Source organism: Schistocerca cancellata, chromosome 2, assembly GCF_023864275.1.
Source record: "Schistocerca cancellata isolate TAMUIC-IGC-003103 chromosome 2, iqSchCanc2.1, whole genome shotgun sequence".
Classification (NCBI taxonomy): Eukaryota; Metazoa; Arthropoda; class Insecta; order Orthoptera; family Acrididae; genus Schistocerca; species Schistocerca cancellata.
Window position 1 is genome coordinate 256,995,505 of NC_064627.1, and position 72,089 is coordinate 257,067,593.

Below are 72,089 nucleotides of genomic sequence, written 5' to 3' on the forward strand. Positions count from 1 at the left end.
AACACAGCACCACGAAAAAGACTCAAACGTCACAAAATGTTTACCCCACAAAACAATAATTCCCATAGGTAAAATAAGTTATTCAGATACTATTCTCACCTAAACAAACACGTGCACTTGCATTATGTTCTACAGTGAAGAGCCAAATAAACGGGTACACCTGCCTGATATCGTTTGGGGCCTCCCTCGCGAGCAGGCGGAAGTGCCGCTACACGACGCTGCATGGACTCGACTAATGTCCAAAGTAATGCTGGAGGGAACTGACATCAGGAATCCTGCAAGGCTGTCCATAAATCTGTAAGAGTACGAGGGGGTGGAGTTCTCTCCTGAACAGTACGTTGGAAGACATCCCCGATATGCTCAATAATGATCATGTCTGGAGAGTTTGGTGGCCATCGGAAGTTTTTAAACTCAGGAGAGTGTCTCTGGAGCCACTCTGTACCAATTATCGATGTGTGGAGTGTCGCATTGTTCTGCTGGAACTGCCCAAGTCTGTCGGAGCTCACAATGGACATGAATGGATGCAGGTGATCAAACAGGATGTTTACGTACGTGTCACCTGCCAGAGTCGTATCAAGGCGCATCAGGGGTATTATATCACTCCAATTGCACACGCCCCACACCATTAAAGAGCTCCACCAGTTTGAACAGTCGCTGCTTACATCGATGGTCCATTGATTCATGAGGTACCCATACACGTCCATCCACTCGATACGATTTGAAACGAAACTCGTGCGACCAGGCAACATGTTTCCAGTCCAATGTCGGTGTTGACGGGCCTAGGCGAGGCGTAAATCTTTGTGTCGTGCAATCATCATGGATACACCAGTGGGTCTTCGGCTCCAAAAGCTCATATCGATGATGTTTCATTGAATGGATCGCACGCTGACACTTGTTGATTGCTCAGCATAGAAACCTGCAGAAATTTGCCGAAGGGGTGCAATTCTGTCACGTTGAACGATTCTCTTCAATCGTCGTTGTTCCCGTTCTTACAGGATCTTTTTCCGGCTGCAGCGAAGTCAGACATTACATGTTTTACCGGATTCCTGACATTCACGGTACACTCGTGAAATGGTCGTACGGGAAAATCCCCACTTCATCGCTACCTCGGAGATGCTGTGTCCCATCACTCGTGCGCCAGCTATAATATCACGTTCAAACGCACTTAAATTCTGGCACCCTGTCACTGTAGCAGCTGTAACCGATCTAACAACTACGTCAGACACTTGTTGTGTTACATAGGCGTTGCTGACCGCAGCGCCGTCTTCTGCCTGTTTACATATCTCTGTATTTGCATACGCATGCCTATCCCAAGTTCTTTGGCGCTTCAGTGTATTACAGGTACATTTATGATGACATGCTCGTACATATCTCCCGTATACACCAGTGCGGTAACAAACAGACAAATTCAGGGCTATCCTTCACTCACCTTTTTTCCACCGCGGCTCAATGAACTCTAGACCATTACTTTCCTAATTACTTCACACTTCCTGTGTTTAATGTCATTCCTCAGAAAGGGTATGTCACATTACCTCTTGCAATATACATCTACGGACCGTGAGAGCAATGGCATAATTACTCACTGTAGTCTGTTCCAGAGTTCTAGACAATTAATACGCTCGATCATTCACAAGCTATTGTAACTATTATACAAACAAACCTATCACGAATACTGTACAAGCATCCTTTCACTAATTCTCCGTGTAACTAGTGATCACGAGCTACCCAGGAGACAACGGTTCCGTTACAGACTTATAAACTGTGTTTGTCCGAACAAAATGAGTCACACACAAGTAAACAGTAGATCTTATTCTACCATACGGCATGTATGCTGCAAAGATAACACTACGCACTCGCATGACTATCGTAAGCACTGCCTAAGGGTAAATGACTGTTGCAAACACAAAGGGCCCTCACTGATTCAGTCCTTCCAGACTGAATATTCTAATAAAATGAACAGAATACAAATCAGTAATAAAATGGAACATCTACTGCCGTCCTTACGATGTTATTTACTATTTGGCTACCAGTTTCCGTGCTTCAGTAGAATATCTTCAGGTCTTAACTGCCGCTGGGTGTGTTGACTCCTATAGTATACACGATTGATCAGTGGTCAACATCTATGAACAGGTTTTCGCAGACAAGCCGTAAGAACGATGTTGTGTCACCAAACATCTACCATAGTTGACAACAGTGTGCTAAAACCAGTTCATAGATGTTAGCCACTGATAAATCGTGTATGTGATTATAGTTACCCCTATGCGTCAGTTACTCCCTAAGAGCTAACGATGGCGTACTGAAGCACCGAAACAGGTAGCCACATAATGAATAACATGGTAAGGACGGCGGTAGGTGTTCAGTTTTATTACATACGCGAACGGCCGAAGTCCTTCAAACCTCCAATCGGACGGATGGTAATACAAAAATAAAAATTTTTCCCAAACCCATCGACAAGAACTTCTTGTGAAAAATCGGATTCACATAAATATCTCACATACAGTACCTTCAATGTGGTGAATTTCCGGTGCACATGTAAAACATAACTTCGCATCTCCACAGACAGCATCCAGCTGCGAAACGTGGCGGTCACAAAGACCATCTCGACCCTTGTTCGTGGTGGGGGGAAAGACGAACTTCCGAGTATAGCCAACCATGGCACACTGCAGCTGCAGTTCCGTCTACAACTTTGATTCACACACCCAAGTGTAGTGGTCTCAGGTTGGCAACAACTTGGAGCTACAATTGCAGTAGCTACGAAAGCTACTGCAGGAATGTGGCAGACAACACATGCATACGCATACAGCATATCATACTCAACACAGACTCCAGAAAAAACACTCGCAAAATAATAAATATTAGAGAATAAGGACGCTTAAGGAATGGAATAGGAAGTGCAAAATGGTTCAAATGCCTCTAAGCACTACGAGACTTAACATCTGAGATCATCAGTCCCCTTGACGTAGAACTAATTAAACCTGACTAAACTAAGGACATCACACACATCATGCCCGAGGCAGGATTCGAACCTGCGACCGTAGCAGCAACGTGGTTCCGGACTGAAGCGTCTAGAGCCACGCGGCCACAGCGGCCGGTTAGGATGTGCAGAAAAGTAAATAAACAATTACTCATAGTTCATCTCCTCTACAAAGGTTCGAATATACTATAATTTATGTTAAGAACAATAGCAGATCATGGCATGATTTCTGATCTAGCGAAAGAACTGTGAAGAAGAAAATACGTTTCCCTTTCAGCACAAAACCTCACTTGGAACGTCTGCCATTGGAGTTTATTGAGCATTTCTGTAATTCTCTCGGGCCGAGTAAACAATACTGCAACCAAACATGCCACTCTTCGTTGATATTGTCAGTCTCTTCTATTAATACAACCTGATAATGGTTCCACACTGTTGAGCAAAAACCAAGAAGTGGTCGAACCAGAATTTTGTGAGATACTTTTTTCGTGGATGAACTACATTTCCTTCAGTCACATCCATTGAGGCTTAACCTGATATCTGCTTTCCCCAAAGTTTGTTTTATGTGGTCATTCCACTTTAGGTCGCTCCGGATGTTTATGCCTAGCTTTTCTACGGTAGTTACTGTTTACAGTGGTTTGTCGATTATATCGAAATCGAAAAGTGTAATCTCTGTTCTGCAGCTCTTCCCGCAATACACTTGGCTTTCTAGCGCTGCTACGTTGTCATGGGCAACTACATCATCTGAAAATAACCTCACATAGCTTTTGAAGTTACCCACAGGATAATTTCCATACAGATCGTAAACATTCCTTGTGGAACTCCTACAATTACCTTCTCATCTTTCGATTTTCATTCCGTTAAGAGCGACGTGTCGAGTTCTGTCTGCAAGGAAGTCCTGAATCGAATCACAAATCTGTTAGATATTCAGTAAACTCGTATTTTGTTCGCTACACGATAATGCGGAACTCTGCCGAAAGTCTTTCTGGAGTTAAGGAGCACCGCATCAACCTGGGCGCCGGTGTTTATGGAGTTCTGGATCCCGAATAGAGAGGTCTGAGTTTCGCTAGATCTCTGTTTGGAGAATACGTGTTGATTTTTATAAAGCATTTTCTCGCTTACAATAAAAGTCCTGGGTCGTGAGCATAAAACACATTCTATAGTTTTCTAATTCCATGTTTCTGTAACAGACTGACGTGAGCAATATAGGGCTTTAATTATATGTGTCTGTCCTTACTAACCTACTTGAAAACTGGAATTTGCCCCAGCAATCTGCGATAAACTACTATTACAAGAGAGAGAGCTTGTTCTTTCCCACAATCCCAGGACAATCTCACAGGTATTTCATACAGCCCACTATTCGCCTGTTTTAGTCTATTTTCTATTCCGCGATCGCCTATCTCAGTATCTGATAATCGGCGTTCGCCCTATGACGTAAAGATTTACCATATTTTTCCTTTTCGCAAGACCGAATTCAGTATTTTGACCTTCTCTCTGCCATCTTCTATTTGGATGCCTGGATGGTCATTGAATTACGGAATAGAAGATTTAGATCGGCATACTGATTTCATGTATGACCAGAACATCTTATGGTATTTAGTCAGATAGACCGAAGAAAATTTACTTACATTAACCGAACTCTTTTTGTATCTCGCTTCTTAGATTAATTTTTCTTGATTAAGTTTTGTTTGTCAGCTAAACCTTAGAATTGCTTAAACCTGTGATGAAGCTCGCTTTATTTCGTACCACTTTGTAAGTAGGCTGTTTATGTTTTCTTTATGTAAGTAGGCTGTTTAGGTTCTTATATTGGTAACGCCGCCGCCACGTAGCGCTCTCTGTACGAAAATCACTGGCTGTGCTGTGTGCAGTATGTGGCTAGTTTGCATTGTTGTCTGCCATTGTAGCGTTGGGCAGCGGCAGCTGGATGTGAACAGCGCGTAGCGTTGCGCAGTTGGAGGTGAGCTGCCAGCAGTGGTGGATGTGGGGAGAGAGATGGCGGAGTTTTGATAATTTGTAATAGTGGATGTCAATTATGAATATTAAGGTAAATACATTGTTTGTTCTCTATTAATATCTTTCATTTGCTAACTATCCCTATCAGTAGTTAGTGCCTTCAGTAGTTTGAATCTTTTATTTAGCTGGCAGTAGTGGCGCTCGCTGTATTGCAGTAGTTCGAGTAACGAAGATTTTTGTGAGGTAAGTGATTTCTGAAAGGTATAGTTTAATGTTACTCAGGGCCATTCTTTTGCAGGGATTTTTGATAGTCAGATTGCGTTGCGCTAAAATTATTGTGTGTCAGGTTAAGCACAGTCTTGTATAAATTGTCTTAAGGGGACGTTTCAACTTCTTTAACACGGCTATTGCACTACGATGGATCTTTCCTATCCCTCAAGACCTTAGTTGGCACCTACTAATGTAAGGCATATTGAAAAATTCTTTTGAAATCTTCATTTGTGATTCACAGCTTCGTCCTTAGACCTGAATATTTGGCAATCACTAGTCACATACTCTGCAATTTGTATCCTATCACACTTGTTAAGGAAGACTAATTTCGTACCTTTCTTAACATTCCTTCTAACACCATAAGATGTTGATGCAGTTAATTATGGAACACAACGTACAAACTTCGTCCCTGGTAGTGTCAACCTGCCGACTATAGTTCTACAAAGGCAAACATTTCATATGACATATATTCCAGTTTTTATCCAGCGGTACAGCTATGTAAAGTGTTAAAGGGTGCACGAAGTTTCCTCCCCATAGAGCTATCTAATTTACGAATGCGAGGTTTATTTTGAGGACATCGCACTGGACACAGCTCCTGCGAAGCTGGTTGCTTTGATCGGTACGTCGACGATATGTTAGTTGACTGGTCTTATGAACGTGAAAAGCTGGGATAATTATAGAGCATGCCAGCAACATCCATGGCAACATCAAGTTTAGGATAGAGGTAGATACGGTTGATGCCTTGACGTCCTCGTCCGCCGTAAAGCAAGTGGGTGTGTCAGTCACATTGTTAACCGGAAAGCCACTCACACGGACCGGTAGATGTACGCCACCTGCTATCTCTTTCAGACTGTGCGAGGAAGACTTAACTGAAGTACGCATCGGTTCATGGTCAGTGACAGGAATGAAGACGCTCACGGCGAATGGTAGGGAGATACTTGAAAGGTGAAAACGAGAAGATACGTTGTGATCTGTTTATTGCTAGGCTTTACCTAAACTACCTTCAATGGCGAAGACATCCGCAGTGCGTAATTTGTCCAACTATCTTAGCTCTTATAGCATAAAGCCTAACAATTTAGGGAGACATCTTCAAACCAAACAACCTCCAATAACGAAAAAAACGAAAAGAACTTTTTGTTAGGAAACCAAATATTTTACAGTCTACAACTTTGTTAAAACCATGGATGTAACTTCCAAGGTCCTTTTTATCTCTTATCAGATTTCACATAGGCTTGGTAAATGCAAGAAACCACACACAGCAGCAGAATGTCTGGTTTTACCGGCAGCGATTGATATAGTGTTAAAAATGTTCGGTGACTTATTTGCTCAACAACTGAAAAGTATTCCTATCTCTAATGGCACAGTGCGTAGAAAAATTTTAGACATATCTGAGGATTTTTTCGAGCAGTTAATCGATAGAAAACATAACAACCCTTATGCAGTTCAGGTGGACGAAGCGACTGGTATTTGTAAACATGCTCATTTTATTTCTTATCCGGCCAGAACCCATCGAGGGGGCGTTCTCTGACCTACATATAACACGACGAGTAGAATCAACGACAGGAGCTCTCACCATCCTCCTGACACAGAGTGATCAAATAAAAATAATTCATAATTCCGAACACTGATTCTTACTTCCCGTAAACCTACGAATCAAATGATGTAGGTCACACATTGCTCAGATTATTAATTGAAAAGTAGATCAAATTAATGATCACTGTGACATTAGACCAATTTTTCCTGGCAATCAGGGACCACCATCGAACTGCTTAAACCGAGGACAATCGTCTCGTGGGGATGGAGAAATTTTTGGGATCCCGGATTGAATATACCTAATAACTTGCAAGATGATGAAATTTTACGAAAGCTGCCTAGCCATTATTTTAAATTTCAATCCATGGATACTACGAGGGTCGGGTGTACAAAACCGTTCCGCTCTTCACAGGTCTGCCGCCATTTCAGTCTCTCCAATTTCTGAGCTCAGAGGGCAGGGTATTTAAGACCAGAACAAATCGAAACGGCCGCCCTTGTCACGTTGGTCGCCAGATCCTGTTTCTGCCACTGAATCGCTACCATGGTGAGGCGTCCTCAATGACAACACTGATGTGAGGCGCCCTCGCCCTCGTTCGCATCTCTTGGTCAGTGACTCTTCACGATCGCCACTGGTTAGGGTGTTGCCGCCATTTTCGCGGCCAATTGCATGCTTCCAGCAATTGGTGCCACCATGGATGGCGAAGCTAGTGTTAGTACTACCTTTGGTCAGTAATTCGATCCATGAATATTACGCTCGTGATTCTTCCAGAGTACCCATCAGGTCCGAGATGAACTACTCTACAACTGAGAAAGAGTGCCTTGTAGACGTCTGAGCTATCGATGTATTCCGATCATCTCTATGCCGCAAACTGTTCGTCGCTGTGACGGACCACCATTGTCTTTGTTGGCTGAGTAGCCTGAAGGATCGGTTAGCTTGACTGACGAGATGAGCCCTGAGGCTTCAAGAATCCTACGTCACAGTGACAGGTGGGTGCCTCTATTGAGAATGGTACGTCTCTGTATTTCCTGATGCAATTCCAGGAAGACTCGCTACGGGAAACGGGTGTCTTAATTTTGTCCTTATTATCAGTGATAACAAAGTGAGCCTAACTGCACCATACTGTCTCATCATTTCATCAGTTGTGAGCGTTTTTGTCAAGACAACGGGGGAGTTTACAAAATTCCATGTGAATGTGGCCTTTCTTACATTGGACAAACAACTCGTACTGTCCAAGGAAGATGTACAGAACACTGGAGGTACACACGACTTTTACAACCTAACCAGTGACACAGCACTGTATTGGCACTGGTCACAATATGTTGTATGAAAACATCGAAATTTTGGCAACTACATCATCTTTTTGGGACTCGATAGCGAAGGGGGAAATTGAGATTCGCTTGACGTCGAATTTAATTAATAGAGATAGTGGTTTCAACCTTGATAAATCATGGAACCCGGCACTTGGTGAAATAAACTCACAAAGACGTCGTCACAGTGCAGCTCACAATGATATATCGACATGCCAACACAGATCGACTGCGGAGTCATAGATGTAACTCGCGCATTGTGCACGTCTCTGCCGCCGACGAACGTCTCTGGCGCACTTGCATCTGCGGCCGCATGCGCAGTTGCGCGGTACACGAGTATAAAGGGAAGAACCGAGCACTGGAGCGGCGGTCTTGCGGCTCACTCTGAAGATGGCTGAACGTTATACAGCTGAAATATTAAAAGAAAAAAGAGAATTCTTGCGGCTGCACACCCGAAAATTAATGGAATAATGGACCTAGCTCATGCAACTAAGTCTCAGTCGAATTTGGAATGGCCAATCGCCACGTGGCATCCCACACCATGGAAAGAAAACTTGCATCACACTGAATTAAAAAAAAAATTGAACTAACTCTTCGGCCACCAAGCTGCAGTTCAGGATCATATGGGAAAACTGGTGCAAAATTATACAACGATATTACAGCACGACTACGCTACTTAATATAAGCCTACACAACAATTTCACTTCGTGATTTTAAGTTCCCAACAAAATGATTAAATTTTACATTCAAAGCAAAAATAAGTAAAGTGAATCACTCCCTGGTGCTGCTGATGCTCATGTCACAGGTTTTCTGCGACCTGACTCATAAAATCTCAACCTAGCTTAATATCTAACAACACGTTCCATCAGGACATGTGCCTTTACCAGCTACGCAGATCCGTGTGTCTCTGTAACGAAAATTCACGAACTTCCCCCGAACCCAGTGTCCAGAGTCATTCCAATACTAGGGGCAGCAACTTACCAAACCCCAGCTTCTGTTGAAAAGTGTGAGCTGCTGAGCCAATCAGAGCGGCTGGAAAACCGTGGGTGACCATTGGTCCTAGGTTCTTTCTGAACAGAGAAATGTTCGAGGAAGGTATAAAAATTTCTGTACAATAATCTGCAGGGCCAATGAAAGGACTCCTTTTTTAAAAAATGGCAGCAAGGCTCCATTCTGTCATTGAGACTTATTTCCACCAGGCAGGAATAAAGCCGGCCGGCGTGGCAGAGCGGTTGTAGCGTCTTCAGTCTGGAACCGCGCCACCACTACGGTCGCAGGTTCGAATCCTGCCTCGGGCATGGATGTGTGTGATGTCCTTAGGTTAGTTACGTTTAAGTAGTTCTGAGTTCTAGGGGACTGATGACCTCAGATGTTAAGTCCCATAGTGCTCAGAGCCATTTGAGCAGGAATAAAGGATGTCAATGAACTCTCTCATGTCTTCCAGAGAATGAGAGGAACTGTCTCTAACCTGAAGGTATATCAACATTTATTGCCATATCTTCGACTCTCGTCTCAACCAGCCACCGTCTATGCAGCGAGATGGATTCGGCACCTCGATCGATGGGACGAGGACTGTGGCATACTGCTGTTGCCTCGTGTTCTGGCCACATGCCACACAGCCCAGTGCTGTGGGTTGCCGCCATATCAGGAGCTTGGAAGCCGGTGCCGCTCATAGTTGGCTGTGACAACCGCTGCGAATTTGAGGGCGTCACCTTCACGGATAGAGCCGGGACTAGCCTGCATCTGCAAGCCACGTGACACCGGACAATGTCCGTGTTTCTTCGCCGGGAGGTCTTTATGGACAGCGCCCGGCATCTGCGTCAGCCTCAGCCTCGATGTCAATACTGTACTTCTGAAGTACCGCTAATGTACTTCAAGTGTAATGCACGTTATCAGAATCTTGGACATCGTTAATTAAGCCAGCAGCGGAGATGCCAGTGGCTACGTTTCTTGATATTGACAGACTGAGTGCTCGAATTGCACCTTCATGAACAGTGTGTATTTCTTACTTCCTTTCATTAAATCACGACAGTCGTTACGTTGGTTTTGCTAGATAGCTGGTCCTGTGATTCCCATTAATGTGGACTTCTCTGTAGTAACAGAGCGCTACTGTTCTCGGGTACCTGGGCACCTATCTCTGCTTACGTGTAATCACCCACAACAGGATACTTTAGTTCTCATCTCATGCAGGTGACTATATTGCGACATAGTATATAAAAAAAATGAGCCCTCTTACCATAATAACTAAATGGAAAACGCATTATTGTGGCCAAGATAGGCACGAAGCCGACACCTACTACAGTAGTACAAGAGTATGTGCCAACTATCTCTGCAGATGATGAAGAAATTGATGAAATGTATGGTGAGATAAAAGAAATTATTCAGTTAGTGAAGGGAGACGAAAACTTAATAGTCATGGGTGACTGGAATTCGAGAGTAGGAAAAGGAAGAGAAGGAAACGTAGTAGGAGAATATGGATTAGGGCTACGAAATGAAAGAGGAAGCCGTCTGGTAGAATTTCGCACAGAGCATAACTTAATCATAGCTAACACTTGGTTCAAGAATCATAAAAGAAGGTTGTATACATGGAAGAATCCTGGAGATATTGTAATGATAAGACAGAGATTTAGGAACCAGGTTTTAAATTGTAAGACATTTCCAGGGGCAGATTTGGACTCGGACCACTATCTGTTGGTTATGATCTGTAGATTAAAACTGAAGAAACTTAAAAAAAGGTGGGAGTTTAAGGAAATGGGACATGGGTAAACTGAAAGAACCAGAGGTTGTACAGAGTTACAGGGAGAGCGTAAGGAAGCAATTGACAGGAATGGGGGAAAGAAATACAATAGAAGAAGAATGGGTAGCTTTGAGGGATGAAATAGTGAAGGCAGCAGAAGATCAAGTAGGTAAAAAGACGAGGGCTAGTAGAAATCCTTGGGCAACATAAGAGATACTGAATTTAATTGATGAAAGGAGAAAATATAAAAATGCAGTAAATGAAGCAGGAAAAAAGGAATACAAACGTCTCAAAAATGATATCGACAGGAGGTGCAAAATGGCTAAGAAGGGATGGCTAGAGGGCAAATGTAAGAACGTAGAGGCTTATCTCACGAGGGGTAAGATAGATACTGCCCCCCAGGGAAATTAAAGAGACCTTTGGAGAAAAAAGAACCACTTGTATGAATATCAAGAGCTCAGATGGAAACCCAGTTCTAAACAAAGAAGGGAAAGCAGAAAGGTGGAAGGAGTACATAGCGGGTCTATACAAGGGCGATGTTCTTGAGGACAATATTATGGAAATGGAAGAGAGTGTAAATGAAGATGAAATGGGAGATATGATACTGCGGGAAGAGTTTGACAGAGCACTGAAAGACCTAAGTCGAAACAAGGCTCCGGTAGTAGACAAAATTCGATTAGAACTACTGACAGCCTTGGGAGAGCCAGTCCTGTCAAAACTCTACAATCTGGTGATCAATATGTATGAGACAGGCGAAATTCCCTCAGACTTCAAGAAGAATATAATTCCAATCCTCAAAGAAAGCAGGTGCTGACAAATATGAAAATTACCGAACTATCAGTTTAATAAGTCACAGTTGCAAAATACTAACGCGAATTCTTTGCAGACGAATGGAAAAACTGGTAGAAGCCGACCTTGGCGATGATCAGTTTGGATTCCGTAGAAATGTTGGAACACGTGAGGCAATACTGACCCTACGACTTATCTTAGAAGAAAGATTAAGGAAAGGAAAACCTACATTTCTAGCATTTGTAGACTTAGAGAAATCTTTTGACAATGTTGACTGGAATACTCTCTTTCAAATTCTGAAGCGTCAGGGGTAAAATACAGGGAGGAAAAGGCTATTTACAATTTGTACAGAAACCAGATGGCAGTTATAAGAGTCGAGGGGCATTAAAGGGAAGCAGTTGGGAAGGGAGTGAGTAGGGTTGTAGCCTATCCCCGATGTTATTCAATCTGTATATTGAGCAAGCAATAAAGGAAACAAAAGGAAAGTTCGGAGCAGGTATTAAAATCCATGGAGAAGAAATAAAAACTTTGAGGTTCGCCGATGACATTGTAATTCTGTCAGAGACAGCAACGGACTTGGAAGAGCAGTTGAACGGAATGGGCAGTGTCTTGAAAGGAGGGTATAAGACGAACATCAACAAAAGCACAACGAGGATAATGGAATGTAGTCGAATTAAACAGGATGATGCTGAGGGAATTAAATTAGGAAATGAGACACTTAAATTAGTAAAGGAGTTTTGCTATTTGGGGAGCAAAATAACTGATGATGGTCGAAATAGAGAGGATATAAAATGTAGACTGGTAATGGCAAGGAAAGTGTTTCTGAGGAAGAGTAATTTGTTAACATCGAGTATTGATTTAAGTGTCAGGAAGTCGTTTCTGAAAGTATTTGCATGGAGTGTAGCCATGTATGGTAGTGAAACATGGACGATAAATAGTTTGGACAAGAAGAGAATTGAAGCTTTCGAAATGTGAGGTATTGAATAGAACTGGGGAAAAGAGTTTGTGGCACAACTTCACTAGAAGAAGGGATCGGTTGGTAGGACATGTTCTGAGACATCAAGGGATCACCAATTTAGTACTGGAGGTCAGCGTGGAGGGTAAAAATCGTAGAGGGAGACCAAGAGATGAATACACTAAGCAGATTCAGAAGAATGTAGGCTGCAGTAGGTACCGGGAGATGAAGAAGCTTGCACAGGATAGAGTAGCATGGAGAGCTGCATCAAACCAGTCTCAGGACTGGAGACCACAACAACAACAACAAATGGAAAATATAATAAACTGAGATTTCTAGCAGAAAATCTTCCTGAAAACAACAGTACATGATAGACAAAAATATGAGAACATCCATTACAGAAATATTGAGTAAAACATTAGTTAAGTCAGGGAAAGACAATTTGTGAAGGGGGTACGAAAATAACAGTGGTATACAAAAACGGACGAAAACACAAAGACTGACTTGCCTTCAAAATATAATTTTCTATTTATATTACTTGAAAGAATGTTAAATCTTGTTAAATAGGGAAAATATTTTATAATTTAGATGAATTCTATTAACAGTAAATAGAAACTTTTGTAAGTTAAGTTAGCAATATGAAATTTACCTTTTGTAGTTTCTGTAGCGGTTCTAGGTGCTTCAGACTGGAACCACGCGACCGCTACGGTCGCAGGTTCGAATCCTGCCTCGGGCATGAATGTGTGTGATGTCCTTAGGTTAGTTAGGTTTAAGTAGTTCTAAGTTCTAGGGGACTGATGACCTAAGATGTTAAGTCCCACAGTGCTCAGAGCCATTTAAACCTTTTCTGTAGCGAAGTTCTGGAGGAATTCAGTCAGCGGTAAATATATCGTTTTTGATTTGTATGATGGCTAGCTTTTAAAGAGCAGGGTAAAACTTTGCAAAGGTAAGTATTTTTTCTTATTAGTGTCCAGAAGTGGGTCGCCTAATGATGAAATATAGAATATCAGAGACTCTGGAATTCTAAGTACTAAATAATTTTGTGAAAACCCTTTCCTTTCTTTACAACAATTCAGGTTATAATTTAGATTAATTATTTATTACATTTGCAAGTTTCGCAGGAGACATCTTATGCAAAGCAAACACAACGGAATTTGCCAACCTATGGCGAAAATTAGTTATCGTTAATAAAGTTTAATATTTCCTGTTTAGAAATTAGAACGCTCATCAGCACAGTAAATCATTGTGGGAAATAATAATATCGTGGTAATTACTATGAATGATATGTCCTAAGACATAAACAATAATTACAATATTAAGAAATAGAGCTCACTAGAGCTAAAATGTCTGACAAGACAGAATCTGATAGTTCGAGAGGCTAACTGAAAAGCGCTAGAACAATAGAGAGCGCAAAATTGGTCACGCATCGTAATTTATATTGGTAACAGAGACGTTAATGCCGCGCCGATCACAGTAAGCTTGGCATTAACACTCAGACAATTAGCGTTACATGATCGCTGTAGTTAACGCAAAATATATCTTTCCTTTGACACAAATAATTAATTATATCTACCGAGTCACGGGAGGCATTATTTCACATCGCCCCCCAGACTGGTAGTTTAAAATTGTATTTGTAATTGAAATTTTAAAATAACTTGTCCTAGTATAGATAATTAAAAATCTTTTTCGGATTTACATGTTTTTAGTCACTTATACATACGAGCTTTAACTGGCTGCTCATTCCTACTATGTGTGTCCTCTTATTAACTTGCCGGTTTTGTTATCATGATGGGCTCACCCATTTGGCAGTAGGAGAACCGGGAAAAACCAAACTGGATATGAGAAAAAAACAGTCCCCGTGAGTCGAGGAACGCACATCTCACAACGAGCGTTTACATATTTCATTATGGATTTCATTTTGGTTACGAAATTGTATAATACAATAAATTACTTAGTTATTTCTCTTGTACGGCAGGTAGAATCGTTACATAATATTTCGGAAGCATAGATGTCATATAAAACGTTATGCTTTCTCAACAACTCTAAATATTTTCCTATTGCTGTACGATTCATCATTCTTAGTTTGGTTAAAGCTATAAATCGAGTGAGTTTAATAATTCGACAATTTTATACCTAATAGATGATTCATATACATTTCAAATTAGGATAGCGAATTGTTACTGCAAAAAAAAGAAAATCTTTCTGGTAAATATTTCATTACGATAAAACTGTATACGATGTTAAATACACTTTTGTACTCGCTAAGATCTCAGTTAAATTTGAAGATAACGTAGATAAATTTTTTAAGTATTTCAATTTAGTACTGTTAAATAGTAATACATGTGACAGTTTATTACGGCTTAAAAAAGAACATTTAAATATTTCATGTTTTTTATACAATGCAAAAGCATTAGTAGGATCGGTGTTCTGTTATACAAGATACTTGTTACAGAAAATATTTTTTGTCAAATAAATGCTTTCGTGAATTTGCTGCGTCTGTGCTGCACAATTTGCGTTAGGTGTTAGTTTACTTTATAGACAGCTTCTTAGTTAGATGTAGTTTGATTTTTAGAATGACTCTATATAATGAAAAGCATACTCGGTGTCTTGATGGCGTTGGTTGATTGTAAGATATTGACTGCAGTGCTGATACAAAGGTTTTGAATCGTCGACCGAGGGCTTACATATAAAGGTACTAAATATGGATTTGCCCCCCCCCGGATGCTGGATAGGGTGTGATGAATCGGCTGGAATTCACGCTCCACTCCCGGCTGTAACCTTCCTTCCTTCATAAAGGACCGAAACTCTTGCACTTCTCTACATCGCTGCCCAGTAACGAGGGATGGCAGCTCGGTGGCGATGTACATGAAATAGGCCTGGTACGTATAAACTGTTTTCAGATGTTAGTGTCCTGTAAGGTAAGTTAGGTGGTTAAAAGAATTCAGAATCCTGAACTTCGTCATCCTCGTGGTGCATTACGCGGGGCGCAACAGATAGACGTTACGCACGGAGCTGCACTACAAGCGGTTCGACGAATATTGGTTTGCTCCGCGCGCCGCTGTGTTAAATTTTTCAATACCTGTTCTCTCGACGCAGACTGCGGCTGATATGTGAATGTTCATGCCGAAGCAAAAACGTCGACTCAATGTTCCGAGGCACTGTGTTCCGTAACACAGTCTTTCACAAATAGATCGAAATTGTAGCTCCGGTACGGATTCTGTTCTATGATCATTCTTGTCTTCCAATCGGCACACTAACGTACAAGGTTCAGAGAGCAATATCTGGTTTTTACACAGTCTTTGCTCACTGAAACAAGCACATTACACAATTTCCACGTAGTAATGTATGGAGAAATGTCACCACACAAAACCAAGTGTGATTACACTGTTCACAAATCTAAAACTTTTATAATACAATACACAGTTAGCTGTGATAAACTTTGCCTTGGTATAGAGTTCTCAGAGAATCACAACGTTTGTCCATAGGAAAATACGCCACCATGCCTTATCGTGGAAGTCTCTATTGACGCATTCGCCGTGAATTGTTCCATATAAGTTCCACTGAAAGATTAGTTAACACAGTCCACGTGAAAGTTCCATGCTGTGCACAAAATTAACACACACGATTGAGGTCTTATGGTTAAGTTTCACAGAAATAACTGTTGATCATTAAACCATCATTACTATCCAAAATTAACATGAATTCCACTCAAGAGGTTTACAAAATTCAGTAATTTCAGAATTACACGCATTTACATATTTACGCGAGAAAGCGTAACTTTACTCACACAAATGAAGTTTCTATTGCTCAGCCAAGAGAGGAAAAAATGTCGTGGCTTTATACTTACTTTCGGAAAGCAAAAATAAAGAAATGAAAAGCCAATTGGCTATCACGTACACATGTGAAGCATGTATATTCTGAAAAGTAAAAATGTAGCCATTTCCTTTGATACTCCGTAGGTACTTTCCTACGCTAAGACAAATATAAAGCATACTTAGAACTATACATCACCATAAATTGAGAATCTACTTTTATATGACTATAGAAAATAACGTTCATCAGAACCATCAAAACTCTTTAAGCACTAATAATTGATTTTAAAAGAAAAGCAAAAGATCTATGTATTTATTTCTTTAACTTCTAAGTTTATCTTTATGAAAAACGGAAAACTAATGCCTAGTAAATCTCGTCAAGGAACTGAATAAAATGACTTGGCTTGTTAAATGATTAATCACATCTCTAAGTAGTAAATATCTCACGCCATTCAAAAAATACAAACTTAAAATCTAAATACTGCAAAATAGAATGCATTAGTAACATACAGGTAGTTCTCTAAATATACTAAATACACATCATAGAAATGAATCACATTCCAGTAATAAAGTTCACTTCATGAAGTGTAGGAAGTGTTTGTTTTCCTACGTACACTTTATTATTCATAGTACTTTCTCAGGTCCATGTGGTTATATAACCCTTTAACTTTATTTGTAAATGGCAATTTTAGTCAATGGTAGGGCGTACGATGTTCTGCAAAATGTCTCATGTGGGGCAACTTCCATGTCATACTCAAAGTTTTTTATTACGCCGAGATTATCGATCCATTAGAGGCTACCTGAGGAGCCAACACTACCTCCAGGACATCTGGTAACAATTCGGTCTGCAACGACATGGAATCGATTTCTTGTGCAGGTTCCCGAAGTCTACGAACAAGAATCAATAGATAGTTGTCTTTACTGACTAGCTCACCCGCTTCTATGACACCAAAGCTATTCAGGCTGCCAAGGCTTCCTATATGGCAAAGTTCCTTGCAGATGACATCATTTTGAAGCACGGAGCAGTCTCTGTAATGATCTCTGACGGCGGAAAAGATTTCCAAGAGACTCGTATCAAAGGTAATTTCAAAACGCGAAGTCATCCAAAGGACAACAACTGCCTTATACCAAGAGACGAATATTATCAAACAATATCTTAAAAAAAACATAGGAAGATATGCTTTCGATGTACGTTGATATCAAAGAGAGAGATTGGGATACGAGTCAGCCAGTTTTGACATTCACATATAACACAATACCTCAATACTTGTACGCTTCCCACTGTTCTTCTGCTCTACGGTAGCGAGTGTGAAACGACAATTGATACAATGTTCCTGTTTCAAGCGGACGATTCTCAGGATGTTTACATGAAAGATCTCGTCACAGGACCGAATAAGAAGGCAGTTGGCTCTAACACGGTCCCTAGACGCCCAGTAGAAGATGAGGGTCTCTTGTTCAAGGATATTGTAGGTCCGTTTGACGACCACGAAGCTTCGATGGGAGGGGCTGTAACACTTAACATCGATTAGGAGTAGGTTTAATTTAAGTAATTGTGTACCTGCAATTTATGAAGTGTCAATCTGTGATGCTTGAACTCCTTCATGTATAGCAATAAAATTAGGTTTTTGTAATGTATATATGAAAAAAAAGAATATGTTGAAATTTTGATAATTATAATATGAACATGTTTATGAAAGAAGTATGTTTGTTAAAAGCTGGTTCATGCTTAGGACACTTGTATTTGTATCGTATAAAGCCTGTAGGGAAGTCCTCCACAACGAAACTGGCATGGCACGATGTAAAAGGTGGGTTTGGCGGTCGAACTGAGCGACTCCTTTGTGTGAACGGCACGCCGTATGTGGCTAGCCTTATCTCGTATACCTCGACGGTGCTAAGAGAGGCAATTGGAAGCTGATTAGGATGGACTTAGCTCGGATGTGGATCTAGCTATTATTTTGTGTTCCCAAAATAATGGAATACGTTGAAAATCCGACGCCAAGAAGAGATTTTATAGAGCATTCGCACATCAAGAGTCGTGAATAAAAGTTAACCGTCATTTCGCCTCCCACTAGTCTGCGCCACTGCTTCACAGACGTCATACATTCAGTTACGTAAAGTATGTTGACATGGACCTGTTAATTTGTGTGTTTCTTCAATAATAATCACGTAAAACGTCAATTCGTGATCGAAACCATAACTTCCGTCCTGAACAGGAATCTGCGCAGGGTCCTAGAGCTACTAAAACCGAGAATCCTGATTTGAATGAACAATTCTGGCATTCATGTGTTTAAAAGTGATTTTTTGTCTAAAGCAAAAGGAGTAGCAATGGTTCAACTAAGAGCAAAGTTTAGATGCTTTGTCTAAGGTCTACTCCAGGTGAAACTGTTAAATTAGGAAAGTGATAACCTTGTGACCTCACCACAAAAAATAATAAAATAATAAAATAAGAATAATATTATGGATAGCGATTCTAATTTTTGTGTAACCTCTGAACAAAACTGGTTCCCATTTATAACCTCCCTACAGAAATTCATTCACATTTAACCTCCTCACAAAATTTGTTTCCCATTTAATGTAAGCTCTAAACAGAAAAATTCCTAAACCTCGTAATAAAAAAATAAATTCAGTAACCTGGTAAATTTTTGGACGACAGTAGTGCTGCGTCATGGCCCTGTAAGATCATTCTGAATAAAAAAGCAAAAAAATTTTAACTCAATACAAACGGCGAATATATCTGCTCTTACCTAAAAAATTTTCGGCACAGCTCTGTGCAATGCTGGCCTATACATTTGTTATTTATGAAAGGAAACAAATGATTTTTTTTTGCAACAATCGGAATGATCATGCATTAAAAAAAATTGAAATCTTTAAATTGAAATGAATGCTTATTAGAAATTAGACAAAGATTATTATTGGGACATTTTTAAAAGATTTACATGTGAGATTATATAATTACTAGGTATGCGGGAGGCTGCTTTTTTACCTTATACAATAATACTCAGGCTCCGGCATCGCTGCACCGCGACCGGCCCGGCGAACGTGATACACCAGACAGGACTGACAAGCGCACACAGGCGACTGCTCGCTAGCAACAACTTACTGCTACTGCTACACAGTTCGTACTGCAGTCAACACTGCTCTTTGTTCTCAAATTCTCTTATAGCTTACATATCGCAGGTAGCGCATACCTCTTACAACCTTAATTATTTAATGGTTAAAAACCATAAAAGTGAAGTTGGACAGGCTTTTGCTTAAGTATCCTTAGTTTATTATAAAATATAGTTTTGCAGGATTACAGTGCAAGATTGTGTAAATATTATTGCCAAGAATACCTGCTTCACTGGTGGTTAAGGTAGAGGAACATATAAATATTTAATGAACCGACTTTCGGTAGTACTATTAGAAGTGAAGTTTTGCACATTTTCAAAGATGATTTAGTTCTGGTATCAATCATGAATGGTTCGTTTTGAAGTCAGTTAAACCCAGTACTGCATTTTATTACCTTGCAAAGTAATTTAAGTTAATGATTAGCTTTTTAGAGATAGTTTATTTTTGCAATAATCAAAGAACCTTGGCTAGTGAAACTATACCAGTTTATGGGTACCCATCATATTGTCGTCCTATTAAGAAAAAAAAGAACAATTACTGTTACTTCAAATGGTTCAAATGACTCTGAGCACTATGGGACTTAACATCGGTGGTCATCAGTCCCCTAGAACTTAGAACTACTTAAAATTAACTAACCTAAGGACATCACACGCAGCCATGCTCGAGGCAGGATTCGAACATGCGACCGTAGCGATCGCGCGGTTCCAGACTGAAGCGCCTAGAACCGCTCGGCCACACCGGCCGGCTGCTGTTTGTGAGGAAAATCTGCTATATGCATAGGAGTTTAAACAGTGTATTTAAGATGTTATTCATCTTTATTTGGGTTATTCATGTCATTCAAGGTAAAGCCCCTCATGTCCAAAATTAGTTCTGCACTTCATGCAGTGATGTTACAGTATTTTGATTAAGTAGTACTAATGATTATGGGCATCATTAGTATGAGATCCTGCAATTCAGCTCCTCATAATTTACTTTTTTGTGTGGTATTGGTAACTGCTGCTACACACAGTACAGAATGTACTGTGTCAATTTGCATCCTGTTTACTATTCAAAGGGAAATTTCAACAAAAGTAACTTCAATAACTAATCTAATTTTACCACTTCTATTAACTCCCAATGTTAAGGCCCATTTGGTTTTACTGTCTACTTCACAAAATTCGAAATTATAGTCCGACACCCTTTTCCATTAGACACACGCACGGTCGAACTTTGAAATCCTCTCAGAAGGTAACATTAGCGTGTTTCACGGCACGTTTGTGTTATAGGGCTACATTCAATGCTCGTCACAGTGAAGCGTATGAGACATCACGACCGGAACGCGAGCATCCGACAGCGCCGCCATACAGGGGACCATTGACGACACAGAGGTCCCCAGTAGTGTGATCGGCTCGAGTAAGAACTTTAGAAACGTTGAGTTGTAATTATAAGTGCTTTGCTGTTTTCACTGTAGAGAGAGGGTTAGCTTTGCCGACTGGCATGCAGCGGGCCACCAATTCAAACCAAGCTGTGAAGATTTATTTATTATTTAGGGTGTACCTTTTCTGGGAGGTTCTTGAAACATGTTTGCAATGCTTGTACATTCTGGAAAATTTTATGTTTCCATAAATAGCTGCACTCTCCGACCAGACGTTCAGTTCTGTTCTGTCTGTAAGCTGGTGCCGGAAATAAACGTGTTATCAGTGCTAACAGTTGTACTTCATTGGCAACCATACTTACAGATTTGTACTTCATTCTGATTACGACGTGGCAGTATTAGGTACATAAACTTGCCTGTTGGCAGTTAACTGACATAAGGGTTGCTCATCTTGAAGAAGTTCGTGAGAGGGCGGGGGGCGCTGCACATGTAGTTCATGAATATATTGAATAAATCCTTTCACACTTGTTACGTTTTTCGTCTTCATATACCATAGGACCAGTTTCTAGATACTTAATATCATTATCGAATGTCGGGCGGATCAGTAATGAGATTAAATTTATGGATACGATCAAGAGGATAAACAAACACAAAAGTTTTAACTGTGGTCGTGTAAGAATTTAGTAACTGCATTCATGAACTCCCTCTTAGTTACTAATTTCCATAAATCGTTTGCTAAACCTTTATCTCCAACACATCTGAAACCGAGGTAACAGGTTCAGGATAGGAAAGGATCAAACATCAACACGTGGAAGGGATACCCATCAGGTAGCTCCTCGTTTTCACCAAATTAACATTTCTTTAAGAAAAACGTACTTCTGAATTAAATTCTAGATTAACAGCAGCATGAAAACCATCAGAAATACAGTGACATATAAAGTGACAAACTACTGAAATTACCCATATAAGCAAAAGGAAACAGGCCTCTGAGTTTATGGACAGTAAGAATGAAATTTGAATCGTTCAATAAATGGAAACTACACTTACCAAATACAGAGCACATCCGATTTTATGAAGAACAGTTAATAGACGATTTGAACACTCTTCTTTCGTGAACAGTAAGAGGACCAATAGCTTGATTATAATTTACAAAAGTTCATGAGTTAATGCCGCTAAACTCCACAGCTTACAACCTTGACGGCAGCCGCTCAACCCAGATATCGCTCCAAGGAACAAGACAACTACTAAACGTTTGCTAGGTATGACAGACGCCGCGGCAAAACGCTCCCCCGGCAGTAACTTAGGCCTCGGCGGTTGGACAGGCTGCCAGAAATCACAGCTGCAAACACCTACGTAGACTCGCGTATTTCGCAATCAGCTGTAAACATAAATCACACGCGAGGCGGTACTCTCAAACAATATATACTAACAGATGATGACTCGCTTTAGCTAGATAAATACAATTCGTAACCTCAGATAAAACAAATTGTTAAAGCCAAACTTAAATAAATAAATTAATATATACCTATACGCCTTCACAAATCTTTTAATCAGATCAGAAGAAACTCGCTAAGTTTGACACAGATAATTAGAATGGATTTTGTCGTACAGAGTAAATACATACGCCTCTGCCTAGGTAAGATAATAAGCGAATACATGTAACTGACAATGTGCAGATACAAACGGAGCAGTTGCAGTTAAACCCGCTGAGGCATAAATAAGTATTGCTAAAACGCCTTAAGAAACACTATTTAAGGTGAGCGTAAGCAAAGCAGAAAATTTCACTCAGTAGTAATCCTACGTAGTTCAATTATAACTAAAACACATCAATGTAGGTTAGAATAAATAGACGTTACTAAGTCATAAATAGATTTCAAATTCTTACCCAGTACCTGACACAGTACCATGACATTGCTACCGGCTACAGTGCCACTCACCGGTGCTACCATTTCAGTTCATAACATCGTACCCGAAGCGGGTGCACACAAGCGTTTTACCACTTAACAGAATCGCTTGGCTTCAAAGAAGACACACTAATAACCATTGACCACTCTCATGCTAAAGCACACTGCAGAACAGACAAATACATATTATTCACTGAACAAGACACTATAGTACTGCGCCACTTTTCCTTTTAAACGGTAAAACCACAGGGCCAGAATGTCAATAGTCATTATGTTACGGTGCACTCTCCCCATTGTCAATTATCCTTTTAACTCCTTTTCAAACAACAGAAGGAGGCCCCCGTCACCAGAGATCCACAGCACGACCTTCGTCACCTTCTTTAGCGGCTGCCCAACATTCGACAAGTTGTTCGGCGATCCGGCTGGGTACACGCATTGTCAAACCCAAATCAGCCCAACCAAAACCCCACCGCCAGGCCCTGCTGCTTCAAACCTCCTCCTTCCGTTTTCAGTGGGAAGAGTTTGACCACCCACCATACAGACCGGTCCTTGTTTTCTCTTATTTTCGTCTCTGCTCACATGAACCGCTAGCTATGAACACAACATTATGCAGATCAGCGTAGAAAACTGACGGAAGGCCCTGGCGGCTGCCATTTGTGACGAGGGTGTTAGAAAGGAGGGACAACGCTACGACAACTGTCTAAGTCGGAGCGGCTACTATGTAGAGATGTAGCTGGAAGTTGTACCTAACCCTTGCAAATAAAACATTTCTGATTTTCAGTGTGGTTACAATTTCGCAACCGATGGGAAATTACTTTATCTACAGCCCCCGTACATACTTGGTGTTGATGAACGTGTGGCTCGCTGACGTCGAGTGTGAAGTGATGTCTGTGATATCTGACTTGTTGGACACAGTATGTTATGGCATGGCCCGGAACAAGTCAATATGATTAGCACGTGCCAAGAAAGAGAGTGCATCTATCAGGCATTATAAGCTAATGTTTTGCTAATTCTACTATCGTTTAGCCACAGTGATTGAATGTTTTTAGTTTTGTGAAAATTGTTGTAGCTTGTTGGTTAGATGAAATGGCCGCAGTGAATCGTTGTGTAAATTCATATTAATTGATGTCGGTAACATGTTGTTGTGTCTTTTGCCTGAAACTAAACTGTTTCGGGTAAACTTTTGAGTAGTGATTGACAGTTCCCTAACGAGATTTTAATACCATTCCGCCTCCCTCCATCAAAAACTGTGGCGGGTAGGATACATTCTGTAAAAAAAATACCTTAATTTGGCGTAATGAAAGAATTATGCACATTTTGTATAGATCTTGTGCGTCCTTCTCGGCTCATTCTAAATAAATCGGAGTTCTTCACCAATTTTAATTTTTCTCGATTTCAGCACCATCTGTCAATGGTTTAAAAAATGTTTCAGACAAAACTTGATTATTTTTTTATGGAGAATCCAAATCTGCAATAAAAAATCGGGGTTTGATTTTAAAGTTTTTTTGTGGACGTTGATTTTTCTGGCGTAGTGGCTGTCATGTTCATATTACTTAAATTATTTGTAGTGACTGCCTGATATATTTCATGGCAGTACCTACTGAAACTGACAACCCAATATTTTCAGCAATAATTATGACAGGCTTGATGTAAACTTTCTCACACAACTTTTACCAATGTGTCATTTACCCTTACTGTTAGCTACTCCTCTTCATGTCTTTTTCTAACAGTCTACTCCTGTGTCATACTCTATATTGCTTTATTTTGTTGTCTGGTGCGATTATCTTCCTTTCGGAAGGCAGTTTCGTCAGTGTCTTTGATGATCGCATTTCTATCTTCAAGAGTTTGCAGTACATTTCTTAATGAGCTATAGCACCAACATCAGAGCTGTTTCTGACAGATATAGTTTTCCTTTTGTTTTAGGAGATACCTCTTTTCCTTGGGTAATTTGTGGTTTCTTTGTAGACTTCGATCTAATCTAGGTGTACAAACATATTAAGAACATTTTAATAAAAGTGGTATATCGTTAATTAGTGTCATGAACGCTGTATAGATAACTCTAGTCCATGTCTTTGAAGAGTATTCGAAAATGTCAGTTCTTAGCTTTCCGACAATCCTCTTGAACACAGGTTCAGTTGAGTTTATGGAGCCGAGTGGCATCAAAATCTGCAGCAAATAAGAAACAAAGACTCAAAATATCCCGGAAAAAAAAGCTACAGGTACAATGATAACAAGAAAGGAAAGCACAGACCTTCTCAAAAAGTAGCAACCGTCGTCAATATGGCATGTAGACTATACAGAGCATCTCTAATTAACATAACCAGGAACAGCTAAACATGAACATCAACATTGCACAAAACGACGACTACAACAATACCCTGAATGGTACCTTGCTCAGAAATGCAATGAAGTATCGCCACATACGCCCCCCCCCCTCCCCCCTATGTCTATTTCTCGAATATGGAACCGACTTTATCTTTGTGCTTCCAACATTTTTTAAATTCACTATCAGTGTTTCAAGGGTGTGAAAATAACTAAGTTAGTTTGAACCAAACTTCATGCAAAGCTCTTCCAGGGCGAGAATTTCGTCATTTATCCACAGTGTCATGTCACTCGTTGGTCAGTTTGCTGTCCTAAAATGCTACTAACCCCTCGTATCATCAAGACGACGAAGGATTTTTTCAGATGTTTTTCACATTTTGTAAAATACAGTATGCCTCGCCCGTGACACTAGCGCTGCCTCCGATGTTTCAGATGAACCAACACTCTCGCATGCAGGCCCCAATAACTCTTGACGCCCAGGCCGGTTTCTCGGACAGTGCAGCATGTGTCATGCCGGTTATAGCCGATAAGCTAAACTAGAAGAATTAGGGGCGGTCTTGGAAAAAGGTCCACCATTTAGCACTTCAGACATGTCTGATAGTAATATGAGCTCAAAGAGGTGTCCACAAACTCACACTGCACTCAAAGTACAGGTAGTGCAACCAATGAGCAATTCCGATACTGTTACTCGACGTCAGTACTGGTGTTGGAAAAACTCATGATTGAGAGTTTGATCATGAAATTCTCTTTTTTCTGGGGAAGCTTGGCTGCATTTGTTGAGTACATGAACTCGCATAACAGTCCCACACTCCTCATCAATCACAATAAGAACTCTCGCGTGACTGAAAACAGGAGTGTGGTATCCAGTTACATCAACACAATTTCTCGGATCAATTTCATTCCACCAAACCATTACTTCCGATACGAATGTGAACACTTGACTGCAAATCTTTCTCAGAGCACTAACAAATAACAAAAAGACCTATGATTATTTTGTATAGGACACTGTAAGAGTACATACCGCCAATGCGTCTATGACAGCCTTACGAGGGGTTTTTGTTAATACGAAGTTATAGTATAGTTCGTGAACTATAACGAGTTATAGTTACGATGAGGAAGATTGGTCCAATAATTTCTGTCCTTCCACTTGCACATCAAATCCCTCCTATCACATTATGCAGAAGCTCTTGATTTAACAGATGAGTATTCTCAGAACTACAGTGTCGACTTCTCTGCAAGTTCGTGTACCCGTTAATTCTAGACATGTTTCAGTAGAAAAGAGAACATTTCATGATCAACTTCTTCATCGTGCACATACTGCTATTCCCAGTTGCAGTACGTCGAGCAACAGTATCTGAACTGGTCAGTTGATGTACTATCATTCCTTTGTTAGGTTCAGCGTAGATTTCTGCACAGTTCTGTGACAGAAAACCACTATTCTGAAGCGTTAAATGACGCGAATATTTTCCTCAGACTTGCTTCCAGTGCCACATCACACTCGTCTGTTTGATTCCAGGTTAAAACAGATACGTCACCTGTCACATCTTCAGCACAAGGATTCGAAGCGACATTCAATAGTAGAGATCAGGTTCCTATAGAACGCCGTAGACACAGTTCGTGTTGTCCGTTAAATACCCTCTACAACTGTCACGACATCCTGCACTTCGTGGTGCTTTCGATAGAGTTGCTACAGGTTTAAACCTACTGAAGAACGGAAGAGTCGGTGGGAAGAGGTAACAAATAAGGCTCTGGGCCGCATCGACTCAACTGCAAAGCCCACAAGTAAATCTCTCCTGCCACATAGGACCTGGACTGCCCTGAACGAATCCAGCATGTGCAGAGATGCACTCCACAAGTGAAACAAGTTGCCGAATCCAGGTTGTGACTGCAGAGCTTCCCATCAGTCTGTACAATCCATTATCCAAGACTGTCGGATTCAAGCATTTCGCTGTAATGAATATTTCTGGCTAGCAACACTAAAGGATGTGCAATGGATTCAAGAACTGGACATTCAGCTATGAAACATATTTAATCTCGTCGAGATCATTGGTTTTTTGTTTTAATTAGGTTGTTGCATGACTTCGCAGCGGTTTTATTTGTGTAGATACTCTGGTTGCTTTAGGTTTATTTATCGATCGTCACTCCTTATTTGTAGTTCACTGCTGCTGTTTGAGTTCATAAACTGTCGTTTTGTCAGAGTTGGAGATACTGAGCAGAGATGTGGACGTTAGACAATAGAGTGCCAAATGTGGAAATCGAAACATTTCCGAAATATTCTTCTGTTTAAGTTCAATAGAGGTGTGACAGCAGCGGAGGTAGACAGAAACATTTGCGCCGTGTATGGGGATAAAGTTACGGGACAGAGCATGGCAAGAAAATGGTTTCCTCGTTGTAAGGAGAATAGTTTTCACATTAGTGACTCTCCACGTTCAGGAAGGCATTCGGGATTTGATGAAGATCGTTTAAACGCATGAATCAAGTCAGTGTACTAGAGAACTGTCATATGTGATGAACTGTGATCATTCCATATCGTGCGACATTTGCATGCAATGGGGAAGGTTCAAAACTTTGGTGTCTGAGTACCGCATGCTCTCAGTCAAATCACAAAAATCTGCGGGGCCATATGTGTATTTCTGCTTGTTCGTCATCGACTGGCTCGTGAACAATACCGACCATTCCTATCCTGTATAGTGACTAATGACGATAAACGGTTGGGGTTGGGTTGTTTGGGGAAGGAGACCAGACAGCGAGGTCATCGGCCTCATCGGATTAGGGAAGGATGGGGAAGGAAGTCGGCCGTGCCCTTTTCAAAGGAACCATCCCGGCATTTTCCTGGAACGATTTAGGGACAACACGGAAGACTATGATGTATCATGCAGCGTAACTTGCTGTGACAGTGCGAGAGAGAGACAAAGATATTGTTTATTACTCTGTGGCGGTCAGCGCTCACATAATTATTCTTAGGATATAGTTTTTTGTTTGGTTCTTGTTAAGAGTAATTTGAGGAGAGGAGAGCCATTCTTGTGATGTAAATTCGACGCCATTGCGAGTTTGTGATTCATATTGTAAAATATAAGTGCATATGGAAGGAAATCAGTTAATAGAACAATAAAAATATTGTTCATATCAAGAAGGTACGTCTTATTATACACCCAGCGATATACTACTATTGTGATCTACTAATATCCCACAACTGAGAACAGTTCCGACGGGAGCGTTCAGTTCTAGTGAAATAGTTCGATGTTTTCTTCGGAAAAGAAGTCACTTCATGGATCATTCAAATCCACAATAGTAACTGGACATTTCTCAGAACTGAAAGCAATCTGATTGCTATGCAACAGAGCCCCGAAGAATATTTCTCCGTACTTTGGTTACCACTTTCAGCTCAACACGGTATCTGCAGCATCTGGAGCAGATTTGTACAACAGCGGAAGAGTGTAATCGCTATCAGTTTCACACACCGCCCTGTGTACGCTGTATGTATTTACCCACAACAGTGAACAAACAGTTACTCACACACATAGAAATCAATACTAGGTGGTGTGGAGAACCATTTCAGTATAAAGGCCCTGTAGAGCTAAATAGTAATTAGCCTAGTAATAATAGGAGTCTTTATAAATGTCTACCGTTAGACAGGACACGATCCTGATACAACAGTCATAGTGAACATGAAATATAACCATGTTAGTAATTTAGTAATTAATGTTTCATTGTGTGTATATATGTCTAGTTTTATAGAGTAACTACATTATGGTCCTTTGTATGTTTCATGCTAACTGAACGTGCGGGAGTATCTTGTGAAGAGAACGAGTACGCCGTCCCAGCAGCCGAGCAGAAACTTCTAAAAGGCCAGAACATTTGAATTACTAGCTTTCTTGAGCATTTATGCATTTAGTTACCTTTCAGCTATTAATTTTCTAAGTATAAATAGTGTTGCTATATTACTTTTACTAGAATTCCTGTATTTCAGTAGATATAGTAAGACAATATTTTATGTGTTATCTATGTACTGTGTTTGTGTCACATTGTAAAGTGTACATTGACAGCATTAGGACATTAACGTTTTTTTGCGTGTGTAAAAGTTCAATAGTCACTTTTGTAGGACTTATTTAGAGGAGAAACTGTCAATTGCTCATTTACATGGTGGTAACTAGATCTATGTTCAAAGGCAATAAGCAAGCACGCATCACAATGCCACAAAATGAATTAAATAGTGTGAATGCATCGTCAACTAGTGCCACAGAATTTAATACCGCCGTAGTTAGAGATATGTCGATTACGGCTGAGCAACCAGCAATAATTAATGCGCTCACGCCGTCGACACAAACGGTTGCTAGTTCCGACATTCATATGTCGAAAGAAGTCCAGAGAAATATGCAGCAACCAACAAACAACATGAATTTTATCTCTGACACAGACGCGTGCGAAAACGAAATGACTGTACCGAAAATTGTGTCGGTACAATCCTCATTAAGCCCAGTGCAATCGCCAATTGCTGACAATACCGATTTGTTATCCCAGCTGATGTCAAGTTTGACTGTCATAACACAAGGGATTAAGACATTGGAAACATCGCAATCTAATTTTGCAAACGACATGAATCGTAGATTCCAAGTATTGGAGAGTGCGCAATTTAATTTGGCTCAGGAGCAATCTAATAAACTAAAAGAAATAAATGATAAGATTACTGAAAAATTCCAGAGTTTGGAAACAAAGCAGAGTCACTTGATTACCAGTCAGGCACAACTCATAGTTACACAAGAACAACAGTATCAGGAATTAACAAACAAATACAAAGACATCTTATGTCGTCAAGATACACTAAATCATCAAGTGCAGGAAGTTATTCATGTACAGAACACTATTGCGCAAGACGTGAATACAATTAAGCACGATAACTAGCAAGCTGTCATTGAGCTTACTCGGAGGATAGACACTCTCAGTCTCGAAGGCGAGAAACACATAGAGAAACTTTTCAATGAACATAAGATCGCATTCTCTAAGGACATTGAAGATTGGGCGAAAGAGCAAACCGAGACAGTGCGAAATTATGTTGACAAAACCTTGAAAGAAACGGTTTCTAACGTGCAAGTTAACAACGAAGCTGCACAAGAACAACTTAAGGTAGAAGTTAAAGAGATTAAGGAGAATATAGGAGATGAATTTCCTGCTTGGAAAGCAAAGATAGAAAATACATTAAAAGCATGCCAGCAAGGTCTAGTTAATACTAGAGGGGCACATACTACTTGCAGTTTATCAAAGGCAGACATTATTCCTGATGAAACCAGTGAAACCGAATCCATGCAACAATATCCATGTATTGGTGCATATTTACGTAATCAACCAGAAACAGATGATCGAGATTATCATTCGCCGCGAAGTAGCCACCAGAATACACCTGTGACCATGAATGAAGAAAAAATGCTTAAATATCGTCAATTCCAGATATTTATTCCCGAAAGGAAGTCGATCAATCCCGTGGTATTTATCAAGCAATTTAAAGGGATATTGCCGCAAATGTGGACTGAGCAACAAAAAATTATGTACGTTGCAGGATTCATACATGGAGATGGATCGATGTGGGCGTCAGAAGCATCCGATTGGTGTCAAGATTATGACCAATTTGAACGCGCTTTCTTGCACAAATACTGGAATAAGGGAGTACAAGAAAGACTACGTAAGGAAGTTTTTGACCCACAACCTTTTTCTTTCAAAAATGGATCTTTAAGAAAGTATTTCGAGAAGTATATAAATAAAAGTAAATACTGGAATGAACCAATCCCGACGCAGGATGTCATTCGAATATTAAAGGGCAAACTTCCACTTGAAGTTAAGGAAAAACTTCTACATGTGCCTGAACAACATGTGGAAGATTTTCTAGCCACATTGGATTCAATAGACATTCTGTTCGAAGAATCACGTGTGCGCTATAACCAGCCAAGTTACCAACCTAACAAATATAATAGTAACAACAAACAGTATGGAAACAAACCTTTTGCACACAATTCACCAAACCCACAGGTGAATTATTTCCAGAAAAACGTGAAATTTGGTAACGAAAATCCCGACCAGTGTAATCATGACCAACAATGTGAACAAACATATAAACGGAAATGGAGGAAGAATAATAAGAAGAGGAAAGGATACTATCAAGAAGGGAATTATCAGCAAAAACGCCGATATCAGCAACCAACCCAAGAATATCACAACCAACCACAAACTTCAGGTTGGATACCAAATGATAATGCAAATGAATGGAGAAATCAACCACCAATAATAACCGACGTAACGGAGCAGAGATCTACTAATAATGGACAATCGTCAAACTAAACTCGACTGTCAGAAGCCCCGACGGTGCAGTCGAGGAAGTTTTCAGGGGCGAAAATTCAAGCGTCAATTTCTTTCGGTACAATGATGGCAAATTATTAATAGAAGAACTTCAGAAAGATATGATGCCTTGTCAAGAGGAACATATCACTGAACCTGTTGCGAAAATTCAGGCGGCAATTGAAGGCATTACTGTGCAAGTTACTTTAGATACAGGAGCAGCAGTAAATGTCGTTTCTGAGAAGTTATTTCAAAGAATACTCCAGAAAGCAAATCCACCGGTTTTTCCTGTTCAATGTTGTAGAATTGTAGGTCCTACTGGTCATAAGTCTTCTCAGGTTAAAGTGCAGACTCAACTCCAGTTAGATATAGGAAATGTAGCTATAAATTGCACGTTCCTTGTAATAGAAAAATTGGTTGAGGACTGTATCCTGGGTATAGATGAATTTAGAGAGAGAAATTGGCATATCGATTTTTCTCTAGGCCGTGCCAGTTTTACAATAATGGATCAGAAACATCAAGTGAATCTTCTCAGGGAATATAGTACCCATGGAAAGTATTGTCAGGGACGAAAGCTGCAAATAAAGTGGATACATAGCAAACCTGTACGGTATTACCAAATTAATTACTTGCAACCAGTTTTAAACCCTGAAGATACGGTATATGAAAAGGTACAAGAACCTGAATATTTGCAACAACACCAAAGAAAGCAATTATATGATCTTCTACAGGAATATCATGAAGTCTTTCAAGAAAGACCTGGTGTAATCAAGGGATACACATGTCATTTAGATGTGATACCACACCAAGTTTTCTGCCGTATTTCTTATCCAGTACCGTGGCACCAACGAAAGGCAGTTGATGCGGAAATCCACCAGATGCTTGAATGGGATCTGATCGAACCTTCGACGAGTCCATACTGTAGTCCGCTTCATGTTGTCTCGAAAAAGGGAGGAAAAGTTCGTCTCGTGCCAGACGCACGGCAGATAAATAAGATTATCGTGCCCGTGCGAACTCATCCGGAAAATATCGATGAGCTAATTCAAAAGTTCGAGGGGATGAAATACTTAACAAATATTGATTTGAGAAGTTCATTTTGGCAGGTGGCTCTAGACGAACCATCAAAAAAGTACACCGCATTTGTACATGCAGGTAGAAGCTATCAATTTAAGGTTTTACCTTTCGGGTTAAACGTGAGCTCAGGAGTTTTTATAAATGCTCTAGATTATGCATTGGGACCTGCACTTCGAAGCAATTTAACTTTGTTTGTGGACGACATGCTCATAGCTACGACCACATGGGAGGAGCACGTTGATTTATTGAGAAGAGTGTTAGAACGTTTCAAGGAAGCAGGCATAACCGCAAATCTGCAAAAGTCCCACTTTGCTCGAGATAAAATCAAATTTTTGGGTCATCTTATAAATGGAAAAGGCATCTTACCGGACTCCGAGAAACTAAAGGCAATCAAAAACTTTCCACTTCCAACAACAAAAAAGCAGTTAAAGGGCTTCCTCGGAGTTGTCTCTTTCTTCAGGCGTTTCATTCACGACCACTCTATTAACGCAGAACCGTTGTACAGCTTGTTGCGCAAAAATAGTCCGTGGGTGTGGACGCAACAATGTCAGAATGCATTTGAAGCAATAAAACATGCCTTAGTCAATTCACAAATATTATATCATCCAGATATGAGCCAAGAATTCGGTTTAATGGCAGATGCTTCGGAAATTGGAATAGGTTCATGCCTCTTCCAAGTAAGGATGATAGACAGAAAATCAACTTGTTGTCCAATAGCCTTTGCTAGCTGACTCTTAACTGCTTGTGAAAGAACATATACGACTACCGAAAGGGAAGCATTGGCCGTAGTCTGGTCATTTAAGAAATTTTACTATTACTTATATGGAGCGAAGACAACAGTATATTGTGACCACAAAGCGTTAAGTTTTTTGCAAACATGTAAATTGTTACATCCAAGATTAGCAAGATGGACGCTCTCACTCCAAGAGTTTCAATTTGAAATTAAATACCTAAGCGGACAGGATAATTTCATCGCTGATGCACTATCTAGAATGCCAGATGGAGATTTGTCAACTATCAACATCACGGACAATCCGTCCGAATTTAATGTTCTTATAATGACTGATAGAATATATAGGAAACATTTTCTTGACATGTGTAAGAACATGGAAAAACTGCAGAATGAAGATCCTCGTTGGCATTCAATAAAGGAAACTTTAGCAAAGCCTGGAAACGATGATCTGAAGAGACTGTACAAAGTTGAGAACGACGTCTTATTCTTCAAAGGGCATCTTGATTCAGATAATTGGAAGGTGTGTATTCCCGAGAAGAATGAGAATGACTTAATTTTGCACACGCACATCACTTGGGGACATTTTGGAGTATTAAAGTGTGCTCGGAAGATTCAAGCATATTGCTACTTCCCAAACATTCGCAGGAAAGTGCACAGACAGTTAAGGAAATGTAAAATTTGTCAGCTAGCCAAACCAGGAAATTTTTGTGTGAAAGATTTCCTACACCCTATTATACCCACTAAACCGCTGTCAATCATTTCGGTCGACGTCTGTGGTCCTCTACCATCATCAAAGGGAGGATGCAAATATATTGTAGCTTTTCTTGATATATTTACTAAGTATGTCAAACTTTATCCATTAAAATCAGCTACTGCTGCATCCATAGCCAAGAAGCTGGTCAAGGATTATATAGTCAAGGTTGGCAAACCAGAGGCTATTCTTTCTGACAATGGGTCAATGTTCACTGGATTTCGTTGGAGGCAAACATTAGCCAGTTGTGATATAAAACAAATTCTAACATCAGTGTACCACCCTTCGGCGAATCCCGTGGAACGAATTTTTCGTGAATTAAACCGGTTCATGAGAACATATTGCCACAACCAGCAACCCAAATGGATCGATTATCTTCACGATTTTCAGGAAATTGTAAACAATATGCCACATACTACGACGGAATACACCCCATACGAACTGATGTTTGGAAAACAGGAACAGAATGACTGGATTCGACCAATTCCTAAAGTAGCTATTAACAAAATAGACCTACAAAATAAAGTACGACAATCCTTACTTAATATAATGGACAAGGCAAGAAAAAGGAAAATATATTTTGACAATCGACTTGGAAAAATAAAAACATATAAAGTGAAAGACCAAGTTTTAGTAAAAACTCATCCTAAGGCTTCACTTATACAGAGGAAGAACACAAAATGGCAATTACTGTATCAAGGACCATTTGTGATTACCAAAATACCCCATCCAGGAACTTATGTTTTGAAGGATGTGAAGAATGGAAGGGTGAAAGGAATGTATCCTCATCACTTGTTAAAGCAATTTCATGATGACTGAAGATTCTGAAGATTGAAAATACTATTCTTATCAAATAATATTGATTACAAAATTTTCATTAAACCTATGAATCATACTTAGGATAGTTTCTTTTTTTTTTTTGCAATTTAGTAGTTAGTTTTTCTTTTCAGGCATAATGTACGAGAGATATGCAGGCATTATGTATTTGTTTTCCACTGTAAAGATAAGTTTTCTTTTCAGTATACAGAGAATTTAGCTATAGTATGAATGATTTCTTTTAAAATTTTTTAAATTTTTATTTAGTTGATAGTAACTTCAATCAGGTTTCACAATGCATAATGACCATGGGTTAGTAACTCAAATGAATCTGGTCTATGGCAAGATATTTTCTTCTTATGTCAATTTAACAATCTCAATGTATGTTTGTATTTGTTTTTTTTACTCGCTGAGCTGAAGTCATGCTGTTCGGAAGGGGTAACCCGTTCTCAGTTTTAAAAGGACGCATATCACTTTGTTTCAATCTTTTGTGATGAACATTGTCTTTAAAATTGTACTATTGTTGTAACATACCTGTGTATGTAAATTATGTTGTATCAATTGTTGCTCGCGAAGTTACCAACTGAGCGAATGCCTTTCAGTTACAAGCACATCAACAAGTGTTAAAGTCCATCTGAAAGATGACGAGCATAAGTTGACACGGCAGCTCCAGTTGGATTTGTGTATAGTGCATTCTAGGGTTGTTGATAGAAATGAAGAACACCTTACGACTTCCGAATATTTCGAATTCAGGACAGAGAATTAGAAAGAACTTTAATCTTAGATTCTATTTCAGCTCAGCATAGATCAAACACCTTTTCCACGGAACTTACACTGACTCTTATTTTCATGTTAACCATATGCGGAAAACCATAATACCCACGAGGAGACAGTGAAATGGGAATAGAATTCAATCAGTTACCCGGAGATGACTGATAGAAGGGAATCGTAGATGGACGTAAACCAACGCGTCGACGGTTCACCTCAAGACACAGAAGATTAACAGTGTTGTGTTTCTTTTGTGAACAGTGTTTAAATTCATTCAACAAAAAAAAATCCATATTGTAAATATTTTTTTTATTTTCCATTGTAATTCAATTAATTATCTTTGCAAATGAGAAATACGAGGATGGTAAATCTACCCCGAGGTTTTCCTTGGTTTTCCTTTGTGGGGCTTGGCCGAATGGCTAGATTATCCGTTTGAGACATCCCAAGGCGAGTGACAGAAGCTTTGAGTGATGATGAAAAAGGTTTCTGATCACATCTCATGCCATCCTCGACAAATGAATAAAAGCAGCATGTAAGCTATGCATATATGCTGCATCAGGAATTCAGAACAGCCTTTGTCAGCAGTATATGCACCAAATCTATAATTTACATTTAGATAGTCATTCACTAATACCAAATATCATAAGAAATACAGTGGACATTAATACTCTAGTGGACTTTAATACAGCGTCATAAACAATCATCGATATAGTGTTGTGTGAACGCTCGTGTTTGTTTTTGCCCAAAAACGTTCGTCCACAAGAGGGGCATATATGATGTATCATGCAGCGTAACTTGCTGTGACAGTGCGAGAGAGAGACAAAGATATTGTTTATTACTCTGTGGCGGTCAGCGCTCACATAATTATTCTTAGGATATAGTTTTTTGTTTGGTTCTTGTTAAGAGTAATTTGAGGAGAGGAGAGCCATTCTTGTGATGTAAATTCGACGCCATTGCGAGTTTGTGATTCATATTGTAAAATATAAGTGCATATGGAAGGAAATCAGTTAATAGAACAATAAAAATATTGTTCATATCAAGAAGGTACGTCTTATTATACACCCAGCGATATACTACTATTGTGATCTACTAATATCCCACAGCTGAGAACAGTTCCGACGGGAGCGTTCAGTTCTAGTGAAATAGTTCGATGTTTTCTTCGGAAAAGAAGTCACTTCATGGATCATTCAAATCCACAATAGTAACTGGACATTTCTCAGAACTGAAAGCAATCTGATTGCTATGCAACAGAGCCCCGAAGAATATTTCTCCGTACTTTGGTTACCACTTTCAGCTCAACACGGTATCTGCAGCATCTGGAGCAGATTTGTACAACAGCGGAAGAGTGTAATCGCTATCAGTTTCACACACCGCCCTGTGTACGCTGTATGTATTTACCCACAACAGTGAACAAACAGTTACTCACACACATAGAAATCAATACTAGGTGGTGTGGAGAACCATTTCAGTATAAAGGCCCTGTAGAGCTAAATAGTAATTAGCCTAGTAATAATAGGAGTCTTTATAAGACCTAAATCAGAATGGCCGGACGCTGGATTGAACCGTCGTCCTCCCGAATGCGAGTCCAGTGTCTAACCACTGCGCCACTTCGCTCGGTCGATAAACGGTGTCTTTATGCTAATATATGTAAAATAAAAGAATGGTTGAGCACAAAGAAAGCAGCATGTCCCCGTACAAAGATATACGCTCGTCCATAAAAGAAAATGTTATGCATCTGGTGGAACAGCGACGGCGCGGTGTACTAAAAGTTTATTCCTGAGGGTTAACAATCACTGCTGACATTTATTGTCCACAATTGAGACGTCTTGCAGAGCAGCCCGAGAATAACCACAAGGAAAACAGCGTGAGGTGATGCTACTCGCCGGGTGTTATGGCCGTGCGGTTCTAGGTGCTTAAGTCCGGAACCATGCTGCTGCTACGGTCGCAGGTTCGAATCGTACCTCGGGCATGGGTGTGTGTGATGTCCTTAGGTTGTATTGTATTGTATGTTAAACGGAGACCTAGAAACGTCGGAGAGGCTCCGTCCGCACCGGAGCCGCAGTGGTCCACAACCCCACGACGACTACCGCAGTCCACTTCACCCCTCCGCCGCCCCACACCGAACCCAGGAGTATTACGCGGTTCGGCCTCCGGTGGACCCCCCCAGGGAACGTCTCACACAAGACGAGTGTAATCTCCTATGCTTGCGTGGTAGAGTAATGGTGGTGTACGCGTACGTGGAGAACTTGTTTGCGCAGCAATCGCCGACATAGTGTAGGTTGGTTTGTTGTTTGGGGGGAAGAGACCAAACAGCGAGGTTATCGGTCTCATAGGATTAGGTAAGGATTGGGAAGGAAGTCGGCCGTGCCCTTTCAAAGGAACCATCCCGGCATTTGCCTGGAGCGATTTAGGGAAATCACGGAAAACCTGAATCAGGATGGCCGGACGCGGGATTGAACCGTCGTCCTTCCGAATGAGAGTCCAGTGTGCTAACCACTGCGCCACCTCGCTCGGTCGCCGACATAGTGTAACTGAGGCGGAATAAGGTAAACCAGCCCGCATTCACCGAGGCAGATGGAAAACCGCCTAAAATCCATCCACAGACGTGCCGGTTCACCAGACCTCGACACAAATCCGCCGGACGGATTCGTACCGGGGACCAGGCGCTCCTTCCCGCCCGGAAAGCTGTGCGTTAGACCGCACGGCCAACCGGGCGGGCGATGTCCTTAGGTTGGTTAGGTTTAAGTACACTCCTGGAAATTGAAATAAGAACACCGTGAATTCATTGTCCCAGGAAGGGGAAACTATATTGACACATTCCTGGGGTCAGATACATCACATGATTACACTGACAGAACCACAGGCACATAGACACAGGCAACAGAGCATGCACAATGTCGGCACTAGTACAGTGTATATCCACCTTTCGCAGCAATGCAGGCTGCTATTCTCCCATGGAGACGATCGTAGAGATGCTGGATGTAGTCCTGTGGAACGGCTTGCCATGCCATTTCCACCTGGCGCCTCAGTTGGACCAGCGTTCGTGCTGGACGTGCAGACCGCGTGAGACGACGATTCATCCAGTCCCAAACATGCTCAATGGGGGACAGATCCGGAGATCTTGCTGGCCAGGGTAGTTGACTTACACCTTCTAGAGCACGTTGGGTGGCACGGGATACATGCGGACGTGCATTGTCCTGTTGGAACAGCAAATTCCCTTGCCGGTCTAGGAATGGTAGAACGATGGGTTCGATGACGGTTTGGATGTACCGTGCACTATTCAGTGTCCCCTCGACGATCACCAGTGGTGTACGGCCAGTGTAGGAGATCGCTCCCCACACCATGATGCCGGGTGTTGGCCCTGTGTGCCTCGGTCGTATGCAGTCCTGATTGTGGCGCTCACCTGCACGGCGCCAAACACGCATACGACCATCATTGGCACCAAGGCAGAAGCGACTCTCATCGCTGAAGACTACACGTCTCCATTCGTCCCTCCATTCAGGCCTGTCGCGACACCACTGGAGGCGGGCTGCACGATGTTGGGGCGTGAGCGGAAGACGGCCTAACGGTGTGCGGGACCATAGCCCAGCTTCATGGAGACGGTTGCGAATGGTCCTCGCCGATACCCCAGGAGCAACAGTGTCCCTAATTTGCTGGGAAGTGGCGGTGCGGTCCCCTACGGCACTGCGTAGGATCCTACGGTCTTGGCGTGCATCCGTGCGTCGCTGCGGTCCGGTCCCAGGTCGACGGGCACGTGCACCTTCCGCCGACCACTGGCGACAACATCGATGTACTGTGGAGACCTCACGCCCCACGTGTTGAGCAATTCGGCGGTACGTCCACCCGGCCTCCCGCATGCCCACTATACGCCCTCGCTCAAAGTCCGTCAACTGTACATACGGTTCACGTCCACGCTGTCGCGGCATGCTACCAGTGTTAAAGACTGCGATGGAGCTCCGTATGCCACGGCAAACTGGCTGACACTGACGGCGGCGGTGCACAAATGCTGCGCAGCTAGCGCCATTCGACGGCCAACACCGCGGTTCCTGGTGTGTCCGCTGTGCCGTGCGTGTGATCATTGCTTGTACAGCCCTCTCGCAGTGTCCGGAGCAAGTATGGTGGGTCTGACACACCGGTGTCAATGTGTTCTTTTTTCCATTTCCAGGAGTGTAGTTCTAAGTCTATGGGACTGATAACCTCAGATTTTAAGTCCCATAGTGCTTAGAGCTATTTGAACCATTTGATGCTACTCTACAATAACACCAGCCCGAATTGCGTTTGTTATAACTACGAATAACACAATAAATAATCACCGTTCTACGGTTTAATGACAAAACACTGATGCAAATAACTGAGTGTTACGGGTGGCCATCGCTGTGTTTTGAAGCGTGCGCGCAAAGGCTGCATGCGATGTTAGCAGCGGGCCGCGCACGGAGAACTGCGCCCAACGATGCGTTTCTTGGCTGCGGGTAATAGAGCGATGCTCGGTGCAGAGATTTAATAGTGGTGAACACAACAGCTTGACAGACAAAATAGCTCAGTACAGGAGTCGGATTGGAAGTCATTCCCTGCTCGCTTCACCTTGTGCTCTCAGATTTTCACTTTTTCGGCTATCTGTCGAACAACCTTCAAGAATTTTCCTTGCCGTATGTAAATACGCTCCGAGCATGGCTCGACGAGTTTTTCGCCTTAAAACCATGTGATTTTTACAGTTGAGGAGTCGTTACCCTTTCATTTACAGACTGTTGTAAATAGTGAAGGAGAATATATTGTTGATGACTAAAGTCTCTGTTACGTGTATCTGTTGTACTCATTAAACTTATGAAAAACGATATGAACTTACGCACCCTAATATACAGGGTGCTCTAAAATTCCCCTTAAAGATTTCTAGGGCTTGTACAGGGGTTTCAGTTGATAATATTTTGAATCGTATTCCATGTCCGGAAACATGGCGTTTCCGCGCTACAATCATTTGAAAACATGTTGTTAACACGACCACTTTTACAAGTAATTTACTACGGGTTACCCAGTACATCATTTGTTCTAGAATTCCACTAAATAATAACCAAAGAAACGAAAAGGAAACTTTATCACTTTTCACTAACACTGTTGTTTACAGTTAACCTTAAATCGTTTTTGTCCTTTTCAAAGGATGTTTAGAATTCTGATCTGCTACAAGTTAAGTTCGATGTGGCGACCGTCAACCACGGTGCACACATTGTATAACGATTGATGTTGTGGGACGCACGTTCTGTCACACTTGGTGTCTTGGCTATCCGTTCTGCAGCGACCACGACTCATGCTGCCAGATCTTCTTCTGACTGTGCAGCAGTCTCATAAACCAAACTCCTCATTCGACTCTAAGGGGCAATTCAAGTGGAGTCAAATCCGGTGATCGTGGAGGCCATGCTATCAACCTATCCATTTGCTCTGAAATGTTGGTCCAGATGTTCCCGAAAAAGACGTGAAAAGTGAGCAGATGCGCCGTCGTGCTGAAACCCTATGTCTAGTCAGACATTCAATTGCACACCATCCAATAAACCAATAATTATTGTAGGAATGTCAAGCGGATGGGACTCATGAGCCTGAGTGGAAGCAAGTACGTTCCAATCACATCACCATCCGGAACACCGACCCACGTATTGATACCAAATCTGTGTTGAAAGCCCTGGACATGCCTGGCATGTGGGTTTCCATCTGTCCGGACATGGATGTTTCGAGAATTGGGAACACAATGCCTAGAAAATAGAATGCACCGTGGTATTACCAGGGTCGCATTTATGGAGCGGAACAGAAATGGCGTACAGTACTCAACGCGTGGTGCAAAATCTGCTGGCGTCAGTGACTGTGTCCGTTGGAGACGGTATGGATATAATTGCTGGTCACGCAGAACACATCAGACCGCGCTGGGGGTACGCAGAATTGCTCGTGTACTCGTTGACGGGTTCTTTTCAAAGTGATGCAGTACGCCCTCTTCCAATTCTGGTGTGTAGCGTCTCCTCCTTGGTGCTCCACAGGCACGCCTACTGACGGTGCACGTACCTCTTTCCCTCTTTCTCAAGCCGCTGCGTAATTGTGGCGAACAGGGTAAGCAGTTGAGTTGGTCGTTGTGGTTAACGACCTTGATAAAGACGACGAGCAGCTCCTCCATTACCGTGAGTTTCGCCATCCAGAAGGATCAGGTCGGTGTATCCTGCAAACGTGCCCTACATTACGTTGCTCTAACACTAACGGACACGTGAATGGGCTACGAACTATCTCGGAGAGGTACGATAGACGTGAAATGACATGAGCTGATCGGACATAACCACTCCCCACCATGACTACACTGTTGCACAACTACCTAGCAAACAAGTTTGAAACGGCTGTAGCATGAAAAGGGTACATTTCCGAACATGGTTTCCAGTTCAGAATATTGTCTACTCACTCCTCGCTACATGTCCTAAAAGTTTGTAAGGGGAACTTTAGAGCACCTTATATACAGAGTGGTCAGAAACAGTCTGAAAAGCTTCTAATGGTTATACAGGGTATATTGCGATGAGAAATAATTGTTAAGAAAAAAATCCATACGTCGCCCCTTTTCCAAATTAATTAGCACTGAAATTAGTAAATTCAAACGGACCGCCAGAGACGTTGTTGCCAAATGTTTTCTTCGTCTGGTTTCCTAAAACCGAACAAGAGAGCGATACAAACATTGAACATGCGACGGTAGTAAAGTAGTAAGAATCGGAATTAAACCAAAGACTGAGTAATCTCTTGCACTATCAAATGGTTCAAATGGCTCTGAGCACTATGGGACTTCAGTCCCCTAGAACTTAGAACAACTTAAACCTAACTAACTTACGGACATCACACACATCCACGCCCGAGGCAGGATTCGAACCTGCGACAGTAGTGGTAGCGCGGTTCCAGACTGTAGCGCCTAGAACCGCTCGGCCACACCAGACGAGTACAGCTGACACTAATTGCATCTGGCAAGCAGCTCGGAAATGGCGCAAGGTATAGATTTCTTCTCTTAATAATTATTTCTCAGGATAACCTCTCTGCACCACATCCTTTCAAGCTTCTCACACCTTTTATGACTACAATGTGTGTATAAATTGATATGTATCTGTTGACAGTTGAATGTATTAGCCATATTCTATATGAAATATTACTTTATATAGGTATGGAAGAGTGTATTATTTTCGAATCATCGGTTAGGATAGGTGTTTCGTAAGAGACTTAAAAATAGTAACACAAAGAAAGTCCGCATGTAAATACACATGCTTATGTTCTAATTTTCGAATCATAAAAGAATAAGAATCATAAAGGAAGGTTATTTACATGGAAGATTCCTGCAGATACTAGAAGGTATCAGATAGATTATATAATTGTAAGACAGAGGGCAGATGTGCACTCTGACCACAATATATTGGCTATGAACTGTAGATTAAAACTGAAGAAAGTGCAAAATGGTGGGAATTTAAGGAGATGGGACCTGGGTAAACTGAAAGAACCAAAGGTTGTACAGAGTTTCAGGGAGAGCATAAGGGAACAATTGACAGGATTGGGGAAAGAAATACAGTAGAATAAGAATGGGTAGCTCTGAGGGATGAAGTAGTGAAGGCAGCAGAGGGTCAGGTAGGTAAAAAGATGAGTGCTAGTAGAAATCCTTGGGTAACAGAAGAAATATTGAATTTAATTGATGAAAAGAGAAAATATAAAAACGCAGTCAATGAAGCAGGCAAAAAGGAATACAAACGTCTCAAAAATGAGATCGACAGGAAGTGCAAAACTGCTAAGCAGGGATGGCTAGAGGACAAATGTAAGAATGTAGAGGCTTATCTCACTAGGGCTAAGATAGATACTGCCTACAGGAAAATTAAAGAGACCTTTGGAGAAAAGAGAGCCACTTGTATGAATATCAAGAGCTCAGATGGAAACCCAGTTCTAAGCAAAGAAGGGAAAGCAGAAAGGTGGAATGAGTATATGGAGGATCTATACAAGGGTGATGTACTTGAGGACAATATTATGGAAATGGAAGAGCATGTAGATGAAGACGAAATGGGAGATACGATACTGCGTGAAGTGTTTGACAGAACAGTGAAAAACCTGAGTCGAAACAAGGCTCTGGGAGTAGACAATATTCCGTTAGAACTACTGGCAGCCTTAGGAGAGCCAGTCCTGACAAAACTCTACCATCTGGTGAGCAAGATGTATGAGACAGGCGAAATACCCTCGGACTTCAAAAAGAATATAATATTTCCCATCCCAAAGAAAGCAGGTGTTGACAGATGTGAAAATTACCGAACTATCAGTTTAATAAGTCACAGCTGCAAAATACTAAAGCGAATTCTTTACAGACGAATGGAAAAACTGGTAGAAGCCGACCTCGGGGAAGATCAGTTTGGATTCCGTAGAAATGTTGCAACACGTGAGGCAATACTGACCCTATGACTTATCTTAGAAAATAGATTAAGGAAAGGCAAACCTACGTTTGAGGCATTTGTAGACTAAGAGAAAGCTTTTGACAATGTTGACTGGAATACTCTCTTTCAAATTCTAAAGGTGGCAGGGGTAAAATACAGGGAGCGAAAGGCTATTTACAATTTGTACTGAAACCAGATGGCAGTTATAAAAGTCTAGGGGCATGAAAAGGAAGCAGCAGTTGGGAAGGGAGTGAGACAGTGTTGTAGCCTCTCCCCGATGTTGTTCAATCTGGATATTGAGCAAGCACTAAAGGAAACAACATAAAAATTCGAAGTAGGTATTAAAATCCATTGAGAAGAAATAAAAACTTTGAGATTCGCCGATGTCATTGTAATTCTGTTAGAGACAGCATAAGACTTAGAAGAGCAGTTGAATGGAATGGACAGTGTCTTGAAAGGAGGATATAAGATGTACATCAACAAAAGCAAAACGAGGATAATGGAATGTAGTCGAATTAAGTCGGGAGATGCTGAGGGAATTAGATTAGGAAATGAGACACTTAAAGTAGTAAAGGAGTTTTGGTATTTGGGGAGCAAAATAACTGATGATGGTCGAAGTAGAAAGGATATAAAATGTAGACTGGCAATGGCAAGAAGAAGAGAAATTTGTTAACATGGAGTACAGATTTAAGTGTCAGGAAGTCGTTCCTGAAAGTATTTGTATGGAGTGTAGCCATGTATGGAAGTGAAACATGGCACAACTTGACAAGAAGAAGGGACCGGTTGGTAGGACATGTTCTGAGGCATCAAGGGATCACAAATTTAGCATTGGAGGGCAGTGTGGAGGGTAAAAATCGTAGAGGGAGGCCAAGAGATGAATACATTAAGTAGATTCAGAAGGATGTAGGTTGTAGTAAGTACTGGGAGATGAAAAAGCTTGCACAGGATAGAGTAGCATGGAGAGCTGCATCAAACCAGTCTCATGACTGAAGACATGTTACGTTACGTTTTACATTTTAATTTAATTTAAAACGAGAAGATACCAACATAAATCTTAGACAAACATTTGTGCGCGTGATAAAATAGTCCCTGCAAGCTCTGCAACATTCAAGACAGTAAAATTCTTTTGATTTATCTTTGCCAACACGCAAATAATCAATTCTAATATTTGTTTATTTGCAAAGCAAAATCTAAAAAATCTGAGTGTAAAATACAGTATCGTTTGCAGGGACCCATTGTCGCATCTATGAAAATCATTAATAGGAAATGCCAAAGGTAAGCGGTGGTTATGCCCTTTGTGCCTGAAATATGAACCATCTCTGGTGGCAATAAAAGTTGACCAACTCAGTAAGATTTTCCGTTAGAGTAACAGTCACTGACAGTAACAAATAAGTGTCGTGTGACTAGGGCCTCCCGTCGGGAAGACCGTTCGCCGAGGGCAGTCTTTCGATTTGACACCACTGCGACGATTTGCAGGTCGATGGGAATGAAATGATGATGATGAGGACAACACAACACTCAGTCCCTGAGCGGAGGAAATCTCCAATCGAGCCGCGAATCGAACTCGGGCCCTTAGGATTGACATACTGGTGAGCTGACCACCTTTTTTTTTCGTTCGGTGTTGTTCGTTGCGTTTGGTCTGGGTGAACGCCACATGACATCCGTTCAAGTTGAACTTTGATTCCTTTACTCAGTTTTTTTTTTTTTATTGCAAAGGGCCACCGCCTCTCTGACCGAACACGCTGAGCTACCGTGCCGGCACCACACATCTACTGGGGGGCGGGCACTGACAGTTATGGATCTTCAATGTCCATCCCTTCAAGTAATGGTTTCCAAACGTCCTACCAAGTGACACAACTGTTAGCACAACGCAGTCGTTTGGTAGTGCCCTAATTACGTAATACCGGGAGATGAAAGAGATGCTCCGAAATAAGTAGATAATGGCTACAGAAGCCATGTAATGGATTAGATTAATTAGACAGAGTGCTGAAGGACAAAGGGGTATTAATTTCGGCACTTATATCGATCGTCTCGCTTTAAAAGGACGAGTTGCACGCGCGGAAGCTCTCACATGACTTTCACTTTCTACACAGACAAGAACAAGATTGTTACAGATACTGTGAATGAAATTTTGTTTTCAGTTACCTTCACAGTGCACGACTTCTCAGACGAGCGAAGATTAAGTCGTAAGAGATCGCTTAGCTGCAGCTTTCCATCACATTATGACAAAAATCTGTTTTCGTGTTATAATTGAACCAATGTGTTTCTTGTGGCAGATGGTCGGGCTAATGCCTATGAGATTTGGGAACCGTTGTAGAGAGTACAAACAGGAGTCATCCGGGCTGTGTAGACGTGCCACGTCGCCTTCAAACCCCTGGGTGCTCGTAGTAATCCTCGCCACCTGTTTAGATGTTTATAGCATGCTGGATGTTTACCACGACTGGTCCACTGTAGTGGCCTTTGTTGATTTATCTATGAGGCTGCTACATTATGTGAAAGTGGTGTGGGTTCTCGGTGGATGTACATTGTATACGCTAAAAGAATTCAGACTGTTTCTAAAGACACTGAAATATTTTGACAACTGCTTAAGACACGGTGGGAACAATAAGACAAAGATTCTGGGAGTGTTACTAAATTGCAGTTTCGCTGTCGTATTGTTGTGCGAATACATTTTACTCTTCGGTTTTGCATGTCATTGCGCAGAGTGGCTGTGCGTAACGCTATGGTTCCTTTACATAATATTTGGATTTCTGGACAACCTTATCACTTTTTACGTGGTGGCACTGGTCATGGAGGTATGGATTCGGTTTCGCGACCTCAACAAGTGTGTCGCAGCTGTGGTCACTCGGTACGGTGACCCTCGCTTGTCGCGGCTGCTGCTGGATCAGACCCCAGTCGACGACCACCAGGCGGAGCTACGTCACATCCGGCTCGCCCACGCCTCTCTCCATCGCGGTGCGGAACTGCTGCAGCGCCACATCGGGACCACAATGGCGCTGACAGTGGTAAACTCTTTCAGTGGCACCATCTTCACCTCTTACGGGGTGTTGGCTCTGTGGACATCTCCAGATCGAACCAAGACGACCACTGTCTACCGTTATCTGTGGACATCGATGGTGGCGTTCTTCTTTCACATCACGAGACTAACGACTATGGCAGTGTCCTGCTCGGCTGCTGCAAGCCAGGCGGAGAACACTCGTCTGCTGGTGTCGAGGGCTGCGGCTGTCGATGTGCCCCCTGTCAGGAGGTCGGAACTGGCAGCTCTGCAGTGCCAGGTCGCCGAAACGCCACACTTTAGCTTCACAGCAGCAGGCTTCACGACAGTCGACCGCCGCTTGCTGGTAACTGTTCTTAGCGCTACCATCAGCTACTTGGTAATCGTGGAACAGATCTCTTTGTCGTAACAGGTAGGTAAGTATATCTGCATTTCTCTGTGGTAAGTTATTTGATGGCTTTATAATGCAAACAGTGTGTGCCTGCCCCTGCTTCCAAAGCTACGTTCAGTCTTGCCCCTAAAAGAGCGTCCTGAAGACAGACTGATGCTTTAGAGATATACAATGACCAGGTCATGACATTAAAAGTGTGTACAATTTTTTTTTCTGCGCTAGTGTTGATGCTGGTGTCAGTAATTAAGTTTGCTGTTGACGCATAACAGTAAATCACACCACCATAATCGCGTCATGTTCACTAGATAACGTAAAACAAAAGAAGGAAATGCTTGTTCAGTATCCTGCTGTATCGATTTGCTTAGCATCTCTTGAGCTCAACTTTCTGCATGCAACTGTTCGGTGTGAAACTCGGAAAAATTTGCGACAGAGACTTGGGAGATAGTAAGTAAAAAACGCATGTCCGATTATCCCGTTTTCACGACATTTCATTACTATAGCTAAGAATAAAACGGCGGAATAAAGAAATTGTTTATGGTTACAGAAATATTTTTTGCAATTTCTGAAAATTTCCTAGCTCACCTGTTTAAATTCAGCAACGAAATAGAAAAATATTTGAAGGATATATTCAGCAGCAGTCTCCGCAGTATACAGTCCTGCAAGAAACGACAAATAGTTTGTGGATGACTGATTTGGTATCAGATATTTGAATTTCACTTCATTCATTCCTATAAAACTGTCTACCGTCTTCTGGTGTCACAAATACAGACCAGCCATAAAAGCCTTCATTGCAAAATTTGTCTTCTGTTTAACTTATACGCATTACTTAACTTACATATGAGTGTCAGCTCAAAACATTTCATATCCCTTATGGGTGTTCAGATCTCTTAAGCCAAGAATGTACGAAAATATAATAGACGCACATACTTTAAATCTGTTACAACTTAGATGCATTTCAAAGTGAGATACACAGGGAATATTTAAACAGGCACCGACAGTGGTTAAATTAGTTATTCGCTTGTATTTCACTCTGGTCTTTCCACCTCCTTTCTGATGGTATCCAAATAACCCAAATACGCACTTCACTTCTTGACTGCCAATTGTCACTAAATGTATTTGTGGTATTTGAGCAGCTTACTCCAAAATAATTATATACAGTGTTAAACTGATTTTGTATATGACCTTAATTTCCACCTGCACTCTCAGATGATAAAACTTCCTGCATCCAAAACGAACTGGCTCCACTAGCAGCGGACACAGCACATAGCGCTTCTTATATATTAACTAGCTGAGTGCCAAGCGTTGCACAAGTATGAATTTATTCTTCTATTAGTCCATTTCCTCCTTCTTCCTCCAACTCTCTCTGTCCATCTTTTCCTTCCCCCTCTCTCTGTCCATCTTCTCCTCCCCTACCTGTATCCACCTCCTCCCACCCACTTCTCTCTCCACGTTATCACATCTACCCTCACAGGATGTTACTGCTCCTTCCCCCCTCCCCCCCTTTATTTATAGTGTTTATTAGTACTGTCATGAAGGGTCAGCTATTTTAAAGTGTATGAGTGATATGGGCTATTGTTTTGAAAAAATTGGTGTATTATAGTTTGTTGTCAACAACCATTCGTTCGTTGGCTCCATGATACTCGGTAGCTATGAAATTGACTACACAATAAACATTTAGCCTCAATTTATGTGAAGATTATTCACATGTCGTTCATCTCAAAACTGCAAATGTCTACAGCACAATAATACAGTATATTGTTGACTATAAAAGCTAAATTAATACAGCAATATACATAGCACTCCTGTTTATGGCATACTTTTTAAAATTTTCAGCACTGGTGTTTAACACATGACTTCTGCAATTTTCCAAAGTGTATTAACATACAAATTTTACTTTACTGTCAGTAATGTTTCTGCGCCAATCCTTGACTTTACAATCTTATCTTGATACAAAAGCGAACTGAAATTAAAGTACATAAATTATGAAGGAAATGTCACATGTACATTCACTTTACAGTAGCATGAAACTGAGGTTGATTATCCATACATGTATCTGCAACAAACCCACCACAGTAGGATCAGTTACTAAGTTGTTACACAGATCAAGGTATACTGCTTATATTTAGGAACAATCACAAAATAAATTTTATCATGTAGATTATGAAAGAATGTTAAAAATTACTGGCTAGAAGTGTCACTGAGGTTGTTGTGTATGATTTGTGCAGAGATTAATTAAAAGCTATTTCATCAGCAGTATACTTATTTTCTCTGCTGAAAACTGAGATGAATTATAAAGGATTTGATAAAGTGTTGCATCAGTATAAATATCATAAGTGATAATAATAAAGAAAAAAGGACATTATTTGTAAGGGTAATGTTAAATATATATGATAAATTTTTTTCTTCTATTTCATTTCAATTTATGATGAATTTTGAATATGAGAAAAAATCAAAACTCCTTGTGCAGTACAAAACTTACAGAATCACATACAAACAGTTGTTAAAATTCTGTTAAGATACTTCAGAATTTAGAAAATAATACTTTAATTGTTTCATTTTATGTCTAGAAGAGATTCTGTTAAATTGCATTAAAATAAAGATAGAATTAATGACTGATACACTTAATTTCAACTGTTCTCATTGAGAAACTAAAGATTATGACGGTTGTAGAAGAAGGGAAACTTTTCCCAGTCGAAATACGTTTGTTGGACTTCTGAGCATTAGAGTACCAGACAAAAAACTTCAGTAGGTTTAGATAACTAACATAATCTTGCATATGAAACATGTAAGAAAAGGTGGAATCCTACAAGAGGGACTATGAAATTGTGTAATTTTAAGAGAGAAAGTCGTAAATATAAACAACTTGTTTTGATGAAGAACAGGTGGGGATGCAGTTATTGATCAGTGTTCAATTCCTATTAACATATCATTTTCCTCATCTTGTATTTGGAAGTAATTCGAACTGCAGAATAGTTTACAGTACATAATAAACAAAATGTCGTTTACAGCTGCATAGGCAAGTGACATGCCATCTGCATTGGTACCATTCCTAGCAAAACATTATGACACTGAAAAACACATTTGGATAGGTCACAGCTTTACTGTCATGAAAGCAATGCACGAACTGGGAAAGATAATGTAAGGTCATATGATTTTGTTGAAAATAGCGCTCATATGTACTCATATTCATAAGGAAACCTAATTATGTGTATTTTCATAGCACATTTCACTAATTGATCAGCTTTAAAATTGACAGGATACACGATGTGTGATTTAAAAAAAAACTCATACAATTGAATAAAAACAAGATCGTATGTATAGTCATTAACAGTATCTTCAAGTATATATCGAATTGTATACACGTAGATGCATAATTAAAATATTGTACTTGCACTCAGCATTTGTACAATGGTTTTCTCAGTACCTATGTAATATATATTACCTTATCTCCTTTCCCTCACAAAGCTGTGGTTGAAGTGTTTAGATCTCTACAATTATTTTATATGTTTGTCTCACGCAGACACGTGTGCACATTTTAATACTTACATAAATTATTTGGGTAATATAACACTATTAGTTGTTCCACTTGAAAACGCTGGCATATGTTTCTTGTGTCACTTTTATTTCCAGATTGAGTACTTTTATTGAGTATAATCTTTTACACGGGCTGTAGTGGAGCCTTGGTCTCCATTTACATCTCTACTCTCCCCCCCCCCCCACCCCACCCTCCATTCTCTTCATTACTACGTTGACGATCTCTTTGCGGCATCAGGTGGAATGCTGTTGACAGATACAAATGACTTTTATTGACTTAAATGGATAATGTAGTGAGGCAGGCATGCATCTCTCTATTGCCCCTGGCCGTTGCTGATGAATGGATGGCAGCTTCCGCCCTCAGCTGCTGAGGTGGCGTCCTGCATTGCTGAGACCAGTGGCCTTTGGTTGCCACGGCCCTTGATGTCAGCATCGGTACGTGTTGTTCTGCGATGGTGTTCCACTTAGGGATCCTTCGCTATGCAAGCGGCCACGGTGATGGCGTGCTGAGTCTGCTGTGCACGGTGTTCAGCGGGCTGCCCTCGTACAGGAGTCAGGCGGCGGCTGCCACTATTGCCTCCAAATCCCATTACGAAGTCAGCGTCAGTGGCGCAGGCATGGCCGGCTGGTCGACGGGCTGTGGCACTAAATCCCGTGACACGCTTGCTGCTAGCAAGGCCCATTCGTCTCGCTGTTTGACGTAGCTCTGCTGTCATGGTGGTGCTGCTGGTTTTCGGCGACGAGAAGTGATCCCTGCCTTAATATCCAGACTTATTTACTGACCTCCACAGCGCAGTCATGTTGTCATAAGAAGAGACTTGGCTTGCTGTGGTGACATTACCCAGCTTCATAGATGGTTACTGGTGCACGATGTCATTTACTGCTGTGACTGGCTACTCTTGCTTCACAATCCACTGGCATGTCTGTTATTGTGATCCACATATTGCCTCACAGGCAGCTACAAACTCGCTGCTGATAACACAGAGTTCTACGGCAGCTTCCGTGCTATTACTCCTTACTTTTGCTAAAGACTTGTAATTTTCTGTCCAAGAACTGGGTAGCGGAATTACACATTGGAACCCATGCGAAAAGATCCTCATACTTTTGTTGCTTAAAATGAATCTGCATTTACTTCACAAATACGTGGCATTAAGTTTCAAAAATGGTTCAAATGGCTCTGAGAACTATGGGACTTAACAGCTGAGGTCATCAGTCCCCTAGAACTTAGAACTACTTAAACCTAACTAACCTAAGGACATCACATACATCCATGCCCGAGGCAGGATTCGAACGTGCGACCGTAGCGGTCTCGCGGTTCCAGACTGTAGCGCCTAGAACCGCTTGGCCACCCCGGCCGGCCATTAAGTTTCCACTCTCTGAATATACTATACATGAGCGATAACTTCTTAGAATTTACGAGATTAGTCCCATTTCCCTGCATCAACGAGTATAGAGAACCAGTAACTCGATATATATTTCATCTAAAATAATCTAACACAAATTACATAACCATGCGGTGACTGGACCAAACGGTCAAAGTTCACAAAAAGAAATGTCATAAAAAATTTCAATTCAATGCAGAAATAATTTATCTGCTACCATCTCCTGATAAAAAGACTAAACATAACGGCTGGAATATTAATCACAGTGCCATCTACGAGAAAAGCATACGATACAAAGTCCTGGACGCAGTGTCTCTTCTACGTTTTCCCTTGGCCAGCCTCAATCTCTCCGGGGTAGGGGAGAGGAAAAGCAGTCTGCCACCAACCACGATTTACGCAAGGCTAGATGGCCTTTCTCTCACTCAAAGCGCTCTTTCTGAATCTTCCTTAAGACTGGAGGAAGTTAAGTGGGTACCCCAACCCTCCGGATCTATACTATTCTCTGGCTCTTACATTTGAAACAGGCTGCAAATCTGATTAATTATTCCACTCTCATTCAGGAGGCAATGGAGGAAAGGAAGACTGCAGTAGGTAAGTAAATAAATATTCACGTGAACACTCATCTTCAGCATAAGGAGAGCGATCAAGTTCCGACAGTATAGAAGGTAAGAGCAGTTAGTTTCTGACAATAAATTGAGGCACAAGTTGCACACTATCATGACGAACGCGAGACATACTGTCCCCTTTTCATGGACAGAAATAAAAATAAGGACAACAAACAAAGACCATCACATTATGCGTTCCTAGTTTGGTGCCATTTCACAGAAAATATTTTATGTTTTGAGGCCATATTATGCAAAAGTCGCTTTTCCATTAGCAATACATCCACCAGCATTACAGCAAATACAGTGATGTTTCCACCTCAGACGTCGAAAAGAAGAAGTTCACTAAAATATGTGCCTTATCTAAATTTAAAGAACACTTAAACGCATTTAGGTACAACACCCCCAATAAATAAGCAAGAACTACACACATTAACGACACAGGATATGTGTTCGACAATATAGATGGTAATCTCGTAATAGTTTACCAATTAAAGAAATGCCACAATCTGAACCTCTATAAGGAAACGAATATTTTTATTCACACCAGTAAACGTAAGCAGAATATATTCATTGATAAAGTTTAGTCAGTAACAGTAAGCCTATTTAAAAACTTCTCAGGTATACTAGAAGATAAACAGTAACTACTATCCAATCTTTAGCGGCCAAGATCATGAAAACGGCTCCAAAAATCACCAGGCCAGTTCATTAACTAATACCTATTCTGAAATACGGGTTTGTATGTATGGTGTCCCAGGAAGACTGGTCAGTATTGAGATATATGACAGGGACGATATTCATAAGTTCATTTGCTCTATCCCTATTTGTTTTGGAGATGGAACGCATTTGTTGTACGTTGTTATTTATTTTCATTAGTATTCAACACACTTGTTTACACAAGTAAAATACTTAGTAAACATTATAACATGCGTTTTAAAACTATTAGTTTAAAAATACGTCTTTTTAAGACGTTCATCTTTAAGCATCATCGTAAATGTCACAATAGAGCAGTTATACAGTTCATAACAAATGTCATCTTCAGTGCACATCTGTACTTCCTGGACAACATATTGTGTTGCTTGTCTGAGTGCCTCTGTACGTTCCCTAATAAAGGCAGCAGCGTCCATGAAGCGACCAACCAGTTCGTTTTGCGTACACACCTTTCTTTTGTATACCTCACACTTAATCCAAGCGCATATAGGCATAAAGTCTGTCGATCTTGGTGACCAGTTAACTGTACTACACGACCAACCCAGTGATTATGGTAAGTTCGGTTGAGACGTTCACTCAAGCGTCTGGTGAAATGTGGAGGGGTCCTTCATGCTGCAAGTACGTGTCCTCGTGGCCGAGGGACAGTTCTAACGTTCTCAAGGTTTTCAGCAAACGAAATCTCCAAAAATTGCAGGTAATTCTGTCCCGTCATTCTCTCTTCTAAGATGACTGGACTTATATACATGTTACTGATCTTTTCGCACCAAAAATTGATCGGAAAATGAACTTGGAATTTGGTTTCCTCTATAGCGTGCGTGTTTTCTTGCGACAATCGATGATTATTACGGGTATTCTTGATTCCATTCCGAGTAAATGTGGTTTCATCAACGAATAGATTAGTGCAAGAAAATGACGACTGTCATTTAACCAGTGATAAAATTCAAATCGTGTGGTACTGTCGCCAATGTGAAAATAGTGTACACGATGTATGTGAAATGGGTAACAGCTTACGATGTACGCAATATACGTTTTCGCGGGACGCAGAAAATCGCAGTGTGCTGGTAGCAGGACTACGCTGCACCATTTCTACAATGTGCTGCTGTTCCTACATAGGTTGTTGAACTACAAGTTCAGAAGAAAAATGGGAACCTGGAAGAATACCTGTTTCACGCAATGTGCTGAAAGCTCTGGTAAACACCCTACGACGAGAAATTCCACTTGTCGGAAAGCGTCGATGGTATCCTTCGACAGCAGCAACGAGAGCCCCACCAACGCAGAAACCTTTAACATCCACCGTATCTCCATATTCTTCGCCAGAGTACCTGTTTGGCATTTTTTTCATTACCTGTACAAACACAAGTTAACCGATTCTTCTCTCTGATACACTCTCACTCCCTCAGACTACTTCATTCACAACACACCATGGACAACTGTGCTTTCTACAGGCTAGTGTCGTGACAGAAAGGCATCCAGAGTAACTGAAGGTTTTTTATTTCCTTTAGCTGTTTGATATTCGTTCAGGAACACAGATTTTTCAAATATTATAAGGAAAAATTGAAAAGTAAGCTGATGTATTCACAGAGTCATACAAATTATAGCTCCCTTTAAATCAAATTCAGATTCATGGCTTTAATGTAACTAGTTCAATCTAAAATTTAACCACTACCGTAAAAAACTGAGGAAATGGACAACAGTAGTGAGCGTATAATTACAATAATATTACGATGAAGCATCATTTCGTAAAGAAGGTCAACATATTTTTCCACTGATTTAGTTTTGTGCTCTACGTTGAAAGCATAAAGAAACCTAGTTTTCAGTTACTATGTTGCTAAAAAACTTAAACCAAAGTATTCCTACTAATGAAAGATTTTTTTGTGTCATTAAGTTCGTATGCCAATTAGAAACCGAAAAAGTATATATGGAGCTAGTTCCGACAACAGACTGTAATAACAAAGAAGGCGCCGCCGAGGTATGTGTGCTGCCAACGGGTGTTGACATGGAACTGGTTAATGAATACACGAAGCCACCTTCAACCGGTTCTTAGTCCCTCACTATCGGAACACAAGCGAGAGAGCCATTCCTGTGGCACCATTTGACCTGGGTCGCTCTGTTCGTCCCAGGTGTGTTTATCGTCGGCCAGAATCAGCAACAGGCACTTCATGTCCAATTCTTGCGGTACTCCGTATGCCTCAGGTTTCTAAAAACTTCGTTGACGTCTCTGTAACCTCCATGATAGATTAACTTTCGGACTAACGAGTAGTTTCTGTGCACTGGACTCTGCCCTCGATTACCTTACAGAACCTACTTACGGGGTCAACTTCGGGCTAACGAGTGACTGCTGTGCATCGGGGTCTTCTCCAAATTAGTTTCGGACTTTAATTATGGTCAAAACGTCTCAAGAGTGAGCGCTGCTCTTGTATTCTGCTCCGGATCAGTGCCGGACTCTGTAGCTGATTGTTTTATGTACTGTAGGGAGCAGACAGTAAATACTCGTTCAAATAGAAAACAGGCGATGGTAAATCATTAATTCAAGAAGAACACGGCTATATCCAAGCTTTTGGAACACATCCAACTTCAACTGACCCTGCTACAACAACAATAGCACTTCAAGAGGAGTGCCATCATCTGCAGACGGACATATTACCTCAGCAGGTAGAGCAGGCACAACACACTTGAAGACAGCAACTAATGTTAGCACCCCCATCACCGCCATCTCCTCAATTCCCACCCTAATGAAGTCAAAAGATTACTGGAACTCGCATCTTCGGAAACCCTGAACAGATTTAAGGCAGGACACAGTCTGCACCAGCAAAATCTTTCTTTTTTAATTTTTAACTTTAATTGTTTGGAATAGGCTCAGCCTGAATTCTTCCATTCATAGCAGAAGTTTTCACCATTAACGGATCTGATTGTCCTACATTTTGAAGAGTTATGGAACTATCTGGCTATTTCGTACAGTTATCAGAACCATGTAACGCTGTCCCACCCGCACTTAAATCAACATCAGTGATGTCTAGACTTTCATATGCAGCGTGGGTTGATGATGTTCATGGTGTTAGCCAAAAACATCAGTCTACCTGTGACAACTCAGCTTGTAAGAAGTCGTATGCTGACTCAGTCATTCAAGACTTTCTAGTTCGACGCTAACCATACGAACAGCTCCAGAGAGATTGTAACACCATAATTAATACTGTAAATATTTTGTACTGATTAATTCTGTTTAATATCAAGTATGTATTTTTAAGTATGTAATTTCTTTGACCTATTGTAAAGAAGTAGAAAGTTGTGTCAAAAGTTTTCTCTTTACTATTTAAATTCTTTATATTAATTGAAGGAAAATGTTATATAATTATGTGGCTTTTGTGTTGACATGTTAATGTCTTTAAATATTAAGATTTTTTAAAAAAATGTTTGTTTACAACTATGTACGAGACGGTTCTTACCTAAGGACTTGCACTGTATAAAATAAACAGCAGCAGTACTTCCCCTTTGCAAAGGAAGTGAGTTGGTGCGCGCCAAAAAAAAAAAAAAAAAAGGTTGGCGAAGTCTAAAACGTGGATGTGGCGCTCACTCTGGGCGACAAGTGAGAGAGCACAGTCAGTCGGCAGCTAGCTACAGGACGGTCCGGTCTGAGCAGCAAGTGAGTGAACAGCGCAACCGCCAAGCGTAGCATCCACTACCTGGATAAATATTTTAATGCTTTGGGTGTGTATACGGCTATGAAATGATTCTCTATTAATGAAAAAAGCTCTAATGTTGGAAGTATGGTCGTCAAGAAGAAGATAATAAAGCAAATTACATCCAGAGAAAAGACCAGGCAGCCAACATGTACTCGCCACCAATATTGCGCCAGCACTTCAGCAAATCTAAGAGGTCAGATTGATGTCAAAGTATGAACCAATATATTTTAGTGTTGTTTAACATGCAATAATAAGGCAAATTATGTTAAACTGTGTGTCCAATCCTTGAATTGGTTCCTCTCATCATACCTCTTAGGATCCATTCCACATAATTACTAATATCTGAATATCCTGTATGTGAAAAACGATTGAAAATAAGTGATTGTTGTTGCTTAATTCTGAATGCTACAAGTTGTATAGAAATACTGTGGGTTTGGCTGAAATTAAGGGAGGTAGTTAGTATTGCATTTATGAAAACCTCCATAATGTTTGATTTGCTTTAATTCAAAGTATTTGTGTTTCAAATATTAACTGCATTTAATTCTGTCAGTGAAAATTACTGGTTGTGCTAATGACAAAAGGAAGTACGTTATTTTGAAGTTAGTTATAGTAAAATGCAACTAAAGTCATACTTAAGAACATGTATGAAAAATCACTGGCATTAACTGTTTGAGAAGCCATGCAAGGAGAGTGAAATTTGTGATAAAGTAATAACTAAATTTTCATCTACCAAATCGTCTCAGGAAAGTGTGTTTAGTTTGCTGTAGTGTAATAGTCAGTTTGCGAATCTCAACTTTGGTGTTGCTTAGTAAGAAGAAACATTCTTGGACAATGAATTTACTAATTCCATTATGAAGTAATTCTAAAGTATTGTGTAGTAAAAATTGGAGAATCAGTTTGAGGGCCCCCACCTAAGTCTTTGCCTATGAAAGATAAACTTGCTGTAATTTCTTTTATTCATAAAAATAGAAATACAAGTGCTCTACAGAGAGTGTAAAATTCGTATTACAAGTGACTTATAATTATCTTTGTACAATTTCGAAAGTAAGTGTTCCAATAGGACTCACTCTATGTCCAATTTCTGTTTTAGCACTGACTTTTATACCTTTTGGTGATCACATAATTCAATATAACAAAGTAATTACTATATAGAAGAAATAAGCCGTTATCGCTTTCTGTGATAACTTGAATATACTATTTATAGCTGCTAGCATTACTCTACCACTTGTCTGGTTATGGTTGAATATACGGCACTTCTCTGGTAAAGAAGTAATGGTAGCTTTCTCTTATCAAAATTCAATACAGATTCTTTAAAAGTAATGTTTCATATTGTTGTTGTTGTTGTTGTTGTTGTGGTCTTCAGGCCTGAGACTGGTTTGATGCAGCTCTCCATACTACTCTATCCTGTGCAAGCTTCTTCATCTCCCAGTACCTACTGCAGCCTACATCCTTCTGAATCTGCTTAGTGTATTCATCTCTTGGTCTCCCTCTACGATTTTTACCCTCTACGCTGCCCTCCAGTACTAAATTGGTGATCCCTTGATGCCTCAGAGCATGTCCTACCAACCGATCCCTTCTTCTAGCCGAGTTGTGCCACAAACTCCTCTTCTCCCCAATTCTATTCAATACCTCCTCATTAGTTGTGTGATCTACCCATATAATCTTCAACATTCTTCTATAGCACCACATTTCGAAACCTTCTATTCTCTTTTTGTCTAAACTATTTATCGTCCATGTTTCACTTCCATACATGGCTACACTCCACACAAATACTTTCAGAAACGACTTTCTGACACTTAAATCTAAACTCGATGTTAAAAATTTCTCTTCATCAGAAACATTTTCCTTGCCATTCTCAGTCTACATTTTATATCCTCTCTACTTCGACCATCATCAATTATTTTGCTCCCCAAATAGCAAAACTCCTTTACTACTTTAAGTGTCTCATTTCCTAATCTAATTCCCTCAGCATCACCCGACTTAATTCGACTACATTCCATTATCCTCATTTTACTTTTGTTGATGTTCATCTTATACCCTCCTTTCAAAACACTGTCCATTCCGTTCAACTGCTCTTCCAAGTCTTTTGCTGTCTCTGACAAAATTACAATGTCATCGGCGAACCTCAAAGTTTTTATTTCTTCTCAATGGATTTTAATACATACTCTGAATTTTTCTTTTGTTTCCTTTACCGCTTACTCAATATACAGATTGAATAGCATCGGAGAGAGGCTACAACCCTGTCTCACTCCCTTCCCAACCACTGCTTCCCTTTCATATCCCTCGACTCTTATAACTGCCATCTGCTTTCCGTACCAATTGTAAATAGCCTTTCGCTCCATGTATTTTACCCCTCCCACCTTCAGAATTTGAAAGAGAGCATTCCAGTCAGCATTGTCAAAAGCTTTCTCTAAGTCTACAAATGCTAGAAACGTAGGTTTGCCTTTCCTTAATCTTTCTTCTAAGACAAGTCGTAGGGTCACGTGTTCCAACATTTCTACGGAATCCAAACTGATCTTCCCCGAGGTCAGCTTCTACCAGTTTTTTCATTCGTCTCTAAAGAATTCGAGTTAGTATTTTGCAGCTGTGACTTATTGAACTGATAGTTTTGTAATTTTCACATCTGCCAACACCTTCTTTCTTTGGAATTGGAATTATTATATTCTTCTTGAAGTCTGAAGGAATTTCGCCTGTCTCATACATCTTGCTCACCAGATGGTATAGTTTTGTCAGGACTGGCTCTCCCAAGGCTGTCAGTAGTACTAATGGAATGTTGTCTACTCCCAGGGCCTTGTTTCGACTTAGGTCTTTCAGTGCTCTGTTAAACTCTTCACGCAGTATCATATATCCCATTTCATCTTCATCTACATTCTCTTCCATTTCCATAATATTGTCCTCAAGAACATCGCTCCCGTATAGACCCTGTATATACTCCTTCCACCTTTCTGCTTTCCCTTCTTTGCTTAGAACTGGGTTTCCATCTGAGCTCTTGATATTCATACAAGTGGTTCTTTTTTCTCCAAAGGTCTCTTTAATTTTCCTGTAGGCAGTATCTATCTTACCCCTAGTGAGATAAGCCTCTAAATCCTTACATTTGTCCTCTAGCCATCCCTGCTTAGCCATTTTGCACTTCCTGTCGATCTCATTTTTGAGACGTTTATATTCCTATTTGCCTGCTTCACATACTTCATTTTTGTATTTTCTCCTTTCATCAATTAAATTCAGTATCTTTTCTGTTACCCAAGGATTTCTACTAGCCCTCGTCTTTTTACCTACTTGATCCTCTGCTGGCTTCACTATTTCATTCTTCAAAGCCACCCATTCTTCTTCTACTGTATTTCTTTCCCCCATTCCTGTAAATTTTTCCCTTATGCTCTCCCTGAAGCTGCCTCTGGTTCTTTCAGTTTATACAGGTCCCATCTCCTTAAATTCCCACCTTTTTGCAGTTTCTTCAGTTTTAAGCTACAGTTCATAACCAATAGTTTGTGGTCAGAGTCCACATCTGCCCCTGGAAACGTCTTACAATTTAAAACCTGGTTCCTAAATCTCTGTCTTACCATTATATAATCTATCTGAAACCTTCTAGTATCTCCAGGGTTCTTCCATGTATACAACATTCTTTCATCATTCTTGAGCCAAGCGTTAGCTATGATTAAGTTATGCTCTGTGCAAAATTCTACCAGGCGGCTTCCTCTTTCATTTCTTAGCCCCAATCCATATTCACCTACTACTTTTCCTTCTCTTCCTTTTCCTACTGTCGAATTCCAGTCACCCATGACTATTAAATTTTCGTCTCCCTTCACTACCTGAATAATTTCTTTTATCTCATCATACATTTCATCAATTTCTTCATCTTCTGCAGAACTAATTGGCATATAAACTCGTACTACTGTAGTAGGCGTGGGATTCGTGTCTATCTTGGCCACAATAATGCGTTCACTATGTTGTTTGCAGTAGCTTACCCGCACACCTATTTTTTATTCATTATTAAACCTTCTCCTGCATTACCCCTATTTGATTTAGTAAATTTAACTCTGTATTCACCTGACCAAAAGTCTTGTTCCTTCTGCCACCGAACTTCACTAATTCCCACTGTATCTAACTTTAACCTATCCATTTCCCTTTTTAAATTTTCTAACATACCTGCCCGATTAAGGGATCTGACATTCCACGCTCCGATCCGTAGAACGCCAGTTTTCTTTCTCCTGATAACGACGTCCTCCTGAGTAGTCCCCGGCACGAGATCCGAATGGGGGAGTATTTTACATCCTGAATATTGTACGCAAGAGGACGCCATCATCATTTAATCATACAGTAAAGCTGCATGCCCTCGGGAAAAATTACCACTGTAGTTTCCCATTGCTTTCAGCCGTTCGCAGTACCACAACAGCAAGGCCGTTTTGGTTAGTGTTACAGAGCCAGATCAGTCAATCATCCAGACTGTTGCCCCTGCAACTACTGAAAAGGCTGCTGCCCCTGTTCAGGAACCACACGTTTATCTGGCCTCTCAACAGATACCCCTCCATTGTGGTTGCACCTACGGTACGGTTATCTGTGTCGTTGAGGCACGCAAGCCTCCTCACCAACGGCAAGGTCCATGGTTCATGGGGGGGGGGGGGGGCTGTTTTATATTACTATGCCTAATTAGGCTGCCAACCGTATTTTATTTCATTTAAGTAAACATGATTACTTAAGCAACTTCTCAAAATTAAATCTTTAACTTTCTGGTTTCTATTGTTATATTAAATTCAAGTTCTATAATCCAAATGCATTTGGTAATTCACGGTCAGTTTAGTTCAATCCTCCCAGAGGGTAACATTTGCTGCAATGTAATGGCATATTTGGTAATAGACGTTGTGCCAGTCTAACAAACGGAGCAGTGTAGTGTTATATTTGGCTCCCTTGTGACAGGACTAAAATATTATCATCACTAGATAACTGCATAATGATATGACAATCATTGTAGCCCGGTTATAAGATGCGCTAGAACTTCTGGACCCCACAATGTAAGAAGACCAAATCCATCGTTAAAAGTTCCACTAACAGGAAAGTAGAATATGTTGCTTCCCTCAGAAGAAGTCCATGTGAGTCATAAGTAGGCGCGTCGTTCCCTACTACATCCTGAATCTTCTTCGTCATCAGGAGCCACGTCAGTTCGACATCGGCGGCTACGCTCCCATTGTGTGTAACTGTTTAGAAACGCACCGAAGACTCAACTGACCCCAGAGCCAGGCAGTCTATGCAACGTGTGGGTGTACAGGGCATGTTGCTGTGATATACCAGAGCAGTCACACCTGTTTACGCCTGCCAGCCCGCCATCTGCAGTGCAAGGATATAAACACCATAAGGCCTCAGAAAGCACACCTGCTTAGTTCACCAAATAAGTGTGCATGTGCCTAACCATAGGTACCCACACCCAGTAACCCATCTGGCGTCTGAGAGTTGAACATTGCAGTTACTTGTGCTGAATTCTGACGTCACTCTACTGGCCGACAATATTGCATCCGCAATTTAGGGAGTTGTGTGTAAACATGTAATGCCAAGTATATTTGCAGCTTGAAACAGGTGTTTCTATAAATCTTTCAGGGTCCACGGTCCCCAGCCTATTGTAACCTGCAAGGGCACTATAAAATGTAAAATTAAAACACCTTCTGCCGGCAACGTTGTCAATGTAATTTATTTAGGCCACCAGTATACGCGTTTCACTACTTTGTCTTCAAGATCCCTGACCAACATGTAGGAGGAATCCAAGCTGTGAAAATGAAATAGGGACAGCACCAAGCAACTGGTATCTGTAGACTTCCAGTTTCAAAAACGTGATCTCTGCTTTCTTCAATTGATGAATGAAAAGATAACGTTTTTAAAAATAGAAGTCTATGGATACCAGTTTCTTAACGCTGGATCCTATTTCGACAGTACATGAGTAAGGATTCCTCCTACACGTTGTTCCAGGGGCTTGAAGATTGGTCTGGGGCGTGTAGGTGGCGTAGTGTAAGATGAAACTGGTCGCATTTATAAATTATGTTCAAAATATAGACGCCTGAAAGTGCTTTTTATTTTAATTTGACACTGAAAAGACCAAGTCCGTCAACCATCTTGTACAAAGATGGACTTACAAATACTGCAAGCAAGCTAGCCAGAAATAGAAGTCACCAACTTCAACACAATGGATTACTTTCAGTGGGTGTTGGTTATATGAATGCCGCTCGAACTCTGAACACCTCGACAGTAGAACGCCTAGCAGTAAATGTTTTTGGGCTAGACGCTCGTATAGCTACTGTATTTACTATCCCTTACACAATAAACCTAGTCTCTCTACTTCGCCATTTCTTCCGCACTTGACCCATTCCGTTCACATTAAAAAATGCAGTTAGAACTTAATTGGACTGATTAGAGCAGCAGTGCTGTCCCAAACTAATCCCTTCGTGTCAATGGGCAACGTCACTAGTGATCATCAAAAAACCAAACGATAAAGTACACCTACGTATCGACTTCAAATTACCAGTCGGTTCACAAGCTGATGGCTACCCAGTTCCGTGCTCGAAAGAACTCTAAACCAAAATCTCCAGTGACCAGTGCTTCTTAAAAGTGACCTCACACATGCACACCTGCAGATCCCCATGGATGAAGATTCTGAAGTGGTAACTGTGTTAAATAGACTACTCAGTCTCTACCAGTTTCGGCACCGGTCTTTTTCCATTGCCAGGGCACGAACGATGTTTAGAGGAATTTATGACTGACATACTATTATCTGTAATCTGTTTGGGTGACATCGTTGTGTCAGAAGCTAACCAACAAAATCCCCTATCAAAGCTACTCAACATGCTGATTCTATTTGTAAATTATATAAGTATTTTGCTCCAGCACTTTACCCCCTTCCCCCTTCAGGAAACCTGGTATTGCTCCTATGAACCCTTCACTGTCTCTTCTGTTTTCATCTGTGTTTTAAACATATTAACATTTGCAAATAACTCAACTCCTTTTACAAGTGGTTTTATACACTCCTGGAAATTGAAATAAGAACACCGTGAATTCATTGTCCCAGGAAGGGGAAACTTTATTGACACATTCCTGGGGTCAGATACATCACATGATCACACTGACAGAACCACAGGCACGTAGACACAGGAAACAGAGCATGCACAATGTCGGCACTAGTACAGTGTATATCCACCTTTCGCAGCAATGCAGGCTGCTATTCTCCCATGGAGACGATCGTAGAGATGCTGGATGTAGTCCTGTGGAACGGCTTGCCATGCCATTTCCACCTGGCGCCTCAGTTGGACCAGCGTTCGTGCTGGACGTGCAGACCGCGTGAGACGACGCTTCATCCAGTCCCAAACATGCTCAATGGGGGACAGATCCGGAGATCTTGCTGGCCAGGGTAGTTGACTTACACCTTCTAGAGCACGTTGGGTGGCACGGGATACATGCGGACGTGCATTGTCCTGTTGGAACAGTAAGTTCCCTTGCCGGTCTAGGAATGGTAGAACGATGGGTTCGATGACGGTTTGGATGTGCCGTGCACTATTCAGTGTCCCCTCGACGATCACCAGTGGTGTACGGCCAGTGTAGGAGATCGCTCCCCACACCATGATGCCGGGTGTTGGCCCTGTGTGCCTCGGTCGTATGCAGTCCTGATTGTGGCGCTCACCTGCACGGCGCCAAACACGCATACGACCATCATTGGCACCAAGGCAGAAGCGACTCTCATCGCTGAAGACGACACGTCTCCATTCGTCCCTCCATTCACGCCTGTCGCGACACCACTGGAGGCGGGCTGCACGATGTTGGGGCGTGAGCGGAAGACGGCCTAACGGTGTGCGGGACCGTAGCCCAGCTTCATGGAGACGGTTGCGAATGGTCATCGCCGATACCCCAGGAGCAACAGTGTCCCTAATTTGCTGGGAAGTGGCGGTGCGGTCCCCTACGGCACTGCGTAGGGTCCTACGGTCTTGGCGTGCATCCGTGCGTCGCTGCGGTCCGATCCCAGGTCGACGGGCACGTGCACCTTCCGCCGACCACTGGCGACAACATCGATGTACTGTGGAGACCTCACGCCCCACGTGTTGAGCAATTCGGCGGTACGTCCACCCGGCCACCCGCATGCCCACTATACGCCCTCGCTCAAAGTCCGTCAACTGCACATACGGGCCACGTCCACGCTGTCGCGGCATGCTACCAGTGTTAAAGACTGCGATGGAGCTCCGTATGCCACGGCAAACTGGCTGACACTGACGGCGGCGGTGCACAAATGCTGCGCAGCTAGCGCCATTCGACGGCCAACACCGCGGTTCCTGGTGTGTCCGCTGTGCCGTGCGTGTGATCATTGCTTGTACAGCCCTCTCGCAGTGTCCGGAGCAAGTATGGTGGGTCTGACACACCGGTGTCAATGTGTTCTTTTTTCCATTTCCAGGAGTGTATATGCATTTAAGTTATCGGTGTCGTAGGAGTCAGGAGGTGTTACTACAACTTCCCCACTTCCTAGATGCTGTTTATTGTTCGCCTTGCTGCATGGATACGCTGTTGTAAAGGGCATGTCCGAAAAGTACTCATAAAAAAAACTCATAAAAATAAATTTTTGAAAACAAAATTTAATTTTACAAGAGAGATTATTCTGTAAACTATTTTTCTACATAGTTGCCACCATTGTTCACACATTTGTCATAGCGGGAAATAGCTTTTCTATGCCCTCTTCGTAATATGATAATGCGAGTGAAGACGACCACTGCCTGAAGACCCTTTTTTGCGCTGTTGTCATGAAACAACACAATGTCTTTACTGATCTTTACACGCCTTTTGGTTTGAACTATGCACCAAAGTTTTATCAGTCTCTTATACTATTGTACTGCATAGGTAGTTTCACTTCAGGGAAGGAACTCAACAAGCAGAGTGCCCTGCTGTCTGTCCCAGAACAGCGCGCATCATTTTTTGTGCTGACGACGTTGTTCTGAAATTATTTTTTTGGTGAGGGAGGGGGTGTATCGTGAATTCCATCACTCCATTGAATGTTGGTTTGATTATGGAATGACATGAAAAACCCAAGTTTCATCATCAGTCACCACTCTGTTTAAGAATTCATCTCTCTCATCACTGTAACGTTTCAGAAATGTCAAAGCACTGCCAAGTGGCTTTGTTTGATTGAGATCCGTAACCATTTTTGGAATCCAACAGGACGCAATTTGGGAAAATTTATGTGGTTTGTGACAATATCATGCAAAACAGTTTTTGAAATTGTGGAAACTCATCAGAAAGCATTATTAGTGTGAACCGTCTGTTTTCAAGAATTTGTCATTGACTTCCTTAACTAAACCATCATTGACAACAGAAGGCCACCCATTCCAGACTTCATCATAATCAGTGGTTCATCCATCACTGAATAGTCTCACCCACTTCATCACCATTCCATGAGACATTATATTTTCACCACATACGGCTGCAAGCTGATGATGAATGTCAGATAGTTTAACAGTCTTTGTGTTAAGAAACTGTATTACAAAATGAACTTAACAGTCAGTGGGCTCAGATACTGTCTTCAGCGTTTTAAAAGATTAGGAACGAATGTAAACGCCACACAGTCCGGCTGTAACGGCGTAAGCAGGAAGGCGATGAACCAAAGAGAGAGTACACAAGTGCAGAACTGCAATACCAGTGCTATGCTGGCAGTAGAACGAAACCGTACTTACTTTCTAGACAGACGTTGTATATTTACAGAATGAGCAATGCAATACATACTTCATTCCAAATTACTTAGATTTACTGGAGGGAATCAATTCGCTTTTAATGATAGAGTGTATGACTTCGCATCTCAATCTTGACTGATGCAATGACGGACTTGTTTTTATCCCTCGTCGGGACCAACAACAGATGTAGATGACCACGGAGATATTTACTGAAGTCTTGAGAGTGTCGAAAATTGTAGGACACTTGGTTATTGTCAGTGAAGTAACGACACAGCTCACAGCTCTTATGGCAGTCTCAGGTCACCTTATCAGTCAAAGCCGTAGAATGTATCTTTTTTTCTAACATACACAACGCAGTGAGTTACGTATCCCCCCATAACGTCTACGTTGACAGTGCAGCATTCTCTGGATATCCAAATCGTCTTTGGCAATGTATCTCGCATAAACACATTGTAAATGCTTGTGATTTTGAGTTTTCTGACGAGTTTAATTTGATGTACGTTTGTGGGCGATCTATCTGATAGAATTGCTTTGAGTATTTTTTTTTTTGAACAGGCTAAGTCCTTTCCCATATGGTATAAAATATAGTCCTTTACAGATAGTGATATCTATCAGTTCCATATTACTTCTCTTATCCTCCTGCAGTTACTTCTTTGCGTTTTGCACATTCTTTACTGCTTGAGATACAGCAGTGTCTCCTCCTGCTAATGAAGCACTGGCTGATAGCGCATCAAATGCAGGGATTGGAAATGGAATTGTTCCACAACATTTCATAGGTAATGGCAGAAATCTAGGCCTTTTAACTAGTCCCCTTTCACTACTGCAGCCACTGATTGGATAATATTTTTAAACATCCCATAGGGTTTTTCTCCTTTTAATGAATGACTAGCTCAGTTCATAAATTACCTGAAAGTTATTCCAGAATACATTTTATGTTTGGCATGCCCTGCCTTATCGACCATGAATGCAGCAATATGTTATCCTATTTCAGGGTCCTTTCTTCGATTATCTGTATAGCTTTATCAGTTAATATGGGGTCTACAATGTGACAATCTTTTTTGTGGCAAAATCAATAGCATGCTCCTTGCATGTGTTGTCTAATACACTAATTCTCTTATCGGCAGTAGCGAGGTGCTTTTTTCCAGGTCCACAAAAACTGTATCTACGCGACTATGTGACTTGAGATTTGTGTGTCCTATTATACAGGACACGCAACACACGGCACTTCAATGGGCTACTGAACCTTTTCACAAATGTCTTTCTTTATCAACGTCTTATGACCTTCTCTACAAGGAGCACATCCAGTTCCGAGCTTTTCTGTAATTCCCCTGTGTAAAAACTCCCTGTAATTTTCTTCACCAGCACTGTCTATTAACACGTAAGTTGTTGGGTTTGTTTGCAAACTGTAAATATCTCCATTTGCCAGTTCATTAGGCAGTACTTCTCAATCATCACCAACGTTGAATTTCTGATTGTGTGGATCCACCAACTTAATGATTGCTTAGTGTATTTAAGGGCCCATTATCACCGACATCATTTCTTGTGAGATGTAATGCAATTATACTAGTCTGTGGTTTGTGTGGAATTCTTAGCCATTTGTATGACCCTTGAAGATTAAATTGCACCCACATCCGGTTTTTGGTCATCCTGTTTAACCATTTAATACTACTATCTTTCAAATGGGAGAATGTTAAGTAGAGGTGTATCCCACATCGTTCCATTGTTACTTTGGAATGCCTTTTATAAAATTCATCTCCATGGCCGATCTGAAGGTAGTCTGGACACCGATTCGTTTCGGTCTGTGGCAATCGTTAAACACCTCTGCAAACTCATTCGCCATCTTTACCTTCAACAGTAGAGCCCAAGCAAATTTAGAATACTTATCTATAAGCATTAGAATACACATGGAAGCTTTATTCAATTGCGAATATTCTCACGTATCTATGAGATCAGTATACCATAAATCATCCAATTCGTGTAGCCTATTATAAGACGTCTACATGGAAATGTTTTGGGTGCTGTCCTGTTGAGCTCAAGAACAACCATCTCCATAATTACTCAATGATGGATCCTTCTTGAAGCTCTGATATCATTGATATGGTTGTGTTTCTGTGAGCTGAATTCCCTGCGGCATCTGAGGTTCAAAATGGTTCAAATGGCTCTGAGCACTATGGGACTTAACATCTGAGGTCATCAGTCCCCTGGACTGAGAAATACTTAAACCGAACTAACGTAAGGACAGCTCACACATCCATGCTCGCGGCAGGATTCGAACCTGCGACTGTAGCAGCGGTTCCGGACTGAAGCGCCTATAATCGCTCGGCCTCAACGGCCGGCAGTATCTGAGGCTTTAAGAAGTTTTAGTCAGTCTATGATTTAATTATGGTCATCATAATATATATATTCCACAAGTAGATTATTCAGTCTGAGCTAAGTACAGCTACTAATGCTGTATTTGTTATTCTTTGAGGCTTTCATCATCCTTTTGAAAGCTTGTCCTTCCTATGCATGTTAGGGATGTATAATATTTCACCACAAATTTTTATCTCTTTCAGGATATACTTTTCGATGTTGAAAGTTTTTAAGAATGTTGGCCCCCATAAACCAGGAGTTCTTTCGAATTCCTTATCCCCAACTTATGTTTCAGTTTCCTTTAAACACACTGAATGCTTACCTAACATATAAGGTTTCTTCCTGCTGACCCTGTATGTTTTGTCTAACTCAGCATTACTGTACTGGTAATTAAGTCAGTAATAGCATACACTCCCACTTCTTCTTCTTTTCTGCCTTAGTCCACAGTATGTGAAAGCCTTTCCAGTTAATTGTCTATATGTTTCCGAGAGAGACTGATCTCACTGCAGCTGTCCTAACTTTAGCAATCTTAATTTCCAACGAATAGCCTTCTGCGGTTCAATAACTTTTTGCTGTATCAAATATACGCTGCTGTATACTAAGTAGTTTTTGACATAGTGCACAACTTATATATGCACTCTGAGACTACTGCTAATGATAGTACTCAAGTGCCTTAGCTACTGCCTTGATACATCTACGTATATCCATTAACTTTGTATTGAATTAAGCAGTTTTCTAAGTGGCATATAGTACACGTTGCTCTATTATAGAATTCAGAATCTCACCATTTCTAGCCACTGCTTGATAAGAGTTTCCAGTGTCATTAATTTAGCATTGATTCCATCGATTTTTCTTCAGTGTATGAATGCATGTGCTTTGCACCCTCCAAATGAGAGTGTAACTCGTGTGCAAAGTTTTCCATAGTCTAGCTATATTAATGTTTTTATGTTTTGGTACCCTGTCTTCTATGCAGAATGTCATCACAGTTTTCGTTATATCCGATGTCATACAATTTATCAGTTTCAGCTGTAAGCAGAAAGCCATTTTGCGATTTATTCCAGCAATCTCCACATACAGTAACAGATCCGTTGAGTAATATGTCGGTTCCTACAGTTACTTGATATGTATGCTTTAAATTCTGAACGTCCGGTTGAAAAGTGATACAAATCTGTGCATTATCCTGGACCAACTGTTTTGGGACCCGTAAGTATATTTGCCTCAAATAAAGTATATCGACTTGCATGTTGTGGCGTTCGCTGTGTTATTCGGTGGTTTGATATTTTATTAATTTGTAAATGAAAATGATAATCTTATTTTATTACATTGAGTAATTACTAAATAATTTTTCACCCGGCTAAAGCTTGGCCAAGTTGCTAAAGAACTCCAAGTTAACGTCGTGTGAAATTGTTGTCTGTAAGTTGTGTAAGTGTCCCTAAATCACAGTTCATACAACAGATTCTATACAACTATTGCTTATGATGAAACAGTTATCTTTACCAAAATGTTCATTAAAACCACCGAACGTCAGCCGCGCACAACAATGACGTATGTTACCTGAAACAATATTCTTCGCAACTCGTTCTTAATTAATTTCGGCTCCGTACATCAGCTAGAAAAGTTTGTTATAAGGATCGTGCTATGAGCACTGTTTTTAAAGAACCAATCTGATTCGAATTATTTTCATGAAAATGAGTTCGGATCCACCGGTGCACATTTATTTTTACACATTTGTATTACCTTCGGCATTTATGAATGCAGAGTTGCGTAATTTCAATTTGCCGCTGAGATAATTGTTAAGATGGCGGCAGACAATTGATAGAGATTTTCTATTGTTAGATCAAATAGGATAAGTATTTGAAATGCTTATTAAACTTTACTTTCGTATTGTGCACTATTTAGACTTCATCAAGCAAACATTTGATTTTTTTCTAAGGAAAACACAAAAAAAAACCGCCATTCAAATCGCTATCATTAGTGGCTGCGCTCCTTGCAACGGAAAGAAATAATTAACACAGATAATGTTTACTGAGAGAGGAATTAAAGTTACAAATAATTATTCACTCATATTTATAATAATATTGAACTCTATTCTCAAGTAATAATTAACGAATAATTACAAGTTCTTAACAGACCTCAGTTTGATATGTGTCTTACGTCCTGAACCTACAAAAAGCCAACCAACAAAGGTAAAGAGAAAGTAAGACAAACGCACATCATAAAAGTAATTTACAATTATCATTGTCTTTGTATGATACACATCGATATGTCCAATTACATCATAAGATGTTATATAAATAATTAATATTTATTATCATTTATTTCACTGTTTTTTCATATGTCGGATAGATAATGTTTATAACTGTTAGAGGCATAATTTCCTCTCGTCGCACTGTAGCTAAAATTTATCTCGTGGATGTTACATTGCCCCTTGGGCTGAGAAAAAAAGTTAGTTTATCTATTGTATATTTTTTTATCAGTCCACGTAATCCACGTAGACTTGCTGCTCTCAAGATGCAAATGTTCAGTTTCAATGTTGTTTTACACATGATAAAATTATAGTTGGATCGAGTACTTTAAATGACTTCAGTGACTGTATTATCTCGGAAGTTGCTGCGGATACTTCCCGGATTATCTTATTTCCCCCCTCCCCCCAATTTGGGTTCACTGGACTCGGAAAACCGGGAATAAAACCGTCCAAGGTGGCTTCAAGAAAATACACACACCTACTTTTAACAGTCAGGCTTGACGTGAATGTAATAAAATATGCTGGAAAATGCAAATTTATAACTGTTGTAAGCATCTGAGATAATGAATGTTTTTTCATGGTGATGTATCATAAAATTTCACGTAGTGGCTGCTGCTG